Source organism: Spermophilus citellus, assembly GCF_964194105.1.
Source record: "Spermophilus citellus genome assembly, chromosome: 3".
In the NCBI taxonomy this organism is placed as follows: Eukaryota; Metazoa; Chordata; class Mammalia; order Rodentia; family Sciuridae; genus Spermophilus; species Spermophilus citellus.
In genome coordinates, this window is record NC_138184.1 from 151,709,173 (window position 1) to 151,781,261 (window position 72,089).

At 35.0% G+C, this 72,089-nt stretch overlaps 1 protein-coding gene across 1 annotated transcript; it reads left to right on the plus strand.

Annotated features, from left to right (window-relative positions):
- Nucleotides 1-11,665: 11,665 nt before the first annotated feature.
- POLR1F (RNA polymerase I subunit F) lies at nt 11,666-25,735 on the plus strand. Its single transcript, XM_081286833.1, has 4 exons — nt 11,666-11,966; nt 13,908-14,049; nt 23,106-23,314; nt 23,747-25,735. Exons 1-4 carry the CDS (start codon nt 11,713-11,715, stop codon nt 24,153-24,155), a joined length of 1,014 nt encoding a protein of 337 aa, XP_081142959.1. The 5' UTR covers nt 11,666-11,712; the 3' UTR covers nt 24,156-25,735.
- Nucleotides 25,736-72,089: the final 46,354 nt, after the last annotated feature.

Here is a 72,089-nt window from a genome sequence, read left to right on the forward strand (position 1 = left end):
TTAACCTAGAAAAAGGAATTCAAAAGAAGGATCTCTGGCTGGCATTGTGGCTCAGCGGTAGAGCGCGTGCCTACCACTGGCGGGACCCAGGTTTGATCCTCAGCACCACATAAAAACAAAGGCATTGTGTTGTGTCCATCTACACCTAAAAAATAAATATTAAAAAATCTCAGTAAATTGAAAGAAAACATGAAATCTGTACTCCTTAGATATAAAGAAGTTGGAAAATCTGGAATGTCATTAGAAATAGGCAGAGAACTGTAAGTTAAAAATGAAAGACGATCATTTTTCCTCCTGGGCTCTTTAGATAATAGGATTGGACCTATAAGCTATAGAGAAAACTGATTTTGATTTAGGAAAAAATGCTTCCCTCATATGTCAGATATATTCATTTCTCTGGGTGTTTTTTCCCGTTTTGTAAAATCTCTAGTTTAGCCTCCTCAGAATATTACAACTGGTTTTATTCAAGGTGGAGCTAAGACTGTCAGTATCACCCTCGTCAATATGGCATAAAACAGCAGGAATCACTAGAAAAAATATCAAGAGAAAGTGAGACACAAAGTGATGAATTGTTTTCATTTAGTCATTGGTCTACTTCACTCAGAAATACACCTATCAGTGCAGATCTTGAAGTTCCAAATATATTATTAGCAAATGGGCCCCTTAGATAACACCTTCCCTTGTAAATTTTTGAAGGCCATTCTTCTGCTACTGGAAAAGTCCACTTTGCCAGTGGAGAAAGAAAGTATATTACTGTAATCATTTCCAAATTAGAAGTATTAATATGGTGGTCATAATGTTATGTAGGAGGTCAGGGATGCCAAGATGGTAGAGGCAGAGTATAAGAAAGATGCCACTAGAGGATAAAACAGGGAGACAAAGTCATGTTCCTGTTTATGATAAGTCCCATTATCATGACACCACTGAGGACTTATCACCATGGCAACTTCACCACTGGTTCAGTATTTTAAAATGACTAATAGGGGTAAAGTGGGAAGTTTTCTAACTAGAATTTTCCTCCTCCTCCTCCTCCTGCTCCTCCTCCTCCTCTTCCTCCTCCCCCTCCTCCTCCTTCTTCTAATTTGTTCTAATTAGATATATATATGATTATAGAATGCATTTTGACATATCCTACATAAATGGAGTATAACTTCTCATTTTTCTGGTTGCAGATGATGTACAATTATACTAGTCACGTAATAATTTATGCATGTAGGGTAATAATGTCTGATTTGTTCCACTGTCCTTCCAAACCTCATATGCCCTCCACTCCCTTCATTCCCCTCTATTTAATCCAAATTACCTCTCATTCAGTCTTTGGTTGTTTGACATTGGCTTATTTCACTTAGCATGATATTCTTCAGCTCCATCCATTTACCAGCAAATGCCATAATTTCATACTTCTTTAAGGCTGAGTAATATTCCATTATGTGTATATGCCACAGTTTCTTTATCCATTCATATGTTTAAGGGCACCTAGTTTTATTCCCAATAGCTTAGCTATTGGGAATTTAGCTGCTCAGAACATTGATGTGGCTATGTCACTGATTTTAAGTCCTTTGGGTATATGCCAAGGAGTGGGATAACTAGGTCAAATAGCGGTTCCCTTCCAAGTTTTCTGAGGAATCTCCACACTACTTTCCATAGTGGTTATAGTAATTTGCAGCCTCACCAGCAATGTAGGATTGTACCTTTTTCCCCTACATCCTTGCCAACATTTATTGTGACTTGTATTCTTTTTTGTTGTTGTTGTTTTTAGAGAGAGAGAGAAAATTTTAATATTTATCTTTAAGTTTTCGGCGGACACAACATCTTTGTTTGTATGTGGTGCTGAGGATTGAACCCGGGCTGCACGCATGCCAGGCAAGCGCACTACCACTTGAGCCACATCCCCAGCCCCGTGGCTTGTATTCTTGATAATTGCCATTCTTACTGGAGTGAGATGAAATCTCAGTGTAGTTTTAATTTGCATTTCTTTAATTGTTAGAGATGTTGAACATTTTTTCATATATTTGTTAATTGATTGTATTTCTTTTTCTGTGAAGTGTCTGTTCAGATCCTTATTGATTGGGTTATTCATTTTTTTGGTGTTAAATTTTTTGAGTTCTTTATATATCCTTGGACATTAATATTCTATCTGAGGCACATGTGGTAAAGATTTTCTCCCATTCTGTAGGCTCTCTCTTCATGGTATAATTAGGTTTTCTAAAGTAACCAAAGGGGGAAATTAGACAATATTCTAATCAGGTATCATAAGATAACCAATGGGAACATATGGGGTGTGGTCTTCAATCTAGTCCTTATAGGAAAGAGAACAACTCACAGCTCATCATGTAAGACACTAATTTTCAGACCCTGGGGCCTTGAGCCTCTCTTTCTCACTTGGGCCACTCTGCCCTAACTTGCAGAATGCTACTCTCATCTCTACTTTCAAAAAAAAATCTATACTTTGCCTATAACTTGTGTGTGTCTTGCTTAATTCTTTGTTCAGGACGCCTAAGACCTAGACCCCAACTAGACAGCCCAACAATAACAATAAAGGGGGTATAGGATATGCTACAGTAATAGGGGGTTTGTCTATCTGTCAGAGTAAATTATATATATGTAAAAGAATACCATGTCTAAGTTTCATTTTTAGTCTACTTTCCACCCTCAAACTTTCCATATCTCCTTCTTTTGAAATATTTAATATTCAGGATCTTTGAATTGTTGAGTTCATACCCACATATTCTGCAGCCAGCAGGTGGCTTATTAAACTACAGCTTTAAGGTAATCTTAAAAAAAAAGGAAAAAAAAAGGTGCAGTTTCCTATTTTGTTTCTGCAATGAGCTGAAGACAGATGGAAGTAAATGAGATTTCCACAGGCACCCTTACAAGTACCATAGCTAATTTTATTAACCAGATTCCTTGGACTGGAAAACATTAGAGAAGTGTGTTGAAACATAGTTGTTGTAAGGGTCAACTGAAGAGGACACAGGGCCTTAGAAGAAATACTAACCTTAGTTTTCATAAAAGAATAACGAATTATGCCAAAGATGGCATCCTGTCTTTCTAAAGCAGCCCCACCCCATTGAGGTACCATCTTTAACCTTTCCAAACCCAGAAGATAATCATCTATATTCATAGTTGAATGTGTGTGCATTTAGTGTGCGTGCACACTCATACACACACACACACACACCTATACACACACCTTAAATTAATTTTATTATTTTAATCAATACTTTTAAACTATCATCTTTCATCCAAAGGGCTTATTGCCCAGAAATGATTGCTAGACACCTACATACATACTTACAACCTAGGTAAATGAAGCTAAAAAAATTAACATGATTTTATTTAGGCCTATATTTTAAAATTCAGGTTTAATCCAGGTCTCTCTCTCACCTTTCCCATGTGTGAGGATTTTGCTCATTATTACCCTCATAAGTACCTGATATGATTTACACATTATCGCTATTAAAACTGTAAACCTGTAAAAACTGTATTTATACATTACAGACAAGGATACAGCATGTCTCTAGACTAAGAAAGTTCAATACACACTGCCTCTTCATGAGAATTAGACCTTTGGTGCTCTTTCAGAAATTCTGAACTAATAAAGTAAAATTCAACAGACATTCAGATAATTGAAGCAAAGTAGTACTTAGGATAAAATTATCACCATATAATTTTTGTTTTCCTTTCCTTACTTACAAATGAAATAAAACTTGAGTGTATTTGTTGTTCATTTAAAATGCTTATATCTATTTCAGTGATTGGAAGAGTTGTAGAAGATTGACCATCCCTAGGAGAAAATAGAATATACATGTGTTAATACAAATAAGAAAAGCATGTTTTATGCAGAATTATTTTTTCTTCCTATAAAACATTCTATATGCTTTAGATATAATCAGGTTTTGAATTATAAATTGTTTCATTACTTATAATTATAAAAATTATGACAATGTTATCTTTTGCAGTATAATCCATGGAGAACATATAACTAAAATTCTTCATTATGTAAGAAACAGATGGAAATTTAGTAATGGTATTTTACCTTGTCTGAATCTATGTATAGTATATACTTGTTTATGTGTATTATTTAGCAAACTTTCTGTGTTTACATTGAATCAAATGAAGCAATCTACCAGGATCTACCAGCAATCTACCAACAATCTTTCAGACTTCAACAGATATTATACTCACCTGGAGAGCTTATTAAAACAGATGCTGGGATCCAGCCCCAGATGGAGTGAGCCTGAGGAGGGCCTGAAAATTTTGATTTCTAAGCAGTTTCCAGATGATGTTGATGCTATGTGTTCAGAACCTTGATTTGAGGACCACCCATACAACACTCTTATTAAAGAAATTGGATCTTAACTTACATTCACCAAAGTCATTCATGTACATGGTTTTATAGCATTAACCATATCTTGTGAAGTGAAATCTGTTATATTTAATAAAATGTAATATGCTATTATTTTCCCCTCATCTTCTGTAGACATATTATCTGTCTACCTCAGATAGTAACATCAGCATAACAAGCAAATAGGAGATTTCCAAGTCAAAAATTGATCCTAAGTCCCTTTTGGAATAAGGTTTTATGTAAAAAAGAAATCATCAATAAAAAACTGCCATGAATTTTGCCATTGCTAGTGTATTAGAACAAATTTAAAGCTCACGTTTGCCATCTGCTGATGTATTTGTGAATTACAAAGGGTCTCTATCAATCAATAGTTGATGTATATTATGTTTAGATTTGTTATTGTTTCTTTATTTCCACAACTCATTAGGCAAATTTTAAATATGGATTTTCCCTAAAAACACCATGTTACTATTTTTTTTTAAAAAACTATTCAAATGAAACTATTTCCTTAGCATTGATTTCAAGTGATTGATTTGTATTGAAGCTGTTTTAATTCTTTCTTTCTTTCTTTCTTTTTTTTTTTTTTTCCTTTTTTTGGTGCTAGGGATTGAACCCAGGGCTTTGTGCATGTAAGGCAAGCAAGCACTCCACCAACTGAGCTATATCCCCAGCCCCTATTTCAATTCTTACACTTGAAACTACTGATACTGCCATTTATTGGTGACCAGTCCTGCTTCCCCACATGTTGAAGTTTGAACATTAGAGAAGCACACCAAGGCAAGCATATAAAGCAGGGTTTATTTAAAAAGGGGTAACATAGACTTCTCCAGGGAGGGAGCAGGGGGCCATATCTGGTATCATGGTATCCCAAGAAGCGAGGTGTTCTACCTTTTTTATGTCCCAGGCTTCCTTTTTTCTCCTGCCCTCTTCCCCTTATCTTTCTCCTTCCTGTGTCTGTGACTAGGCCCAGGAAGGCTTGGTGGGATGGCCCAAAGGTGGGAAACAGAGGTGAGCTGAACAGGGAAGGGCAGGATGAAGTAGACAGGGACACATTAACAACCCTGTAAGGAGGGGCAATTCCTGGGACAGGTAACCTTGGCAACAGGTAAACCTGTTCTTGATAATGGTGGAGGAAGGGCTCTGAAGGAATTAACATTTCAATCCCTCAGGGAACAGTCTCCATCTTCCCAGAGTCACTCAAAATTGGCCTCCTTGATCTAACCTGTCTTGATTTACCTGTCTACACTGACTGCCTGTATAATTCTGGCTTCACTACAAATTTACATCTCAGTGGGTGTATATATATATAATATTTATAGTAAATTTTATCAATAAAATATTTTAAAGGGATACTATAGCCAAAGTTGTTTAAGCTAAATCAAATATTCATGTATTAATTGCTTATAATTACAATATAGTGAGAAGGATCTGAAATTAATCATGTTAATATCACTAAAGCAAGAAAATAAAAATCATTTTCGGAGAATAGGAGCCAAAATATCCTCCAGTTTTTATTCATACTCTTGTCCCCATTTTTCTCTTACATTATGGTGACCTTGTTATTCAAGAAGGTCATTTTCTCCTGATCTCAAGTTTAACTGTACAGCCTTCATCATGTTGAATCGAGCATATCACAGACAAGTTATTGATCGTGGATTCACAGAAACATATTTTCAGGTCTTTAATGTGGGGCAGTTGCTGGATTTAATATTTGCATCTTGTTATTTTGTTAAATCCTCAAGACATGAGCATATCATCACACCTCTACAGGAAAGTTTAGGAAGTTGAAGTTAAAAACACTAAGCAAGTTGTCCAAGTTGACAGCTGGGATTTGCGCTTCTGTGACCTGAGTTTAGTATCTGGCTCCTACAGGACATATTTCTTGTATTATTTGTCACAAGACCACCAGTACTCATGATGTGGCTAAAACTAATGCTTGTCTCACACCTTCCCAAACCTGTTTAAAATGTCAATATTTATCATTTTGGTCTGATTTTTACCTTAACATTTTTAGGCAGAGGGTAAATAAATACAGATTCTGAGTTGGTGATTTATACAAGGCACTTAGCACTGGGCCTGGCAGGTTTGTAATAAAATTTGACCCTGACTATGATGATGATGATAAATTATGTTGCTCTTTGTGACAATGATTGTTATAGTTTGTATCTAAAGTGTTTTCCCCAAAGTCACATGTTCAGGGCTTGGTCACCAGCCAGTTGTGCTATTAGGAGGTGGTAGAACTGAAGCCAGAATTAGACAGCAGTCAGTGTAGATAGGTAAATCCAATCAGGTCGGATCAAGAAGGCCAATTTGAGCGAATAGGGTAAGTTGGAAACTGCCCCTGAGGGACTAAAATGCCTTCAGAGCCCTTCCTCCACCCTTATCCAGAACCTGCCCCTGTTCCAACCTGTTGCTAAGGTAACCTGACCCAGGAATTGCCCCTCCCTACACTGAGTTGTAAAAGTTGTTGATGAATGTGTGCTGGGCTGCTCCATCTTGCCTTTCCCCCTTCAGCCCACCAACCCTTTCCTGGGCCAAGTCACCTACTAGACTCCTAGGAAGGAGAAAGATAAGGGGAAGAGGGCAGGAGAACAAAGGCTCCCCACTGCGATGTTCTGCCCAACCACAGGACCTAACCAAGGGAGCCAACTGACCACGGACTAAAAACCCTAAAACTGTTAAGCCAAATAAATCTTTCCTCCTTCTACATTGATTATCTCAGGTATTTTGTTGCAGGAAGGGAATGCTAGTAAACAAAATGATTATTACTCATTCAACCAACTTGATAAAATCAGCCTAAAGCAGTGATGACAACCTTCCTGTCTCGACTGGTTTGGCTCTTTGTGGGCGGACGTATTTAGGGATTTGTAATGCATACCTGATGTAGGACTTCTAATGCATACCTGAAGTCATGCCCCATCCTTGCAAACCTTCACAGCGTTTCGGGAAAGCAAGCTCATTCTAGTCTGGTGGTCACATGAATTCATATCTGCCCACAGGTGCCATTAGTGAGCCCAACTGAACCCAGCCCACATCTATGAGATGAATTAATAGTTGTGACTGTTGTATAAAGCCACTATATTGAGAAACAGTTTATTATGAAGCAAAAGTCAATGGTATCTTTGGGATACCCTTTATACGAAACCCTTTTATGTAAAGTGTTACACATAGCTTAAGGAAATCCTGTCCAATTCCATTTCTTCATAAAATTCCATTCTAAAAATTTTCAGAGTTAAAGAAATAATTATGGATACATAAAGGGTTTCAAAACTGTTCCATGATGCACCACATTTAATATTGTTCAAAATCATAGCTAGAATACTTGATTTCAGGTAAAGTGTGTAGATATTTGGTTGAATTGTTCAGATTCTTTTTTACTAAAAAAAATTTTCACTTTTTGGACAAATCGTTTTTAGTTTAAAAATAACTGCAGACAATCCAGATGTATGTTGATGGCAAACTATAATCAATTACTTGGAGAAGTTTTATTTAAATGACCTAGGATGCTGTTGTAATGGGCCAAAGGTGCGACTTATGCAGTCCAGGGGGAGAAATAAAGAATGTGTAAGCGCTTCTGCCCTTTTCAATGCTTTATTCATTCAAATCACTCAATAATACAATTTCACTCTATAGATTCTTAATCAAGAAAACGTCAATCCTTAATGCTAGGCCTGCAATAGACATAATTCACAGCAAACAATTCTAGATTAATTAATTCACAACAAACAATTCTAGATTAATTCTAAGCACTGCAAACACACTTAATCATGACAGGCTCATGACAGACATTCCCTCTGCATGCTAAGTTCAAGTGTTAGTTCAAAAGTTTCAAGCCTTAGGCTTTAAGCCCAGTAGGTGCACAGGTCAGGAACTAAGGCAGGCTTCTCCTGGGGTGGAGCTGACAGCCAGTGGAGGAGAGGGTTGTAGGGAGAAGTTATGGCTCTCACTAGGGTTAAGATGTGGCTGTAGAGTTTGAGAACGATGAGGAAGATGCAGAGGATCAGCAAATGATGCAAAGTATTGAGAAACTGATGTGACTCCATTTTTGAGAAACCAGCCTCTACCTCAAAGCAAAGCCTGTCCAAGGAAAGGGGTGTGACCCTTGTCCTTGGAAAAACCCACAGAGCATTCCTAGGCACATACCCACCTTGATGAGTTGTTTGTTTGCAAATAACAAGAGAGATCTATGATGCCAGGTGTCCCTGACTCAGTTAGGCTAGGTGAGGACCCATAGGGACCCCCTAGCAACCACCAATCAGCATGAGATAGGAAATACCTGGGATGCCAGATGACCCCCCAGTAATTTAAGTTGGTTGATAACATGTTGGGAAACCATGTAGTTTAGCACTACACCCCTCATAGCCTAAACCTATCAGTTCAAAGGAATCCCCCTCTTGTATAACCAATCACCCCTACCCAACTTGTTCCCACCAGTGAATTTGCTAATCAACGTTAAGAGTTGTTGTTTGACTTTCCGGCAGAGGTACGGAATGATTTGTTGTGTGATGTTGTGATGCATAGAGTATCCCCCCAAAACTATAAAATCTCACTGAACAAAGGACCAGGACTCACTCCCTGGGACCGCTGCATCTGAAACGGTTGTGAGTCCAGGCTCGAGCTTGCCATAAAGACTCTTGTGTGACTGCATCAGATTCGGCTCCTGGAGAGGAATCTCATTCGTGGCTCCTATTGGGGTCCCACGAATCTGGCATGACAGTATTGAGATGTCAGTCCAGGTCCTCATCAAGCTCTCAGCGTGAGGGCATCAGTAACGGCTGGCTGAATGTATGTTCATTTGCTCTATTATTTATACTAAATTTGGGGGTTGGGGGCTTTTTACTCCCCTTCCAATTCTTATCAGTTGCCGGGATTTCTCAGTTATGTCATTTACCCTGGGGTTAAAACATCTGGTCTGGTGATCCCCGCCCTGATCTTTTCATCTTTTCCTCTTATTGGGTGAGGACAGCCTATTAGAAGATTCACAGAGTTTATCAGAGTGGGGAGAAGTGACTAGTTTGTGCCTGAGAGTCATACTGGACGGCTCTGTTAGGCATGCTTGGTGAGATTGCAGGTTTCAAACTGGAGTTTTTAAAACTGGAGTTGCTTAGACTGAGGCCTAAGGCCATCCTCACAGATGCCTCTTCAGCATCGGGAGTTTTTAAACCTTTGGTGATTTCAATGTTCAGCCAAAGTTGAGAACACTGAACAAAAGGGTCCTGTACAAAGGTGTTACAGAACTTTTTAATAGAAGGTAAAGGTTGCTGGATGTTGAGAGAAATTTTATTCCATGTCGAATTTGTACTAAGTTAAAGAAGAATAAAAGAAAATAATTTTTTGTATTTCTCTTATTTGAACCTACTATCAATTCTCAAAGGTAGGCAGGATACACATTATTATCCCTATTCAGCAAATGAAACAACAGGGTTTTAAGGACTTTGCAGTATTGGGGGATGCATTCAAACCACTTCTTGCTATACTTTTCTCTTGGAACTTATACACTATAACCTATGTTAAATGTTTGTTTAAATCCCTATCATGCAAGGGTTCTGACCCAGGAAACAGATTTGCAGTCAGCAAGTGGAAGAAGATAACAAGACTCAGTTAGGATAGTAGACATGCTTTATTCAGAGGTGGTAACAGCCTCCAGCCTCCAGCTTCAGCTTAGCCCCCAGCCAGTTCCATTTTAGCTCTCGTTTTGCCCCCATCAGCACCTGAGTCTTTTTCATAGACCCTTTTTATATGCAGGTCAAACAAATAATAAGACACACTGCCAACAGGTTACATAAGGGGGCGTATGCTCACAAATTAATGTTTATGACCTTGAGTATATGCACTAAATCACACTGTTTTTGGCCTTGACTAACCATAACATATTTGATTTTCAGCCCTGGCTACACACTAACAACAACATAGCCCATCAGAAGTTTCTTTGAGGGAGCCTAACTACAGCCATTTGGGGCCTGCTCCAACAATCCCATTTTCATTTGGGCTCTGAACCCTTTATCAGTAGTTATATAATTTATTAATTCATTTATACATTATTCATTTAGGATGCATTGGTTATTTTGGGGGGAAGGAAGGGTTGGTTTTGGGGGGCTTCTCTGGAGAACAAGACTAACCTCATGGTGTTTCCCCCAGTGAAACAGGAATCTAGTGATGCATCAGGCAAGTAGCCAGTTATAACAAATTCAACATAAAAACAGGCTCATGGTGGTGGTGGTGGTGGTAGTGACAAACAGATGGGGAACTACTTAATCCTTAAGGAGAAAAGAGGGAGATAAGGAGGTAGAGAACTATTTGCAGAGGAAGAGAATATAAAATCTAAACTAAAAATTGACAGAAATAGAATTTACCCACTGAGAGAAACTACTTGGTGGAAGAAATGGCTGAAGAATGGAAGGAGGGAGGGAGTGGGGAGAGGGAGAGAGTTGAAAGTGGCTCAATAAGCAGGGATGGCAAGCAGATATTGTTAACACAGGGAGAGCAATGAATGATGGTGAGGAAAGCAGCTAGGGGAAAATAATAAAATGGCCTAGTAATTCATTAGCTCTATTAAGGAAGTCTGCATTAGCCTAGGGAAAACCAGGAGCCTACCTAGGGCTTTAAAAAGGGCACATCATCACCATAGTTGTTTCACAGATTAGGCTGTTTCTGGTATGCTTTTGATCATCAAGTTGACCTTCCATAGGCAGGAAAGGAGTTTTGTAGTTTTGACAGCGTGAACACAGAGCTGTAAAAATACAGCTGTGGTTTTTACTTTGGGTTGATTTGATGTGTGGGCACACAAGAGAGACCCCAAGATCATAGCTGGACTTGGATACCTGGAAAAGTGGGAGATTTTCTAATTAAGTGATTTGCTGAATGAGAGGTAAAGTTGGATTGGAGAGAGAATGTGAGTTCTTGTTCAGATACTGCGTTTGAGGCCTGAGAGCTGCTGTGTAAGACTGGGTTCACTGCATAAAATCTACTCCATTATATTTTTTGATATATTATTGAATAGTTTAAGCTTGAAACGTCCTACCCAAACATGTTATTACTGCAAATGATCAAAGTGGGCAGTCCCATTAATCTATATACTAAATCCATTGAGGAGTTTGTGGAAACACGTTTGCCTGCCTTAGGGAAAAAGAGAAGACTTGACGCATGCTCTCTACAGACAATCACAGGCTCCAGGCTTCCTCCTCCCAAGTGAGAGGATTTGGGAAAAACATAAAAGGTTTCCCCCTGCTGGTCAGACCTGCATAGTGCAGCGAACGGAGTTGTAGGGGCGTGGTAGCTGGTGGCTGACGCAGAAACCCGGAGTCGGAGGAAAGGCGGTTGTGCTAGCGTCAGTGGTACGCGCCGGGAGAGACCTAACCTGCCTCATGGCTGCTGGTTGCTCAGAGTCTCCGCGGCCGAAGGCGGCCTCCGAGGCGCCGGTGGTAGGAACAGGCGGCGTCCTGCCTTGCCTAGAGCTGCCCACCTATGCTGCTGCTTGTGCTCTGGTGAACAGCCGCTACTCCTGTCTGGTGGCCGCGCCGCACCGACGGCACATCGCCCTGTCACCCCGCTACCTTAACCGGAAACGCACCGGTATCCGAGAGCAGCTGGATGCCGAGCTCCTGCGCTATTCCGAGAGGTACGGGTCTGTGTGTCTTGTCCTTCTCCCAGCCAGCAACGCCGTAACGTAGATGGCAGTCCCTTCTTTTGGGCGTGGGGAGGGCATGCTACAGAAAGGTAGAGGAGTGGGAAAGGTCGCACCGGCCACCCCAACCGGAGCGTAGTCCGGAGGTGTTCTAGAGTTGTGGTCCGCCCAGCGAGGCCTCTACCGACCGGGTCGGGATCTCTGCCAGGCCCTTCTATGAACAGTAAAGAAAACTTACAGGTGAACTGTCGACCGAGGGAGTGGAGATGAGAATAACCAGGTGTCTGGAGACCCAGTATACGGAGTTTTCTTTGACGTTGAACGTTTCATTTCCCACCTCCGGGGGTAATGTTTTCTCATTTGACAATGAACAGTTCGTGTTAGTACTTGAGTAGATTCTCTCTCTTAACTTGTAAGATCACATAAGCATTTGTACAAACAACAGTTTCTCTGTAAAACACGATGATCAGTTTTTGTTTGTTTTGGATCTGGTGCTTTCCCGCGATTCTCTTCTTTACCTGATTGGGAATGAGGGAAATACCATTTGTTTATTACTCCATTACTAGAAATTTAACATATATTGAAACCATGCAAAGATGTTGATACATTTATTTTTAAAGTTAGATTATGTGCCCATCTATTTATAAACAAGTTCATCTCTTTACTCAAAAGTAATGCAGAGCTAAGTATATTTCATCATCGTATAGGGCTGTCATGTGCATAACAGACTTTCTCCCTGTCCTCTTTTTTTTTTTTTTTTTGTAGTGTTTGTAACAAACATGAATAGTACCAGAAATTCCCACGTTCCTTTTAGAGAACAGCAGTACTGTCTCCACTTGAACATCATTCTATAGTAGAGAGAGGAGGCTTTGATTAAAGGAAACAAGGTTCTAAATTATTTTTTCCTGTCAGTTTTGGCAATTTTTCTTTCCTTCCTGCTATTTTCAGTGACTGTAAGATGGTCTGAGTTGATAACAGTTGGTTCCTTCTGAGGAAAGCTACATGCATAAAGTAATAACTAAAAAGAGCATTCCTGAGGAAATTTCTAAGTTTGATTTTGCTAATTTGGTAATTACTATAGTTCCTTTCTTGGGAGTTGTGGCTATTTTACTAAAATAAAATCTATTAGGGATAAATTCTTTTCTCTTATTCTATGTAAATCATGCTGGAATTTGTCACACACACACACACACACACACACACAAAAAAAAAAAAAACTTTCTGCTGTCTACCGCTTGTGTGTGTGAAATCCAAACATGTACAGATAGATTCAATAAAAGTAGAACAGTGATAAATTTGTACATGGAATAGAAGAGTGATTTCAGGTTTGCCTTGGAAAGTTAGGGAAGTTTCCTCCAAGTAGTGGGTATGGTAGTAAAAGCTGCCAGGTTTTTATCCTTCATAGGTTAGAAATGATATTTTGAAATAATAGTTGCCAACTAATCCGGATTCTAAAATGTGCACAGAGTGTCAAAAGTCAATTCTTAATAAATGATGTAGTTGTATGTCTTAAAATTTCCTTTTACTAGCAACAGTTGCAGTTTGAGATTTTTTTTTTTTTTTTTTTTTTTTTTTGTATTAAGTTACTGGTTGTAGTATTCAGGGGCTTCAGCTTTAACCCTTAGGTTTCCTTGTATTCCATCAAGTGCAGATGGAGAGTATCAATATCAATATTACCTGTACTCAGTAATAAAAAATGCATACACATTTTTCTTGTCAATTTCCATTTTAACTTAGCCAGCACATTGGAACCTTTTGGTGAAGTGGAACTGCTAAAAAGTTGTTACAGACTAAGCATATACTGTTACAGTTTTGACATAGGTTATATATTTGGGAGATGAATACTTTTTGGATTCTTAGACTATCTAATCAGTATCATAATGACCTAGTTTAAAAACAGGATAAAAGGCATCATCTTCTTCTCTTTTTAAACAGTCTTTTAGGTGTCCCTATTGCATATGATAACATCAAAGTTGTGGGTGAACTGGGAGATATATATGATGATCAAGGACACATTCATCTTAACATTGAAGCTGATTTTGTTATTTTCAGCCCTGAACCTGGGCAAAAGCTTATGGTATGTATATCATTTTTTCTTAGCTTTCTTGAAATAATTTTATACTTTAGGAAACTTTAAAGAGATTTAAATAATTCGAATAAATAAAAAGTATTTTAAAAGTAAATTACTTTCTATCATTTCAATCGAGGTAAGTTTGTAGACTCCATCCTTTAGAAACACATGGGTGCAAAGTATGTGACCTATCCAGTTGATTTTTTTTTTTTTTTTTTTTTTTGCAAAGTCCTTGTGATAATCTTGAGGAGGGAAAAAGCAGTACTTTGAAATTCCTCAATTCTACCCCTATATCTTGTTTTTATAAAGGATTCAAGCAGTATACTTTCATAAGAAACAGACATTCATATGGCTGTGGGGTCAGGCAAGTAATGAAAATGAATGAATAACAGGACAGGACAGCCACTCCATGCCAAGAAAGTGAAGGCTTTGTGTAGAAGATCTTCCAATTTTCTAGAAGGTAGAAATGGAGAAATGGATGTAAAATCTATTGAAATGTATCTTTTATCCCTTTTACTTGCTCTTCCACCATCAGATCTGTTTGTGTATATGTGTTGGTTTATGTATATTTATATTTGTATATCTATATATCTAGTAGATAAGAATTGTTAACTAACCATCAGTACTGTTAATAAAAATACAGATCAGATTTCATTATGACAGAATTCACAAGATATCTTTTTTCTCTTACTGTGCTGTTGTTCTTGGTCTCTGGATCTTACCATGTATGTTTTTCCTCTATTCATATCCACTGCTATAACAATTAGTCACCTCAGTATGTAGCTATACACCTGTTGCTTTGGTTCCTTTTTGGAAGAGCAGGTGAGTGCTAGGTGCCTCTGATGGGCCATCTTGAAGAGCCCTTCACTTTCACCATTTCTATTCAGCATTGTACTGGAGGTTTTTGCAGGGATGAGATGTTGGGGAAGAATAGAGAATCACAAGGAATAGTAAACCTCCTATTCCTCAGTTATACACATAGAGTAACTCTCCTGCTGTAACTCTGTTCCTCCCCTCTTTGTTTTGGGATTCTGGTGGGTGCTTTGGACACTGCTATTTTGGGATAGCAGAGCCTAGTATGGAAGACCAGAGAAGGGAACTGCGAGAAGAGAAAATGCCTTTGCCTATTTTTAATTGGATTTTTCTGTTTTTATTGAGTTGTAGCTCTTTTTAGTATTGATAGAATTTTTTTTCAGACCTTTGTTCTCTGTTGATATGCCTATTTATTCATTTTAATGGTACCATTTGATGAACAGAAGCACTTAATTTTGATGAGGTCCATTTTATACTTTTGTGGTTATTGCTTCTGGATCTTATCAAAGAAACCTACCCATTTCTAATTTGTGAAGATATTCTTTTAAAAACTTCTGGAAGCTTGGTAATTTTAGCTTTGATAGTTAGCTCTGTGATCAGTTTCTTATGCTTTTCTTTCTATGTAGTGTGAAATAGGTCTTGAAATCTATTTTCTTCCTCCTGTGGCTTTTTTAAATTGATAGAATATATTTTTTCAGCCTTACAGAGCAATTGAGTGGATGCAGAGTTTCCATATATTCCCTGCCTCTCAAGCAGGCAGTTTCCCCTATTATTGAAATCATCTTGCAGTAGTGAAATGTGTTTGTTATAATTGTTTATTAGCCAGTATTGACACACTATTACTAACTGAAGTTCCCAGACTTTGTATTATTTAAACTTATAAAAAAACCATAAAAGTCACATATTAATGGTGCCATGTAATATTTGATGCTTGAATACATTGCATGATGTAAATGCATAAATCGGATTAAACATACTTATGTCCTCATTTATTATCTTTGCAGTAAAAACTTCCAAAATCCTTTCTGACCATATGAAATACACAAAACATTGTTATCTATGATCAAAATACTATTCAGTCTTACCCCAGAACATCTTGCTCCTATCTAATTGTATCTAAATACCCAATTGATTAACCTCTGATAACTGCATTCTACTCTCAACTTCTATGAGATCACCTTTTTTAGATTTCATTTGATGTCTCCGTACTTTTATTTAACATGTTGATTTCCAGTTCCATCAATATTGTCCTAAATGACAGGATGTCATTGTTTTGCCTGAATAGTATTCCATTGTGTACACATTGAAATATTGTGTTTCTTTGTCCATTCCTTCACTGATGGACACTTGTTTTCCATTTCTTGTCTGTTGTGAATAGTGCTGCAATGAACATAAGTGTGCATTTGTCTCTTCTGCATACAGATTTTATTCTCTTTAGGTTTATACCCAGCAATGAGATTGTTGTATCATGTGGTAGTTGTTCTGCTTACTGTTTTTGAGGACACTTCATACTGTTTTCCATAGTGGATATACTAATTTACATTTGCACCAACCTTGTGCAAGGCATCTTTCTCCACATCCTCTCCATCACTAATTAGTATTTGATACTAAGTCTTCATATTAGGGTGAGGTGATATCTCAGTGTTGTTTTGGTTTGAATTATATGATGATTGGTAATGTTGAACTTTTTTTTTTTTATGTACCCATTGGCAGATTGTAGGTCCTCCTTTGAGAAATGTTTTTAGATTATTGCCCATTTTTAAAGTGAGCTATTTGGTTTCTTGCTATTGAGGTTGTTGGATTTACTTATATAGTCTGGGAGATGTGTACAGTGCAAATATTTTCTCCCACTTTGTAGGACTCTTGAGTGCTATGCAGAAGCCTTTTAGTTTTATGTAATCCCATTTGCCTCTTTTAACTTTTATTTTCTGTTCTTTGGGAGGTCTTCATGATCCAATGTCCTGAAGCATTTCCTCTTTTCTAGTAGTTTGAATAATTTTGTCTTACATTTAATTCTTTAATCTATTTTGACTTGATCTTTTTAACCAATGATAGATGTCTAGCTTCATTTTTTTTTTTACCCAATTTTCCTAATATCATTTATTGAAAAGCCTGTCCTTTCTCCAGTGCATGTTCTTAGCACTTTTGTTTAAAAATCAATTGGCTGTATGTTGATGGGTTTACTTCTAGGGTACATTTTGTTCCATTAGTCTATTTTTATGCCAATACCATAACATTTTGATTATTATAGATTTGTAGTAAGTTTTGAAATCAGGTAGTGTAATGTTTCCTGTTTTGTTCTTTTTACTCAGGATGTCTTTGACGATTTGAGGAAATTTGTGGTTCCATATAAATTTTAGAGTTGTTTGTTCTAGTTCTGTGATGAGTGCCATTGTTATTTGATACATAATACATTGAGTCTGTTAATCACTTTGGGTACTGGACATTTGTTAGAATTATTAATTCTTCTGTGAACAAAGGATGTCTTTCTACTTCTTAAATTTCATTCATTAATATTTTATAATTTTCATTGTGCAGGTCTTTCAACTCTTTAGTTGTTTTATTTACCTCTTGGTAACTATTGTAAATGGCATTGCTTACTTGATTTCTGTTTAGATAATTCGATATGAGCATATAACAATGTTACTGCTTTTTTGTATGTTGATTTTCTGCCCTACATTTTTGCTGAATTCTTTTAAAAAATTCTAGAGGGTTTTTTTGTGTTGTGTGAGTTTTGGAGAGTCTTTATATGTCATCTGCAGTTACAATTTGAATGACTTCATTTTCAAATTGGATGCCCCCCCCCCTTTTTTTCTTTCTCATGGCCTAATCAGATTACTAGGACTTCCAGCGCTGTATTGAATAAAAGTGGTGAAAGTGAGCATTCTTACCTTGTTCCAGATTTTAGGGAGAAAATTTTCAGTTTCTATCACATAAGGATGTTAGCTGTTGACCTGTTATAAATGGTATGGTGATATTCCTTATCTTTCTCATTTTTTCAGCATTTTTATTATGAAGAGAGATGGAATTTTGTTGAATGTCTTTTCTTTATCAAGTGTGATGACCATGTGGTTTTTGTCCTTCATTTTGTTATGATATATCACATTTATCAATTTGCATACATTGAAGCATTCTTGCATCCCTAATAAATCCCATTTGATCATAGTAACTAATCTTTTTAATGTTGCTTGTAATGGTTTGCTAGTATTATGCTGAAAATTTTTGCATCTGTGTACATCAAGGATATTGGCCCCTAGATTTTTTGTGTGGCCCCTCATCCAGTTTTGGTATCAGCATTAAACCTCATTTAATGTTCTTAAAAGAATTCCTTTCTCTTCTATAATTTGGAGTAACTTATTCAGCAGTGAAGCCATGTGATGTTGGGCTTTTCTTTGATGGGAAGTTTTTTACTGATTGAATCTCATTGCTTGCTACTGATCCATTTAGGTTTCCTGTTTATATTATTTTTCATAATTCAGTCTTAGAAATGTGTATGTGTCTAGGAATTTATCCATTTCTTCTTAATTTATGAAATTTGTTGACATAGTTGTTCATAATAATCCCTAATCTTTTGTATTTCTTTGGTATAAATTATAATGGGTCCCTTTTCATCTGATTTTTTTTTTTAAGAGAGAGAATTTTAATATTTATGTTTTAGTTTTTGGCAGACACAACATCTTTGTTTGTATGTGGTGCTGAGGATCAAACCCGGGCCGCACACATGCTTGAGCCACATCCCCAGCCCTCATCTGATTTTATTTATATGCATTTTCTTTACCTTTTCTAATTTTGGGTTTGTGTATTTTGGTTGCCTTTTCAAAGAACTAGCTCTGTTTCCTTTATCTTTTGGTTTTTTTGTTTTGGTCTCTTACATTTATTTCTATTCTATTATTTCTTTTCTTCTTCTAATTTTGGGTTTAGTTATTTTTCCTCTTCCTTTTTAATGCAATAGACTGTCTGATATTTTTATGTCTTTTTGATGTGGATGATGGTTGCCATAACATCTCTCTCGATACTGGTTCTGCTTATTTCCATAGGTTTTGGTCTGTTTGTCTATTTCCTTTTCATTTCAAGAAATTTTAAAATTTCCTGGATTTCTTACTTGATCCATTGGTTATTTTATATCCATGCATTTGTATATTTTCTAAAGCTTATTGTTAATTTCTAGCTTTATTGCTTTCTGGTAAGAAAAGATACTCAGATGTTTCAATTTTTTAAAAATTGAGTCTTGCTTTGTGATCTATTGTAATCTATCCTGGAGAAAGTTTGATGAGAAAAACTTATTCAGCAGCTGTTAGATGGATGTGTTCTATAGATGTCTGTTAGATCCATTTAGTCTAGGATACAGTGTAATTGATGTTTATTTTTCTGTAAGGATTGTCTGTTCATTACTGAAAGTGTGGTATTAAAAGTCCCCAACAATTCTTGGAGTATACTTTTGCCTTTAGGTATATTAATACTTGCATCATATATTTGGGTGTTCTGATATTGGGTGTATATGTAATACATTTAGAATTATTATTTCTTCTGTTTGAATTGACCCCTTAATCATTATACAGTGACTTTCCTTGTCTTTATTGTTTTTGATTTAAAGTCATTTTATTGGATATTAGTATGGCTACTTTGGGGGGGCTCCATTTGTATGGGTATCTTCCATCTTTTCACTTTTTGTGTGTCCTTAGAATTGAAGTGAATGTGTTATAAATAGCATACAATTGGCAATTTTATTTTTTAACCTCCTCACTCTTTTAATTGGAGAATGGAATTCATTTACATTCAAGGTAATTTTTGGTAGGTAATTCTTACTAAAAGCTATTATATGCCTTATTTTCTACTTTTGTCATAGTTTCTTCTCATAGTCTTGCTTGGTGGTTAAGTGAATTAGTTTAGTATTGTGTTTGGATTCCTTGCTTAGTCTGTTAAATTTTTGTTTTGTGTTACCATGAGGCTGATTAAAAAAAAATCTTGCTTATATCAAGCTATTTTGAAATGATAGCAACTTAATGTGATCGTAAGGATGAGAAACAAAAGAATAAGATATAAGAACGCAGTCCAGTTGAATTCTATCCAATCTTTCTGTATGGCCTGTTACTTAAACTAGTTATTTTTTTAATCTGTGTACTAAAGAATGGTTTATACATTATTCTATATTTATGTATTATATATTATTGTATATTTATTCTCATAAAAAAACTTTTTTTCAATATCTCTTTCAATTTGAAGAACTTGAACATTTATTTTAGAACAGTTCTGGTGGAGATATTTTGTCTCAAATTTTGTTTGGAAAAGTGAGTCCTTCACTTCTGAAGAGTACCTTTGCTGGGTATACACTATTCTTGGTTGACAGTTTTTTGTTCTTTTTGTTCTCCTTCAGTTTAGTGAAAATCATGGGCCAGTCTCCTAGCCTGTAAGGTTTCTGCTCAGAAGTGTGCTGTCAAATTGCGGTACCCCTGTGATGGGCATTTTCTCTTGCAGCCTTGAGAATCTTTCTGTTTCTTATCTATGATAGTTGGGTTGATTATATTTGGGGGTAGACTTATTCAGTTAGACTTACTGAGTTAAATCTGAATAATAACCTTTGACCTTCCTATACCTGGATGTTGTTTATCCTTTTCTAGGTTTGGGAAGTTTTCAATGAAAGATGCGTAGTCTAGATAGCAAGGTTGGTGCTAAGCTCTGTCACCAGAGTCTCACAGCCATGGGATGCTTCAGTCTTTAGAGGTGGGTAGGTATTCTCAAAGTCCACTATGAGGCTGAAGTGGCTGAAATTTGGGTCTGTCCCACTGGCACACAGATCTCTGCCTGATGTGAGGGCTGGCTTAGGGGCTTTATGAGCTTTGCCCTGTGAACAGAGTCTTCAGTTGCTACTTCAGTGGACCAGTGGTGATGCTTGCTAGAAGTTTGATAAATTGGGACCACATGTCTTCTCCTGGCACTGGACCTCTTACGGAACTGGGTCTGGCACTGGACTCTGAGAGAAAGCCTTGTGCCAGCTTTTCTGCCCAGCTTCCCACTGTGCTATCTAAGTTTGGATGTTAGGGGTGAGGCAGTCTCTTTGCTACCAGCCTAAGGCACTTCCAGTAGCTCAATTCACAGGTGTTGGCCTGGCTGTAGGGGTCATGGGGCTTTGCCAGCACTAGGTTTCAACTAAGACGTGAACTTAATTCTCCCCCCTCCCCCACTGGGAGGCTTCTCTCATACAACTCTTAACTTCCTACCTTCTTCAATATATTTTTTGTTATACTAAAAGCAGGCACTATGGTTGCCTGATTTCCCTAGCTCTTGTGAACTTAGTTTGATTCAGAAACAGCTTTTCAGCTTGGTTCATCTATGGAGATAAATTGCCAGAGGATCTTACTCTGCTCTCCAATAAAGTCTGTAGAGTTCACTTTTTATGTTGTACAAATCATAAGTTTTGCCAAATGTATTTTGGTATATATTTGGTATCATACAGTGTAGTTTCACTGCCCTAGAAATCCTGGGCTTCACTTGTTTACCTCTCCCATCCTCCCATCTACTGTTCCCCAGAAACCACTGTCTCATTGCCTTTCCAAGAGTGTCATATATTTGGAATCACAATTTTCAAAATGACTTCTTCATTTAGCAACATGCATGTAAGTTTCCTCTCCATTTTTTCACTTGATAGCTCATTGCTTTTCATTGCTGAATCATATTCTAAGGGGTGATGGCCAGCATCTCAATGGGGTGGGGGTTGTTCTTGCCGAGGAGGGTATAAGCCACCTCAGAAATTAAAGTCTAGAATAGTTAGTGAAGAACAAAAGACAAAGAGTCAGAAATTTATTTTCATAAATGGAGCCCCTGATAGGTTTAGTCCACATGGGGGGGAGCTGGAACTCAACGAAAAGTAGATAGCTCCAGTGGTTTATTTAAGGGGGTACATCAAAGGCAGGGATATGGTTTACGGGTGGAGTCTTGCTTTGTGATGTCTTGCAGTCAGCAGGTCACACCTATCTCAGAGGGGCTGTGTGGAACCTGTGGCAGAGCTTGAATAGGGATCACAGTGAGTGAGGGCAGTCAACCAGAGGAAATGTCCACTGGTCATTCCCAGACACCAGATTCTCCTATTCAGTATGCTTTGGTGCAGAGCAGCTCACACACAGCCCATGGATGGCATGCGACAATATTCCATTCTATGGATGTACCATAGTTTGATGCTAAATGGTGTTGAATACATAGCCATATTATTTACAGTTCTGTATTTCAGAGATTGTGAATTTTGGGGGGGTTGTACCACGGATTGAACTCAGGGGCACTTGACCATATCCCCAGCCCTATTTTGTATTTTATTTAGAAACAGGGTCTCATTAAGTTGCTTAGCACCTCGCTTTTGCTGAGGCTTTGAACTTGTGATCACCCTGTCTCTACCTCCCTAGCTGCTGGGATTACAGATGCGCTATAGTGCCCAGCTTAGAAAATGTGAATTTTTAAAAAATATTTTTAGGGTTTTCATTCATAGTCTTTGTATATGTTGATTCCTGGGGGAAAGTAGAAAATGTTTTATGAGGGACTGGGGTTGTGGCTCAGTGGTAGAGCAGTTGCCTGGCATGTGTGAGGCCCTGGGTTCGATCCTTACCACCACATATAAATAAAGAAATAAAGTAAAAAATCCACTGGCAACTAAAAAAATTAAAAAAAAAAAGAAGAAACTGTTTTATGAAGTTTCATTTTAAGCTCAAAAATCATATAACACAAGTTAAACATTTTAGTGATTTAGCCAATAAAACCATACCCAAGATCTATATATATAGAGAAAACTTTCTTCTAATAGAACTGCTTATATCATGCTAAATTGAATCATTAAAGAGTGCACTTTGAAATTTAGTCTGTTCACAGAAATATAATGTCGATCCTAGTTATAAAAAATATGATTCCTGCCTTGAGGTCTTTTCATAAATACATCATCGTATCGGAGTATTTTATGCTTGGTTTCCATGTGGTTATAGAGAAATCTACTCTGTAGAGAATCCTGCAGTGGAGGCTAGGTGGGTTAGTTGATTATTTGTTTATTCTTTTAAACAATTAACATGTAATTTTTGCTTTCTAAAACCTCTAACATTGTTTGGGTATGGCATATGGTAAGTTGTAATTGAGGTAAACTTCCCATATTAAATTATACCATTAATTTGATATTTTTTCTTTGAAGTGAGTTTAAAGCCTAGAAATTTTGATTCACCTTTTAACTCTTTGGATGTCTTCTTGATGTTATGTCCTTTCTTCCTTCTTCCCAGGGTACAGTTAATAAAGTGTCTTCTAGCCACATTGGCTGTTTGGTACATGGGTGTTTTAATGCCTCAATCCCTAAACCTGAACAGATGTCAGTTGAGCAGTGGCAAACCCTGGAGATACACGTGGGTGATGAATTAGAATTTGAAGTATTTCGTTTAGACTCAGATGCTGCTGGAGTATTTTGCATTCGAGGAAAAATAAATATTGCCTGGTGAGTTCATATTTGAAACACAGTTAAAGTGGGAAACTCTATTGCTTTGATATATATTGAAAGTATTTTTTTTTTTATTGTCCTTGATTTGACAATTCTGGGTTTAATGTTCAATGGCCTAATTTTTCTGAACCTGAACCAAACCAAAATTTGGAAGTCAATTTTCGACTTCTGAAGTAGTATAGAAACAAAGAATTAAACAATTAATAATGAAATTTATAAAGTTATAGTACAGTATTATTGCTATCAGCACTGAATTTAAGTTTTAGTAGGCTACAGAATAAAAAAAGAGAATATATGAAATTTACACCATAGTTATGTATCTTATGCTGCTTTCATTTAGGAAATTTTTACATACTGAGCTATCCTTGATATCATTTTGTTCCTTTATTTTTGCTTAGTGCTATTTATTGTTTTAATGTTTATTTATAGTTTGCAGTCCAAGCACCCTGTTGTTTCTGAAGAAGTAACAGAAACTCTAACTGAAGAATCTGTTGAAAAAATTCCAAAGAAAAAGAAAAAGAAAAAGAAAGATCCAGAAATTTATGAAGTAAATGATGGTGCCACAGAGCCAGCAGATTTTACAGGTATCACTCCAAAGGAAGAGGAAGAGCTACAGGTTAGTAATGACATGAATGGCCTCTGTGAGGAAGAGCCAAAGAAAAAGAAGAAGAAGAAGAAGAAGCACCAGGAAGATCAGGATCCTATTTTTCAGTGCAGTGACTCCAGTGGTTACCAAAGTGACCATAAAAAGAAAAAAAAGAAAAGAAAACATAGTGAAGAGGCTGAACTTACAGCAGTTCTGGAATGCTCACCTAAGAAGAAACAAAAAAGTAATTAGTGCATTTTAAATAGGATAGTTGATTAAGGATTTATACACAGTAGATGAGTACATATTTTGAAAAATGTTTATATTGTACTGGGTGTGGTGGCACACATTTGTAATCCCAACTACCCAGGAAGCTGAGAGGTCAGTCTGGGCAACTTAGTGAGACTTTGTCTCAAAAAGAGCTGGGGATGTAGCTCAGTGCTAGATAGTTCCTGGGTTTAATCCCCAGTACTATAAAATAAAAAGGCATATGGATACCAGTAATTTATAAAACAGGGAACACTTAATTAGGAATTGGAGGGTTTTTGTGCTAACTGGCTAATTTGGATAGGACCCATGTTATTAAATTGCCATTTTATTGTAGACAGAATAAAATGGTAAGAGCTACTCTCATTCTCAACTTTTATATTCTTCCAGATGTTAACTTTCCACATAAAATTTTCTTTGCATGCTGAAGATTAGCAGAAGTACTCTATAGTACAGTGTTATTGCTATCATTAAGGAACAAGTTTGGGATTTCCCCCTGCTCTGATAATAGGTGTCACCTTTAGTCATTTTATGCTATTTTGCTTATTTTGTTTTCTTTAATCATAGCTGTTAGTGTTTCTGTTGTTTAACTTAAAAAAATTATTTCCCAAAGGAGCTTCCGAAATCTCTAGAACCCTTGAGTACCATGCCACTGTCGACTGGTACATAATAGTATTTACTACATTCTCCTTTGAGGTGTATGTGTTTTAAATTCTGAAAATTGATGGAAAGTGCTCTTACCTTGTACTTGTTTCTTTGTGCCTCACTTGTGTTGGAGGAAGAAAGTAGATGAAGATAGGATAAATACAATACTGACCAGTGGCAAATTTCTTGATTACTTTTTATTTGTTGGAGTTGGCCATAAGAATTGTTTTAAAGAGGAGATTAAGAAGATGTTGATGTTTTGTGACTTACTGGAAAACAGTAATGAAATGAGAACTGGTTGAGGCTGATAATTAGTATGTGTCTGTGCATTTATTTTGCCAGTGCTATAATGGAAAACAGGTAAATAAATGTAGTTCCTTCCCTCATGGAATGTCATAGGAGAAACAGATGCACACAAACAGTATTAGTAAGGAAATACAGAACATTACTAATTGTGTCAAATGCTATGATGCAAAAACCTGACCACTCCTATTACTTGTGTTAGTATCTGCAAACAGTCAAATGGTTCAGTTGACTCCTCCATGTCAGCCATTTTGTTGCCATTCTTCTAGTACCGGACATAGTGCTAGGCTCACAATTATCAATTTAAAAACTGATAATGAGTAAATTCTGCTAGTGAACTGTCTAATCTATAAGAATAAGATAGAGTTTGGCAAGTAACAGACAACTCACAATATGTTGTCTACAAGTAGATGTGCCAGACAATGGAAACGTGCAAGACAATGTCTTTCATTACAGTTGAGATGCATTAGCCCTTGAAATGTGACTAATCCAAATTGAAATATATTGTCAATATCAAATATATATCATCAAAATTGGGATGTAAACTATATCTATTTTTATATTAGTAAAATTAAAATATTTTTGGTTTGATGGGTTAAATAAAATGTTAATTTCAGCCTGTTTGCATTTTATTTTTCTACAAAGATTGCTCATGAGGCTCACATTGGTTTTGGACAATACTATTTAAAAGGAAATATTGGTTGAGTGACATGATTCTATACCTAGAAGATCCAAAAATTCCATTAGAAAACTTCTGGAACTAATAAATGAATTCAGCAAAGTAGCAGGATATAAAATCAACACCCATAAATCAAATGCATTCCTATGCATCAATGATGAATCCACTGAGGAGAAATTAGGAAAACTACTCCATTCACAATCACAATAGCCTCAAGTAAGTAAATAAATTAATTAAATAATGGGAATCAATGTAACAAAAGAGGTGAAAGACCTCTAGAATGAAAACTACAGAACATTAGAGAAAGAAATATTACTGATGACACGATTCTATACCTAGAAGATCCAAAAATTCCACTAGAAAACTTCTAGAACTAATAAATGAATTCAGCAAAGTTGAACAAGCTATGTTGTCGGTATCTAACGTAGTAACATACTCAAACTTCAATATATAGTTGGAATTGTTTGACAGTATAGAAAATTGTTAACAAAAGTTTTAATATCCTTCCACACACTCCAAGAAAAAGTTTATGTTGTTCATGGAAAAATATATTGTGGCTTAGCAAAATAAGCAAATTCCTACATTATAAAAGAATTTGTATCTTCTCAAAGAGGGATGGCCCCTGAGATTTACTATCCTAATCTTCATGATTAAAGATAAATTTTTCCCTCCATGATTTGGTCGCATTACATGTCACAATGGCTTTAACAAAGAGAGGCGATCTGGTTAGGCCTAGCCTAATCACATGAGCCCTTAAAATCAAAGTTTGTGAGATTAGAAACACAGAAGAATTTAATGGAAGGGAGAATCATCTCTTTTACTGAACATGGAGAGGGCCATATGGCAAAGGCCTGAGGAGCTGAGAGCTGCCCCTGGCCAACAGCAAGCAGGAAAACAGGGCACTATGTCTCTAAGGAATTGAATTCTGCTAATGATAAGAATGTGCCAGGAAACAGATATTTTTCAGAACTCTCAGGTAAGAATTCACCTCGCTAACACATTGATGTCAGTCTTAACGTCCTGAGTACCTACCTTGTTGGACATCTGATGGACAGAACTCTGAACTGCTAAGTAGGTGCGTGGTGATTTGTCAGATAGCCATAAAAAACAAATATATAGTCATGCATTGCATAAGAATGTTTCAGTCAACAACAGATCACATATCTGATCATGACTATACCATATAGCTTGACTGTATATAGTATGCTAAACCATTCTCTAAGTCCACTCTGATGTCTGCACAAGTATGAAATTGCCTTAACATGTTTTTCGGTTCATATCTGTCATTAAGCAATACATGACTGTGCATAGTTTTATTGGTACTGTCTGATATATGGTTAAAATATTCTTTATGCATTTTCAAAACTATTGATTCATCTTTGCATATCTTCTAGATATACTTTAAAATGGATATTTGTCAAGCTAGAAAAAGCTCTTTGGGATTTTGATTGGAACTGCCCTAAATTGAGAGCTTAGTTAAGGGACAGTTAAATTCTGTAAAATACTTAATTTTCCTAACCAATAAACACACAGAGTCTCTTCATTCAGTCTAGTCTATTACATCCTTAAGTAACACTACATTTTTGCCAGTGTCTTTCTATATCTTAATTCCAGCAATTTTATAGCATTTCTTGCTTTTGTCAGTAGGATTTTTTTTTAAACATAACATTTCCTAACTAGTTCTTACTGAAATATTACAGATTAATTGATTTCATATTAACCTTCTATCTGACCAGGCATGTCAAAATTCTATTTTATTGACCCTCTCAAATCACCACTGGTTTTATTTACCATCTATTTTGGTTTATTTAAACTAAAAAAAAAACCAAAAAACATTTTTCTTGTTTTTGTTTTGTTAATTCCTACCTTTTATTAAATCCTATATTTTGTTTGTCCCCTTGCCACATTAGCTTAAGCTGAATTCTTAGTTCTCATTTAATTTCAATCTTTCTTATTTTAGTAATAGAAGGATTTGACTTTAAAATGTTTCTAAATGATACTGTAGTAATCTTATTGTTTCTAAATGTCTAGATACTCTGAAATTTCACCTGAGAATTATTATATCATGGAAGATTAATTTTGAAGGGTACATTGTTAAAGCTTGTAAGAAGTCCTGCTATTTTTATTGCTATCTTTTGTTTCTAGATGTCTTGTGCAATGTAGCCTTCAAAGGTAAGCTCTTATTTCTTTTAGAAATTAAGATTTTTCTTTAGGGCCAGTACATGGTTTCTTTTTCTTTATTCTTTTATGTTTTAAGTGCTTAAAAAGAATCTTTTAAAAATGTACAAAGCACTGTTGAAAAATAGATTCTATATACCATGCAGTAGGAGTAGCAACAAAAATGAAAAATACATAATTCTGCATCTAAATGATTCATAGAAAGTTAAACAGATGTTTAACTCAGTATATCATAGACTCCCTTTATGTAAAACAAAGATGGTAAAAGTGTTTGGTCTATACTATTTTCTTTCCCAAACCTTTGCCTTGGCAGTAATATATAACTTCATGGTATTGTTTTGTCTTCTACTTCTTTCAAGTAAATATTTGATATACTGGATTATCTTAAAGCCAGTTGCCTTTTCTCAGATGCTAAACCTGTTCCCACTTATTCTCATTCATTTGATTATTTGAATGTATTTGAACATTTTTAGTAAGGCAAAAATGTAATAAGTTATAAAATTAGAGTAATTAAGAATAGAAGCAGAATCAACAAACATAAATATGCAACCAGGTTTTCAATAGCAAATAAGCTACAGTCAGTATAGTTGTATGTAATTAGTTCCACATTCATTGGATATAATTAGAAAATGCTCCAGTACTTACTGATTCAAGGAAAAAGTGGGACAGATGAACTACCTTACAATTTTTTTGTCTTAGTAAACAGCTATAAATAGAAGGTAAAGGATCCATCAGAGATCATAATTTAGAATTTAAAATGAAAATGTAACAGTAAATATAAAATGACATAGAAATTTATGAGATTATGAGTAAGAAAAGAAAGATTTAAATAAATGTGCCCAGTACATAAAAGAAGTTCCTGTTAATTCTACATCCCACCATATTTTGCTACAGTCTAATGTCTTTCAGATTTGGTTGTCTATAGACCAGGCCACCAGTACAACATAAGGTATCGAAAGCACCATATTTAGTATAAGTTTATTTATGAATATGTGTAAAGGAGCCTGAAAGAATACTAACTATAATTAAACAAAAATATTTCAGTGCTCAGTGTTCTAAGATACTCATAGCCACATTTTTTTTCATACCCAGATTTTTATTCATTACGTTTAAACTCTACATGTTAAATGACATTGACTTAGCCTCCCCCTCATGAAGTAGATTTAATTTGAGCAATTTTACTTACCTCTCTAGGCTCTGTTTATTTACTTGTAAAAATGAACACTGAATTAGGATCTAGATGATCTAAAAGTTTCTTTGAGTTGCAAAATCCTGAGTGTCATTGATACTGTTGACTATTGTAGGCATTTTATATACTTGAAATCTCATTTCACTTACTGTGCATGTATTAAAAACTGAAGAATGAGATTATTTACCATACTTGTAAGCAAACAGGTTAGTCTCCTAGGTACAGGCAACTTGGATTATCTTTACATCAAGCATCATGTGCTTCTTGTTTTTGATAGTGGTTTTTGACCTTCAAGTCCTATAGGGATAGTGTAGAGGCCCCAAGGTAGATGCCATGCATGAAGGGAGATTTTGTCACAGCAGAGAAGCCCGTGCTTAAGGAGGCTTTCTCTTAGGCTTGGAGGTTTTAGACCATGGTTAGTCAGTCCGTTACTTTTGGGCTTGTTGTGAGCCAATACATCATGGTGGAGTGCAGAGAGGAGGAAGCTGCTCACTTTGTGGCAGCTGGGAAGTGAAAGAGGAAGAAGCCATGGTCCCATTATCCCCCTCAAGGGCATGAACCTCTGTGACCTAATTTTTTTCCGCTAGGATCCACCTCTCGATCTAGTTAAAGGCTGGTATATAGGCCTTTGGGGGACACGTATCCAAACCCCAATCATTTTTAACAGACTGCTACCATACCTACCCAAACTTTGCCCCAGAGAAACAATGTTACCCATTACACTGGACAATAAACAAACCTGGTTTGTATGCCTCTACTTTGCAGGGAGGGGACTATTTTTATTTTCCAAGACTATATTTGAAAGATTAGTAAGAACTAAAGTTGTGATTTGCCTCTGTTCACAAGATGTGCAGAAATGCAAGAGACTTAGACTGTTGTCTTCCTACATCATCACCTCATCTCAAAAGTTATTATCCTCTAATTCATACATATACCTCTATAGATTATTACTTTAGTGTATACTAATATAGAACTGTTTTCAACTTTAATATGAAATTTCACTAATTTTTATTTTATGGGCTTATTGTACAGCTTCAAGTTGCTTAGTTTTTTTCTTATTTTAAAATATGTGTACATTGACATAAACTTGTACTACATATAAACATACAAGCATTTATATGTTTGTACACAAACTAGTGGATATATGCTAATTTTTCTAACACCTTTTTTTTTTAGAGATTAACTCTCTTCTACTACATACATTCCATATGAGACTGTGAAATACTTGGACCCCTTGGAGCTCCATGTGATCCCCCCCATCCCTTGAAATCATGAATATTGAAATAACCCAGTCATTAAATAGCTAGCAGGAAAACAGTAATAATGTTGACACTGTAAGTAGATTATATACTTATGAATCATTCAACTGCCATGAGAATGGACCTCATAGAATTTCAAAACAAGAAGCGTAATTAGCTTTGGACCCTAGCTGCTACACTCAGACATCCATCCTGCATTTGCATCAGCATTATGCCTCCTACTGTTGCTCTAGCCAATGTTAGCATGTAATGGGTATCAGGCATACCCATTCCTGGGAGTCACAGGACTCTGATGACCAGCTTGAATTGAGGAGTGCCCATGGCCCTGCCCCAAACCCGTACATTACACAGCAACCTAGAATGCTTCCTCCTAACCTTTTCCTTATTTCCTTGTGGATCACGCCTAGACTATGGCCTGAAAACTGAAAGCTTACCTTCCAGGTCCCTTCAAATTTTTTGTCATAGATATTTTGGCTAATAAAATCCTTGCATGTTTAATTATGCTTCTTAGAGGACCTAACAGACTTCTAACTGCTAGTAGGATCTAGATGTGATGGTCATAACTGTTTTGGCTTTCATATGGAATAAGCCTTTTAAGAACCAGGAAAATAGAGGACAAAAGAGCCAGAAAAAAAAATTGAAGTTAACTGGTAATAATAGTATTTTTTGAATTTTTATGATCAATCTGAAGCCTGAACCATCTTGATTTCAGTGGGTCAAAAACCAAAAAAATCCTTTCCTCACCTTTATGAGAGAAGAAACCACGTAACTCCCTCCATGAGAACAGGAGAGGTATTAATAATGCCTCTGAATCCCAGAACTGGGAGACTGCTGGTAACATAGTAAGCACTGAATACCTATTTGTTGAATAAGTGAAAGTATAAATGCGCCAATTCTTCTTGTAGCCACTTTAAGGCTGAATTATTACAAAGGACATCGTAGGACTATGTATACTCCTTTAGTCCAAGAGTTAAGTGGACAGACTATTTGCCCTGTTCCCTTTGAAATGAAGGCAAAGGGTCTGAGTAAACCACCCTTAGATTCCATGATTAGAAAAGAGCTCTAATCATACTTGCCAATAATATATAACATTTTGTTTTGCTTTTTTTTTTTTTCAGAGCCAAATTTGCTTGTTCCATCAAATTAACATTTCCACCTGGACAGTCTCTGTTGGAGCAAACAAGAATTTCACACACATATACAAAACATACAGTTAGCCCTTTCTCCATAATCTCACATTTTGATTTACAATTTTTCACAACAAATAAAACCTATTGGAACTTAAACAAGCATTCAAGTAAGCATGGACATGAGAGTTGTTATAAAAATTTTGGTGTGTCATAGAAATTCTGGGACAAGATTGTGACTTCTAAGATTATAACTTCTAAGATGAGAAGTTACTGGAAAGCATAAGAGCTTCTCAATCACCCATAGGCATTCCTTGCAGTGATTCTACAGGCCCAGCTTGATGGAGACCAATTATTTGGTTCTCCATCTCAATTGAAAATTCTCAGAAAATCTGGGATAGTTTGGGAATAGTATCTACTCATGGTATTACTAACATGACTGCCTAACACCAGGATTTTTGAAGGAGGAGTTAAGAGAAATGTTCAACAAAAGGAGGGATCCTTTATTACCTAATACACTTAAAAAGGTGACTTGTACTCCAGGTACCTGACGAACATAATATTGTCATCCTAGTAAACTTTTTGTTTTCTTTGAATTTTTCCTCATAAAATTCTTACCAAGTTACATCCTTTAGTGTAAAAAATGGGAGTATCTACATTGTTGTGAATGGAGGATTATTCTGAGGTGTGTATTAGTGTCTGAATCTATTAGCAAATTGCAAGAGATTGCTAATGTTTTGGTCAGGTGGGGAACATGAACTTGGAGAAGATGTATGCTGTGTTTTTTATAATCCAAAGGTAATATGCCTGGGTTTCCACAAGGGGTCCTAGGTGGTAGGGATTTGGAGAAGCATTTATAAAATTATCTACTAGTTCTGATACTAGAAATTTTTATTTTATTGTCTGAAATGTTCGGCTAGTCAATTTTCTCCTTTCAAAAATCAATTTTTAAAAACTGGGAAGGAAACTATTTAGTTTTTACATCATTCATTAGCCCTGGGGCAGCAGAATTTCAGTCCTCCTATTCAATTGTTTGAATTAACCCAACGACTATAGCTTCCCTGGCCAGTGCAGTGTGTGTTATTCCATGTAAGAAAAATAAGCTATGCTGCCAAAATGCCAGCAGATTAAGGAAAAGCCAAGAGAGGCATTGTTTTCACCCAGCCAAATATTGGAGCACCTATATGTATATTTTACCAATCCACGTATGACAGAGACATATTATGTGCTCATAGCGTCCCTGTGGCCTCTGTTAATTGCTTCTGAATTTGAATTAAACTTATTTCAAAATATGAATAAACTTGTTCTGGCAACACATTCAAATTGTGAAAACTTCTTGGTCTCTAACATGAATACTTCAGAGGCCAATTAGGGCTACAGATGACAGGAGGGGAGAGGGGCAAAGGAAGGAAAGGCTATTCCCAATTTTATTTTTGACTCCATCCCCTTAAAAGTGATTATATAATGAGATGTAACATTTTAACATGTATTTTCTATGTACATATTTTCAATATATCCTAATAGTTGTAAGAACATCACTCAGAATTTACAGAAAAAAAAAAAAACCTGAAGTACTACATTCCAAAGTGGAGTCTGAATTTTTTTTTTTTTTTTTAACAAATAGAGTTTATATACCAAAACAAATCATACAAGTGACTTCTACAAATCAGGTCTCTAACAATTTTTCTTTTAGACATCTTTATAATACCAATAAAATTGAAAGACTTGCATTTAATTTACCATGTCATGAATTTTTTTATCTAGAATTCTTTTAATTTTGTATTTAGTCTATATAACCTATTGATATCACATGATTTAAAATAAGACCCAAATTTAGCTGTCTCTGGTGGCCCTAAGTAATTTTGTAAGTCGAATGTGAATGTACTCTCACATTAAAAAGCACTTTGCTTTGTTGTCCTTAGAATTTTATTTTTTCTCTAGAAACCTTCATTCATGAGACTATTATTTATTGGTTTATGTATAATTGTCAAACTTCAAATTGGGTACTAGAATTTTATAGAGGAAAAGTCAAAACAAAATTACCTATCAGCAGAGGGTATATTTTAGTGGCAGGAAAAATAAATAAAAATAATAGTATGCTAGATGATGATAAATGTTATGGAGAAAAATAAGACTGAGTGCATGTCAGTATGACAAAGTAACTCACTATTGCAATTTTTAAAAGGGCAGTGAAAAAAGTTCTCCCTAGAAAATGAAATTAGAGGAAACCCTTGAAAGATGGACGCTAAAGGGCCGGAATTTCAGGGTGAGGGTGGGAGGAGGAGTCTGGATTTCAGAATGATGTCTGCAAGGATAATTTTGTAGCTGGAGCTAACTGATAAAGGTAAAGATGGGACACAATGACTTTAGACATATCATTTTATGTCTAACTTTAAAATGGTTTTACCAATAATCTGAAGAAATTACTTACATGGAATTAATGGGTTTGCTTAGTAATTTGACTTATGCCAGTTATATCAAGGATAACTGACAACTTCAAAAAACACTAAATTTTTTTTTTTTTAGTTTGCATGTGAAATGTTTCTTACTTTACCTTTTTTTTTCCTTGTGAACACATACTGTATAATATAGGAATGCAAATGAAGTTCTGAAAAAAAGCATTAAGCAAAAGTTAGGCTTTTAAAATTGTGTAAACACATTAACTAACACCTTACTGAAGATGCGACTGCAGGATGCGTGGTTTAACCTCATGACCTTGGCTTGCCTATGAAAACCAAATGGTGGGCTGGTGGAACTTACTCTGAAGATAGAAAATATCAATTTGTGATCCAGCAGTTCTGTCTTATAAGTTTTTATAAAGTATATTTATGGATTTTTGACTGTGTATGCCATAATTAGATCAAATAACATTCATGTTTGACAGATGATATAGTAGCTTCCAGATGTTAATTTTAGGTTATTTTATCTTCAAGTACATTTAAATTATTGATTCCAGGTGTGCTTTCTTCGTATATTTAGACATATATAATACTCAAATTTATAAAAATACCTAGTTTGATACTTTACTTTTACATATGGTTATCTGACTTAATTGCATATGGTAGTAAGTATGTGATTTAAAGTCTACACAGATAAGTGGTAAGAAAAATATACTTCAGTTATAACTAGAAATGATAGGCCGCTCTTCTCGTTTGTATCATCTGTCTCAGTTTTTCATTGCTATAATATACCTGAGGCAGGCTAGTCTGAGGAAAGAGGTTTACTTAGCTCACAGTTTTGGAGACCAAGAGTCCTGAATCAGGTAGCCCCATTGCTTCAGCCTCTGACATGATCTAATGGTGGATGGCATTACAGTGGAAGTTCGTGCAAGAGGAAGAAATCATATTGCTAACCAGAAGCCAGAGAGCAATCAGGGTTTAGACTCATTCTTAACAAAAACTTTTTTTTTTTTTTATAAGAACTTACTCTAGGTGACCAGCATTCTCTTTCAAGGCAGCAACCCCCTTTCAGGACGTTTCACTAGGCCCTACTCTTAAAGATTCTATCACTTCTCACATGGCCATACTGGAGATCAACTCTCCCAACACATTAACCTTTATGAAGAGAAACCACATCCAAACCATAGCACTTTTAACCTGGCTCACAGTCTAGTAAGGTTAACCCTTGTGTCATACAACTACATTTTTTAGCCATGGATTTGGTCAGAATAGACAATGACCCAAACTGTAATAATCAGAATCTCTTTTCAAGAAACTTGAAATCTGTAAAAAAAAAATCCTAAAATAGCTTATTATATTGGAAACTGTAGCTCTAAATTCACAGTGGAAATAATGTCAGAAAAGTAGCAAGCCAGATTCTGGCATAAGTTAAAATTATTACCAAGTAAAACTAGGACTTAGTAAAGAGAGAGTCTTCTGTGAGTAGATAACTGATGATATAGCTCCAGAAAGATAGAGTTTGAGAGACTAGCTGCCAGCCAAGTATCTACTGCGTATCTACTACATGTAAAGCCTGTCCTGTCATTGACAGAATACTTGGGACAATAAAGGGAAGATGTACCTTATTTTGGCTCCATTGTTTTGCAGTCTGTGTCGAAGCTGGACATCATAGTAGAGAGCATAGTAGAGCAAAGCTACTTACCTCATGGTAGCCAGAAAGTGAGAAAAAAGGAATGATCTGGGATACCAGTAGTCTTTCATAAGCATGCCCCTAATGGTCCCACTTCTACTAGGCTCCACATTCTAAATGGTCCACCATTTATAATAGAACCATCAGCTAAGGACCAAGACTTCAACACATGAACCTTTGGGTGACATTTTAAGATCCAAACCATTCCACACATGGCTCCCAATTATTCTTCTCCATCTCTAAAATTCCCTAATGTCTTATCAATTCAAACATTTGCTCAAAAGTCCAAAGTCTCCTCTGAGAGTCAAGGTAAACTCAATGGTGAGCCCCTCTTAAAAAAAAAAAAAATTAAAACACTTCCAAGATAAAATGGTACAGAGTAACTATTCCCATCCCAAATGGGGAAGAACAGAGCTAGAGAAAGGAATGATAAGGTCATCGCAAGATAGAAACCAAGCACAGCAAATGTTAAATTCTATAGTTCCATGTCCAGCATCTAGAGCACACTGTGGACTGATGTGGGCTTCAAAGGGCTTGGGAAGCCCTGCTCCTATGGCCTTCCAAGCTACAGCCCACAAGGCTTCTCAGCATGGCTCTGCTCACTGTCAGAAGTGTTCCTCAACAAGTGCTCCATCCTTTCTTGGCTTCTCCTAACTTCCTGTGACCTCCATCACAGCTTCAGCATCACAATTGACCCTGTCAGGGGATGCTTGCAAGGATTCTGATTCTGCCAAAAACTTCCTGGCCTCTCCAAGCTTTCCTTGGTCAAAACCTCCATTGCCCAAACATGTTGAATTCTACATGTTTGCAAAAGTAGTATCAAGTGGATGATGCTCAAGTCTGCTGCTGATCTGAGCTATAGCTGCACTACTCGAACCAAGGCTGCAGAGACCTGAGTCCCTTGATAATTGAAAACTGGAAATGAATCACAGGGAAACAATTATATAGGTGGCCCTGTGTAAAGAGGCCATCCTGGGACTCTTCTCAAGTAAATCTCTATAAGAAGTACACTCTTGAAACTTGAGGATTCCAAACATGCCCTGAAGGTATATTTCCTATTGTTCTGGTACTAAATATTTGGCTTCTTTTTAAAGGTATTAATAACCTTACCCTCCGTGGCTGCAATTTTAAACATGCTTCTTTTCTGCCCACTATAAAGTTTTAAAAATCTTTCCACTCTGCCTTTTGCTCTTGGTTCTCACTGTATACCTAGCTAAATGTAGCTTGCACTATTCATGTAACTGCCTAAATGCTGTGCTGCCTTAAAATTTCCTCCACAAGATAAACTAGTCTGTTCCTTTCAATTCAACTTCTCATAAAGTCACAGAATATGGACAAAATGTAGACAATTTTTTTTGCCAGAATGTACATGTCTCACCACTAGTCCAAATCCCAATGGAGTTCTCATTTCCTCCTAAAAACACTTCAGCATAGCCTTTCCTGTCTACATTCCTAGCTGCATTCTGGTCTTCAGAGCCCTCACCAGAGTCAACCATTAATCTCTGTTTACTAGATCACATTTCCAGGTATAGACACTTCAAGAATTCTAGTAATTTGTACCAATATTCGATTAGCCAACTGTCCACTGCTTGGACAAAAATATTCAAGATAATCAAAGGAAAGATATTTACTTTGGCTCACAGTTTCAGAAGTTTCCATCCATGTTTGTTGGCTCCATCCTTCGAGGGTCTCTGGTACAGCACAACATTATGGGTATGTATGATGGCAGAGGTCTGTTCTGTTCACCTTACCTTTTGGGGTGGGGTTGGAATAAAGAACTAGAAACAATGAAGAGGTTGGCTTCAAGGGGATAGCCCCAGTGACCTAATTTCCTCCAAGAAGGCCTCTAGTCTTAAAGGTTCTACTACCTCCTAGTAATGCCTCAGGCTAGCAACCAAGCCTTTAGCATATGAACCTTTAGGGGACATTTAAGATCCAAACCGGGGCTGGGGTTGTGGCTCAAGCGGTAGCGCGCTCGCCTGGCATGTGTGCGACCCGGGTTCGATCCTCAGCACCACATACCAACAAAGATGTTGTGTCCTCCGAGAACTAAAAAATAAATATTAAAAATTCTCTCTCTCTCTCTCTCTCTCTCTCTCCTCTCTCACTCTCTCTTTAAAAAAAAAAAAAAGATCCAAACCATAACATGCATAAGAGATGATCCCTTGAAATCCCTTCCAATTCCCTACATCCATAGTTTAATCTTCTTTATTCATAATAGTCTGCTATTCATTTAGCCTGTTCTCACAAATCTATTTACATTACGAAAAAAAAGAACTTTTAATATCAATAAATACTAATGTTAATATAGTTGATGGGAGTTCCCTACCCTGTGGTTTTTGAGGGACTTAAAATATAAACCATTTTCATTTATTCACTTATTTGATGCTAGTTTGGTTAGATTAATCTTTCCTCTTCTAAGTTATAGTTCAATGAACTTACCACTATTTTGTTGTCATTGTAATGTTATTAATACATATAAAATTGTAACTTTGCTGAAAAATTATCACCCCCACCTAATGTCCATCTTATTTCCTTTTAGCTTTAGAATTATCTGGCAGCAAAAGGAACACTCGAAGTCTTCAGTAATATATCTTAACCAAATGCTACCATGTTAATAATAATATTTCAAGGTTTTAAAATATTATGTAATTAAATGTAATCATTTTTGTTATTGTTAGCGAATGACTTTGGAGAAAAAAATGGAAAGTAATATACTGTGAAACAAAGAGCAAGTTTTCCATTTCTCCTCTAGTATCTCCTGACCCAGACTTAAAAACAGACTAAAACTAAGACATGTACACCAGGCACAGAAAGGAAGTGTTCCAAAGGAAGCTACTATTTAATTGAGAATTTGAGAGGATGAGAGGTATTGGTTTGAACTTTTTTAAAATCCTGTACTATCTGTATCTGGTTTGAAATTAGGATAATACTAGCCTCATATAGTAAATTAGAAAGTGTTCTCTCTGCCCCACCCCCTGAAGAGATTGTGGAGAATTAAGAATTACTATTACTTCTTACTTAAATATTTGTTTAAAAGAATCACAAGTGAAACCAACCAGGCCTTGTGTTTTTAGATCATTATTAATTTTCTTTTAATATATTTAGAGCTGTTATTGTCTCTAACTCCTTGAGTGCATTTTCTGTTCAAGAAGTTTGTTGACTTAAGCTACCAAATTTATGGACATAGAGTATTCATACGATGTCATTTTTAATGTCCATGAGATTTGCAGTGATGACTCCTCTTTCATCTCTGATAGTCATCATTTTTCTGTTTTGCTTGGTAGAGGTTTATTGATTTATTATTGCTTTAAAAAACAGCTTTTGGCTGTACTGATTTTTCTTTTCTGTTTCTTTTAAATATATCAATTCCATTATTTTTTTCTGTGTAATCAAATTTAAATTGTTCTTTAGTTTCCTAATGTAGAAGCTTATGATACTGACTTTAGATCTTTCCTCTTTTGTAAATATAAGTAATATAAGCTATAAATTTCTCTCTAAGCACTGCATTCTATCCAATCAGTTTTGATAGTTGTATTTTCCATTTAAATCAACTCAATTTTTTTTCTATTTTTGGTTTTTAAACATTGGGTATTTAGAAGTAAATTGTTTTATGGCTCATTATGTAGATTCTTTTTACCACTTTTTTTTAATTAAATGATCCAATGTGAGTTTGAGAAGAATATTTGTTCTCCTTGATGTGTATTCTATAACTATCCATTACATCAAATTGATTACTAGTACTCTTTAGGTCTTTTATATATGTGCTGATTTTCTGCCTTTTGGTCTAGGAGTAAATGACAGGAGTGTTTTACCCCTCCAACCACACTAAGGGATTTGTCTTAATTCTCCCTTTGCTTCTATCAGTTTTGCCTCATTTGTTTTGAGGGTCTTTTGCTTGGTATGTACATGTTTAGGACTGTTACATCTCTGAAAATTGATTTCATTACAATTATGTAGTTCTTCTCTACTTCTGAGAAACATCCTTGTTCTAAAATAAGCTTTGCCTAAGATTGGCACAGCTTCTTTGTTGTTTAGTGGTAGGATGTTATATATTTCTGTATTCCTTTCCTTTTAATATCTGCATCTTTCTATCTAAAGTTGTTTCTTCAACTGGGAATGGTTGTGCACATACCTATAGTCCCAGGTACTTTGGAGATTGAGGCAGGAGGAATACAAGTTTGATGCTAGCCTTGTCAACTAAGCAAGACCCTCATGATTTACAAAATAAAATTAAAAGTAATGGGATGTAGCTCAGCAGTATTTCCACTGGATTCAATTCTCAGTAATGCAAAAAAAAAAAAGTGATATTCTTGTAGAGAGCATACAGAGCATAGAGTTGAGCCTTATTATTATTATTTTTTTACTTGCCTTGACAATATCTGTTTTACAATTGGGAGCCTATTCATCCATTGGAGTTATTACTTTTTTCTTCCTATTTTGTCTTCTCTGGTTTAAATTGTATATTTTATATGATTACATATTATGTTTCCTTAGTGTATAAATTATACTTTAAAAATGGTGATATCTCTAGTGTTTCTAATATAGATTTTAAACTAAGCTATTTCTACTTTCAAATACAGGAGGCTCCATCTTATCTACAGTTTCACATTCCAATTATCCAAAGTGAACCTTGATCTAACAATATTAAAATTCCAGAATTAAGTGTTTTAAATATAACTTATTATAGTAAATTGCATAATTTTATTAGTAGTTATTATTAATATCTTACTGTACCTAACTTATAAACTAAACTTTATCATAGGTATGTATGTATGTAGGAAAACATTATATCTAGATTTCAGTACTATCCAAATTTCAGGCATACACTAGGGGTCTTGAAATGTGTTTTCATGCATATGGGTGAACTTCTGTAACAATGCTATAAGGTAATAGAGGTAACATTTACAGAGTGTTGTCAATTCAGGCTTCTCATATTCTAGCCTTTGTTGTCAATCATTTTATTTATGCTCTAATCTTCTAATAGATTGATAAAATTCTCATTTAAGTAATTATCTTTTAGGCAAATTAAGAATGAAAATATTTTATATTTTCTTTTCTTTAAAATACTTTCTTCCTTTGTGTAAATCCAACTTACCTATTTCTGACTTATGTTTTTTTCTACTGCCTAAGTTCTTTAAGAACAATATTTCTTGCAGAATGTTTTGTATTTGATAATTCCTCAATTTTTGTTTGCAGCACTTTTAAAAATATTTTTGCTGGCTATAGAGTTCCAAGTTAATGTTTTGTTTCTGTTTTTTTCTTCACACTTTAAATATTCCAGTGCACTTTCTTCTTGTTTGGTTTCTGGTAAGAATTTACTGAAATTATTATTATTTCTCTATAGGTAAAGTTTCACTTAAAAGATTTTTTATCAAGATGTTTTTAGAATTTTGCCTTTGTCATTGGTTTTCTGCAATTTAAAAATGATGTATCTCTACAGGGACTTTTCGTTATTCTGTTTGGTGTTCTCAGAACATTCTGGATTTGTTATTTGGCATGTCTCAGTAATTTTGGAAAGTTCTTAGGCATTTTTACTTCAAACATGGTCATGTGTCACTTAACAAGAGGAATAAATTATGAGAAATGCATTAGATAATTTCATCATTGTGCAAATATAAGAGAAGATATATTTACACAAATAAAGATAGCTATGATCCCACTAGTCAATATAATCTTAAGGGACTCTGTTGTATATGTGGTCCATCATTGACTAAAATGTCCTTAGGTTGTGTATGACTATATTTCTCTTCTTATTTTTTCTTTCTTCTTTCTCCAGCCTTCCAATTATACCTATTTTTTATATTGACCCACAGCTTTGGGGTTTTGTGATCTGTTGATTTATGTGTTTTTGTTCCTCTTTTCCTTTTTCATTTTATATTGTGAGGTTTCTATTGACCTATCTGTAAGCTCACTTATTCTCTCCTTGAGTAGGTTGAATCTGCCCATGATTGCATTGAAAGCATTCTAATTTCTGTTTTGTTTTTAGCATTTCATTTTGATTTTCTTAAGTTCTCTTCTCTTTTATTACATTTTCTTCATAAAGTACTTCACAATCTTTTTGTACTTAGAATCACAAGTCAGCACGATGCTCATGTCCATTCTAGATTATTACCATGCCAACAACAAAAAAAAATGGACAACATGAGAAATATGGCACCAAGGAGACTGTAAAATGAACACTCTACAGTATGAGAGCTGAAATAAGAAAGCAGAGTGTTGCCTTGTTAAACCTCATTTGGAAACATGAACGGTTGGCAATACAAATACTTATCCATTGTATGCATGTCTATGGATTTTTGCAAAAAGATAGAGCTTGGTTTGTGAGTTACAACTAAATGTTTAGTGAACAAGTAAATGTATTAATATGGAATGTGCAAATAATGATCAGTTAGACTTTCTAATCACATATCAACAAAGTACTGATATTCTGATTAGACAAGGAACACTGAAGCTCAACATCAAAAAGCCAAAATCTAATAAGAAAAAATAAAAAGGAGCCGAACTTTTTTATAGACACTTTGTAGAAAGAGATGCAGGAATGGCCAATACGCATATGAAAAGATGCCCCAGATTATATTAGCTTTAGGATTCTGCCAATTAAAAGCACAATGAGATCCTATAAGGTACTACTAGAATAGCTAGAACAAACAAAATAAAATAAACAGAATACCAAGTGTTATCAAGGTTTCAGAATAACTGGATAGCTCACAGACTGCTCGTGGAAATGAAAAATATATAACCCCTCTAAAAATACAGATCATACAGATCAGCAGCTTGCTTGACAGTATAATTTACCCTAGAAAAATATCAAAACTTAGGTTGAAGAAAAACCTAAACATAAACATTGATAGGTGCTCTATCCCTAATCATCAGAAAATGAAATATTTCAACAGGAAAATGTTTCAAACCAACCATGACATAGCCATTCAATGGAATACTACTCAGCCACATAGAGAATAAATCACTAATACATTCAATAATATGGATGACTCTCAGAGGCAGTATGTTGTATGAAAGGAACCAGTTAAACTCTTACAGATACCATATGATCTCATTTATATGGCAATCTTGATAAGGTAAAATTATAAATAGAGGAACAAGTTCACCAGGGGAGAGCTAGTGAGGGATGGTTTCACTACAAAAAGGTAGCCAGAGCAATTTTTGGAGATTATGGAACTTTTATATATTTTGGTATAGGTATTAGTTACATAAATCTGTGTTAAAAGTCACAACTATGCATCAAAAAAGTCAGTTTCACAGTATTTTAAAATATTAGGGTCATAAAAATTCTATTGGTAGAAACACTAAATTTAATACAGTCATTCACTGCATACTTTGTTAAGATCATATTTCTAGTGATGCTGTAATCATCTGGGTTTCTGTAAGTATATTCTATGATGTTAACACAAATTAATTGCCTAATGATTCATGGAATGTATCTCTGTCCTTAAGCCTTACATGACTGTTTATCTTATAAATCTTAGTCTTTTCCCCTTTTCTCATGTACTAAGAATGTTTGAACACATCCAAATTCTCTATTAGTGAAAAAATCAATCTATGTTGTTTATATATGTAAAGTAAGTAAAATTTTGATAACTTCTTTCAGTTCTTGGGACATTTTTCTGCAACATTGCATACACAAAGAAATGTGGTTTAGGTCTACTGCCTAATTTCATGGTTCAAGCAATTAATACTTGATTAAAGTTTTGAAATTCTCCTTAAATAGTATAAAATAGTCTTAAATGTATCCCGAGTATGAGAATTTCTTTTCCTGAGTTACAGTTTTTAAAAACAATTCATTCTATATTTCTTTCTTACAAAATGACTTTTTTTTCCTTCATGTTGAATTTTAAGTGTATGAATGGTTTTCTTAACACAATGTCATCCTTATCATGCACTATGTGAATATATTGTTGATAATGAGAGGGCTTAGAATTCCAAATGGGGTTTAGGATACTAGCTCTTTGAGTGCGGACCCAAAGGAGCCACAAACTGCTAATTGTAGATTTCCTTTTTTAATAGGGTTTTTTTTTTTTACACGACTCTACCTACCTAGAAAAGCTTTATTGAAGCAGGGATGGCAAGTAAATGTCAATGGCTTTTTTAAAACAAACTTTTATATCATCTCCAAAACAATTACCTTTCAATTTCTCGAAGAGTAACTTTGGGAAAATCAAGGAATCATAATGCTTTCCTCAAAGGAGAAATCCTTCACCCTTATCATATTTTTTATATGTTTGAAATTTTTGATACGAATTTTCTTAGCCTACACTTTAATAAAATTATTTTCCCTCTGACTTTTTCTCTTAGGTGCTTTAAAGATAGTCCATTTAGATTAACCAAGTACTTATAAATAACAAGTATTTTTTAGCCCATGTGGCTCCTGTTTTATCTTCATTTTATTGTTCTTGCTTTCCATCTTATAGTCACAACATTTTCAAAAAGGCTAATTTATCCTGACCTAAGTTTACTAAGTCTTGCATTTTTAGATTCAGACATGTCTAATAATACATTTGTACATGTACATTTATTTTTCAAGTGTTATAAAACTTCTCTAACAGAAACAATTGCTTAATCACTCTTTTTAGGTAAATTTCTCATTTGTTGTACAAATGCATTAGTTCTCCTCATATAATTTGTGAAATTTGCTTTGTTTCATTAATAAGCCACTTTGCCTTTGCACGAAAACAGAAAAACTGTACAAGGGAGTAAATGGGTGAACTTTAGCAGAATTAAGATCAGATATTTGGGTAGATTCATTAATGATGAGCCTATTTTCTTATCTCTCAAGTACAAACAATAAATTTTGTCTTGTAAGATATTAAAGATTTAGAAACAACAAAAGGAATAAGAAAAGGAATAAGAGAAGGATCACTCAGTGGCTGGCAGTGGTAGGCTCAAAATGGTTATGATTGGAAACACCAATAACTTCTGCAATCCACAGAATTTTTTTTCCTGAAAGAGAACTGAGCTTTCAACATTTTTTTTCCCTAGCATCCAAGAAAACTTTGTTCATGCAATATATGTTTACATATTGCTATTCTTTGGGTCTGGAACGTACCCCAAAGGCCAATGTATTAAAAACATAGTTCCAAGGTGGTACTACCTGGAGGACATCTCCCTGCAATGCCATGTACTCCCACCATGAAGTGCCGCCACAGGCCCAAAGCAATGGAGCTAATGGGTTCTATTCTGTGACTCCAAAACTGTGAGCCCAAATGCACTTTTTCTCTTTAGATGATTTACCTCAGTCACTTGTTACAGTAATATAAAGTTAACATACATAAAGATTTTCATCCTTAAAAGTCATGTAATTGCCATATTGAAAAAATGCCCAGAAAGACTGACAATAAAACTATTAGGTCTGTAATCCCAGCTGCTCAGGAGGCTGAGACAGGAGGATAACAAGTACAAAGCCAGCCTCAGCAAAAGCTAGGTGCTAAGCAACTCAATGAGACCTGTCTCTAAATTTAAAAAAATAAAAAATAAAAAATAGGGCTGGGGCTAGGGATGTGACTCAGTGGTTGAGTGCTCCTTAGTTCAATCCATGAATCAAAAACAACAACAAAAATTAAACTTCAAAGTGATCAGTATTAGATTTTAATTAAAACCTAATGGTTATAGACATTTCAGGGTTGTCTATAGACTTTAATTTTATATAAACTTTTATTGACATCTTTATTTTAAACCTTGGATTTCTTTCTAAACAAACATAATGCTTTTGTTCTTAAGCAGGTTTTCTCTTATGGCATGTAAAATAATTTACATTATAAATTTTAAATTATTTAAAATTATAAAATTAATTTTAAATTTTATTTTGACTTCTCAAAAATTTCAGTCTTGTTTTTCCTTAGAGAACACAAATCCAAGACTTCTAATTTAAAAAAAAAAATTTCAAAATATGCATGTTCAAATTAGTCACTAACATCACCAAGAGAGAGTTTTATTCTCAAAGGTTGAATTTCCTGTGAAGTAGAAATTTTGCTTTTGATTATTAAAAAAAAAGTTAACACATTTTTTGGCATTTTCTTCAAAGAGAAAAGGTCAAGGGAAAATAAGACTATTTCAGAGTCAATGGATTTGTAAGTATTGGTTGCCTAAGGAATTTCTATGCATTTTTCATACTCTACCACAGGGTGGAGTATTGCTTTAAATATGGACCCAATTCTACCTTTTATTCCTAACTAGATTAACTGTATTTTTTAGGTAATTGTGAAATAAAGTTTTAGTAAATGTTGGAAGGGTTTTGAACACTAAAATTTTAATCAATATAGGAACTTATCTGAATTACTATTTGGGTATGATTAAGAACCAATATTAAGCAAATATTTCATTCATTGGTACCCGATAGAAGAAAACAAAAGAATGTATTCTAATCATGTGAAGATTTTATGACATAGGGCCATTAAATGGTATTTAACTTTCATGTGATTGCATATTTTTCCCCTCAAAGACATGAGTCATGCCACAGCCTCCTGTTTGACAACTCTATTTTTGTATATGTGTATTGTGTGATCATGTACAATCTGTGTTAAAAAGATTTTTTTAATGCTATTGAGCCAATATGAAAATATATCCGCTCTCATTTAGAATCATCAGGTTGAGAACTGAACTTACAACTAAACAAAGTTCATTTAGTGACATTTAATAGTTCCTACCTGAGGTAAAAGCAAAGGGATCTTCCTTCCAATTTTTCAGTACTTATTTTAATTCAGCTGCCCCAAAGGTCTCTTCAGAAGCTAAGGCTACTTGAAGGAATTCTTATGGACTTCATATTCATGAAATTACATCTCCATTACCTATCTCTACCTGACTACCATTGTTTCTCAACATGCTAGTGGCAGGAGCTCTGACTGGGCAGCAGCACAAATACTAATGCAAGTCATATGTGAAAATGAAATATAAGCCTATATAGTATCTTGGAGTTCACATCTCAGACTTCTAGGAGAGGGTATTGAAATGTCTGAAGTACTGTGCATGACTTAGACACAAAAATGTTTCAGATCCCCTCTCTCGATTTATCTATTCTTTCAAAACATTCCAAGTTTTGAGCATTCGATGAAACTAAATAAATAGAAAACCTTCCATAGCTCCCTACCTCATCCCTCACATGGATGAGAAGCTAAGGTTTAGATAGGAATGGATGGTAAATTCAAATTTGAAAAGAAAAACATAACATTCAAAATCATTAGTTCAGAATTAAAATGTTCTTTGATTTTGTTTTTATAATTTTTAAGTCCCCAAAAAACTAAATGTTTAGTTTCAACACGTAAACAACTTTTTTGATTGAAATGTAATGCACATAACATATAATTGGTTTAAAGTGTATAATGTGAGGTATTACATTTTTTACATATGTTGATCAATCTTGCATTGCTGGGATGAACCCCACTTGATTGTGGTGCACTATCTTTCTAATATGTTTTTGTTTGAGATTGGCCAGGATTTTATAGAAAATTTTTGCACCTCTGTTCATGGGTGATATTGGTCTGAAGTTTTCTTTCCTTGATGTGTCTTTGTCTGGTTTTGGTATCAGGGTGATGCTAGCCTGACAAAATGAACTTGGAAGAGTTCCCTCCTTTTCTATTTCATGGAATAATTTGAGGAATATTGATATTAGTTCTTCTTGGAAGGTCTTGTAGAATTTGGCTGAGAATCCTGGTCCTGGACTTTTCTTAGTTGGTAGGCCTTTGATGGCATCTTCTATTTCCTTGCTTGAAATTGATCTGTTTAAATTGTGTATGTCCTCCTGATTCAGTTTGGGTAGATTATATGTTTATAGAAGTTTGTTGATGCCATTGAGATTTTCTACTTTATTGGAGTATAAATTTTCAAAATAGTTTCTAATTATCTTTTGTATTTCAATAGTTTCAGTCATGATATTTCCTTTTTCATCATGAATTTTAGTAATATGAATTTTCTCTCTCCTTTTCTTTTTTATCATGTCTAAGAGTTCATCAATTTTATTTATGTTTTTAAAGAGCCGACTTTTCTTTTTGTCAATTTTTAAAATTGTTTCTTTTGTTTAAATTTCATTGATTTTAGCTGATTTTAATTACTTTCCTGTCTTCTACTACTTTTGGTGTTGATTTATTCTTTTTCTAGGGCTTTGAGATGTAATGTTAGGTCATTTATTTGTTGACTTTTTAAAATCCCAAGCAACAAAAGAAAAAGATAAAATAGACTTTATAAAGATTAAGAAACCTTTTCGCTTCAAAGGACATTATTTAGAAAGTGAAAAGTGTTGGAGAGGATGTGGGGAAAAAAGTACACTCATACATTGCTGGTGGGACTGTAAATTGGTGCAACCAATTTGGAAAGCAGTGTGGAGATTCTTCAGAAAACTTGGAATAGAACCACCTTTAGACCCAGCTATCCCACTCCTTGATTTATACCCAAAGGACTTAAAATCAGCATACTATAGTGACATAGCCACATCAATGTTTATAGCAGGTGAATTCACATTAGCTGAACTGTGGAACCAGCCTAGATGTCCATCAACAGATGAATGGATAAAGAAATTGTGGTATATATACACAATGGAATATTACTCAGCATTAAAAGAGAATAAAATTGTGACACTTGCAGGTAAATGGTTGGAATTTGAGGATATTATGCTAAGTGGAGTAAGCCCATTCAAAAAAACTAAAGGCTGAATGTTTTCTCTGATTAGTGGATGCTGATCTATGATGGGAGTCATGGGAAGAATGGAGGATCTTTGGATTGGGCAAAGGGTAGGGTAGGGAAGAGTTATGAGGATAGAAAAGATGGTGGAATGAAATGGACATCGTTACCCTAGTTACATGTATGATTGATTGAATGGTGTGTCTCTACATCGTGTACAGAGAATTGAAATGTTGTGCTCCATTTGTGTATGATGAATTGAAATGCATTCCGCTATCATGTATAACTAATAATAATATATATATATATATATATATGTGTGTGTGTGTGTGTGTGTGTGTGTGTGTGTGTATAATGCAGTAGCATTTAGTGCATTCACAGTGCTGTTCATCACCCATCTTAGTTTCACAATTTTTTTAAGTCACCCCAAAGGAACACTTTGCAGTCATTAAGTAATACCAACTGTACATTCTCTACTCTTCTCTTTTCTGCCTATACTCCCAAAACACTAATTTGTCTCTATGGATTTGCCTATCCTGAATATTTCATTAAAAAGACAACAAATGATATGTGACCTTTGGTGTGTGACTTCATTTAGTCTATTTTCAGGGCCCATGCATGTTGTAGCATGTACCAGAATTTTATTCCCTTTGAAGGCTGAATGATATTCCATTATATGTATATACCACATTTTGTTAATCTGCCAATGCATCTGCCAATGGATACTTGGATTGCTTCTACCTTTTGGCTATTGTGAATAATGCTGTGATGAACACTGACATAGAAGAACCTTTATGACTCCTTGTTTTTAATTATTTTAGTTATACACTAAAGGTAGAATTGCTGGTTGTATGGTGATACTATGTTAGATTTTTCAAGACCTGACAAACTGTTCTGTCCAGCTGATGTGTCATTTTAAATTCCACTAGCAATGTACAAAGGCTCCAATCTTTCCATATTCTCAGTACTTGTCTTCCTTAAAAAAAAACACTATATTTATCCTAATAATTATAAAATTATATCTCTATATAGCTTATATTTGTGTTTTCTTAATAATTAATGATGTTGAACATCTTTTCATGTATTAATAGTCATTGGTATGTCATCTTTGGAGAAAGATCTGTTCAAAATCTTTGATCATTTTTAATTAGATTGTCTATTTATTGTTGATTATTAGGAGTTCTTTCTATATCTGGATATAGAAAGCCTTATTGAATATATATAGCCTTATTGAATATATGACTTGCAGATATTGTCTCCAATTCCATAGATTATCTTTTCACTTTCTAAATAATGTCCTTTGAAGCAAAAAGGTTTCTTAATCTTTATAAAGTCTATTTTTTTCTTTTGTTGCTTGGGATTTTGATGTCAAACCTGAGAATTTATTGCCAATAGTGAGGTCATTGAGAATTAATAGTGGCAATATTTTCTTCTAATAGTTGTTATTTTAGGCTTTAAGCTGTTGTTTCATTCTAAGTTAATTTTTGTAAATAAAGATAGAATATTCTGGCTGGGTGTGGTGGCACACGCCTGTATGCTCAGCAGCTCAGGAGGCCGAGGCAGGAAGATCATGAGTTCAAAGCCAGGCTCAGCAAAAGCAAAATGCTAAGAAACTCAGTGAGACCCTGTCTCTAAATAAAATACAAAATAGGGATGGGGATATGACTCAGTAGTCGGGTGCCCCTGAATTCAATCCCTGGTATCCCTCCCCAAGCCAAAAAAATAGATAGGGTATTCTTTTGCTTGTGGTTATACCGTTGTCTTGCCTGCTAGATGATCTTGGCACTTTTGTTGAAATCAATTGTCCATCAAATTTTGTACTTCTATCTGGACTCTTGGTTCTATTACATTGATCTGTTTTTTATCCTTATGCCAAATACCACATTATTTTGAATAATGTAACTTTGTAGTAAGTTTTGAAGTATGAGCCCTCTAGGTTTGGTTTTCTCTTTCAATACTCTTGTCTCTTTAGACCCCTTGAAATTCTACAAATGTTAGAATTGTCTTTTCCATTTCTGTAGAAAAAGGGTACTTGGAATTTTGATAGGAATTGCATTGAATCTTTGGACTGCTTTGGGAGGAGATGTTATCTTAGAGTCTTTTTCAATCCATGAAAACAACATGACTTTCTATTTATTTTGACCTTTCTAATTTTTATTAATGGAGTAACAAAAGCAATAATATTGCAATTATATTCATCTTTAGAATTACCTTCACTACTGTTGTTTATTTCTTTATACAGCTTCAATGTAGTGTTCATTTATTTCATCCTGAAAGATTCCCATTAGCATTTCTCACAGGGCAAATCTACTAGGAATAAACTCCTTTACCTTGTTTAGTTAGAAATGAATTAAATTATTATTTATTTTTGAAGAGAAGTTTTGCCAGTTGTAGAATTTTGTGTGTGTTGGAGGGGGATGTGTCTTTTCCTTTCAGCATGTAGAAGTATCATCCCAAAGTTTTTGGCTTCTTGGTTCTAATGGCAGATCTTTCTAATAAGATCATATTTGCCTAAATTCCCTTAATTTAGGTTAAATTTTGCAAGGGGGCAGATTATTAATCTTTGGATGCATTTTTCATTCTTGCCATGAGCATTATTTCCCCTACCTCCCTCCCTTTTCTGAGGTAGTGGGGATTGAACTCAGAGCTTTTTGCATGCTAGGTAAGTACTTTATCACTAAGGTGTAACTCCAGCCCATGCCTCATTTCTCTCTCCTTTAATATAGTCAAGTATCAAACTCTGCTTCTAAAATTTATGTTCTAAAGTAACTTTAAAAATTCAGAGAATGGAGGAGAATCTTTTAGTATTCTAATTTTTAATTTTATATGTTAATGCTTTTACTTATCATATTTTTTAAGTTTAATAATAATTTTAAGAAATTTAATAATTTTTTAAAGTTTAATCTTTAGTTTTAGTTTTGCAGTAAAATTGAGGAGAAAGTGCAGGGAGTTTACACAAACACCTTGTCCTCACATGCACAACTTCTGAATTTTGTACCACAGTAGTACTTTTGTTGCAATCAATGTACCTACATTCACATATCATTATCACCCAAGATCTATACTTTACAGTAGGGTTTACACCCTTGATTTTGTACATTATATAAGCATTGAAAAATTGTAGCATCACACAGAATGGTTTCACTACCCTAAATATCCTATGCTCTACCTATATCCTTCCCTTTCCACTAATCACTAGTTTAGTTTTAGTGTTTCCATATTTTTGTCTTTTCCAAAATGTTATGTAATTGGAATCATACAGTATATAGAATTTCCAAAGTTTCTTCTTTCATGTCAATATGAATTTAAATTTTCTCCATGACTTTTCATGGGTCAAAAACTTTTTTAGTTCTCAATGTATACTCTTATCTAGGTGCAGCTCAATTTATCTACTCACCTACAAAGGGTATTTTGATTTCTTCCCTTTTAAAATTTTTTTTTCTTATTGTTGAGTTTTAAGAGTTCTTTATGTGTTAGATAAGAGTTCTTTTTCAGATGTGTTCTTTGCAAACACTTTCACAGTTTGTCAATTAATACAATCTTATATTGTCTTCTATGAAACATAAATTTTTAATTTTAATGATTGATGGATCAATTTAATTTTTAAATATTAAACCAGTCTGGCATGCTTAAGACAAATCACCCTTGGTCATAATGAATAATTCCTTTTTTCTTGTAATTTTTTTGTTTGATTTTGGTGTTAGAGTAATGTTGCCCTCAGTAAATTAAGAAGTATTCCTTCTGCTTCTATCTTTTAGAAGAGATTGTACTGAATTGGTATAATTTCTTCCTTTGATGATGTTTGAGAGAGTTCCACAGTGAACTCAACTTGGTGCCTCTATTTGGAAGATTATTTTTTAGTTTTTAATAATTAAATGCCTTTATCAGTTAAAATATAGATTATTTATGTTTTCTTTGATGGGAGTTTTGGGAAAATGGTCTCGTTGAAGGAATTGATCCATTACAACAAAGTTATCTAATTTTAGGTCCTAGAATTCATAATATTCCTTTTAGTGTCTACAGGACTTGAAGGAGGATCCCCTCTTTGATTTCTTATATTTATAATTTGTGTCTTCTTTTAACTATTGATTTTATTGTTTTTGAAAGAACCAGCTTTTGAGTTAACCTATTTTTTAAAAATTTGGGATCCCTGAAGAAATAACAGAGCAAAGTATGTATAAAATCACCAATGAATCCTAACAACTCAAGAGGCTGGGGTAGGAGGATTGCAAATCCAAGGCTAGCCTCAGCAATTTAATGAAACTCTAAGCAACTTAGTGAGTCCCTGTCTCAAAATTAAAAAAAAAAAAATTAAGGAGAATTAGGGATGTAACTCAGTAGTAGTAGAGCACCTCTAATTTCAATCTTTAGTTTAAAAAAATTCAGTTAAGCAGTCTTCCATTTGTAGAAAATGAAATATTTGAATTAACATATGGTGGCAGGGATTGTTGAAGAAGGTAATTCTAAGGTCAATTTGCAGAAATAAATGAAAAAGGGATGATGATAAAGTCAGGGATTCCTGTGAGAATGATTTTCTCATTGTCTGTCTAAATAGCTCGGTTTCTGCACTAAAAAGCAGCTTTGGGAAACGAAAGGTAGAAACAAACATCTGAGTCATTGCAGCTCATTTCAACATGAATTTATTAAATCCTAACTAAAATAATTCTCTCCTTTGTTAGAGATAATCTGAGGACAAAAGGAATATGTAACTAGGGAAATGACCTGAACAGGGCTAATCCTGATAGGTGCCAAGTTTGAGAATTCATGTGCTTTATGTTATGGCAGGAAAAAACAATAATTCTGATGACTAGAGCACAGAGGTAAGGTAACATACAGAATCAAGATGATTACAAATTTTCAAGCCTGGGATACTTAATCCTGGGAAAATGAGAATGTCTATCATTATTTTTATAATCTAACAATGCTACTAATTCTTGTGTTAAACTTAAAATTCGGAAAACCTTGCCCACTGAGAAATACCTGGATGTTACAAAGTATGTAACAGACATACTTAATAACATTTCTCAGTTTATATCAACTCAGGGAGATAAGGCATGGAAATTTAAAAGAAATGATAGAGAAATTAAAATGTGTTACTATATATCTACTATAATTCCAGAAAAATAAGAAAAAAGGAGATGTAACATTTGAAAAAGTGATTGATGACTACAAATTTTCCAAAATTAATGGAAAACATGAATTCTTTTACACCTTTATTAGAGAGTTTAAAAGAGGCAATTAGTGCATTTTTTCTAATTTTCATATTCTCTCCCATTTTCTCATTATTAAATATTTTTACTTTGTCAATGCATAAAATATCGACATTGTTATCCTTATTATCATTGGAACATAAATAAAAATCAACTACATAAATGTGCTTTGTAAAATATAAAACAATATATTTTTTTCAGTTCCTTTATCACTTTTTTCAAACCTTGCTTTTTAATTTCTCCCTTATTCAAAGCATAATTGGGTTTTAGAAAGATTAGAGCAGGTACTTCATATTTAGCCTATAAACTCTTTTCTGTTGATGCCAATCATTAAGTTCTTTGTTCACTTATACATATTTCTATCCATAAGATAAAAACTGGCATTTCTGAAATCAATTACAATTAGAACTAATACTGTCGTCTTACCTAAAGAATAAATGCACAATGGCACTCAATTTTATGTTATTACTCACCCTCAAAATCCCTAGCTAATAAGTACCAAATATTGATGGCTTCACTGATTTTCTTTTGAACAGTAAGAAAATGTTAGATATTCCATTTCTTTTTCTTTAAGTGGTAGAATTTATGTCATTGTTCCAACTGCAGGTGGCACTGAGTGTCTTGTCAGTTCTGCTCCTGGTTATTCTTTCTTACCCTGGAAGTGTACAGAATACTACACATCATGAATCATGCTGAACGAAAAGTATGATAAATATTTCCTTTGAGGAAAAAGTTTCATGTGGGAAACCATTTTCTCTTTTATCTATTGTGCTTCTCAGAGTCCAGCCAGAACCACAGCTGTTTAATTTATTTGATATATCTTGGTGTCTAGCATGGTGACGTGAACATATAGACATTTGATAAATGTTACATCAAGATAATTGTGGCTATCATTATTAAGGTGGTTATGGAACCTATTCAAAGAATTCTATGCCATGACTTCATGGTAAGATATGTTTTGTCTCTAGATTTCTCCCTTAATAGAGGCCTTGAATATGCTATATTGTTTAAATAATCAGAGAGACATAGGAAGGAGTTAAAGGACAACTGGTCTATGCACATTATTTTACATGAGACGAATAGGAGAACAGGGAGGTTTGACTTGTTCAATATAGAGTGTGAAGTCAGTTCCAGATATGGGATAAAGAACTAGGTCTTCCAATCCAAGTTTTCCATTATACTGAAACTAAAATTTGCTTTTGCTATTATACAATGGTAATTTACAGCTCTTACTCAAAAATCATGTTTTAGAAATATGCTTTGGAATTCACAATGGAATACAAAGAATAAAGAAATGAAAATAGTTTGATATGTTTCCTCCTAATTTGGAAATTTTGACAGAGTGGGTGGGCCCACTCCATTTTATCAGGCATTATTGAATAGTTATAAAATCCAGAGCTAAGAAAATACAATTAAGTCTAGTTGGGTAGCCAGTTTTAAACCCAACTGAAAAAAAAAAAATCCCTGACAATTAAATTGATGAGAATTGAGAATTTCAGGGTTTGTGTTAATATTTAGTATGTGAAGAATTTAAAAAAAAAATAGAGGTTTACATCCCTGGTGGGACTACCAGTGCTGAAAGCAAATCTCCTTTATGTTGATCTGGGTATCAATTTCTGTTGAAGAATTGGGATCTCATAATACAGAATATCATATGTATTCTGACATTAATGATTTTCATCAGCTGAGGCAAAGAGATGCTGTTTGAGATGAAAATCTGAACATCCTAAAGCAGGCTTGATACAAAATGCAGCTACCACAACAAACCTCAAAAGACGCTTGTTCATTTGGTTAATTTTGTAGCCAAGAGCTTTATTTCATAATTCTGGAAATGAACCAATTCCCTGTTCCCTCACTACATTTCAACACTGAATAAATACAATGCTGGACTTGGCCCACTGAAAACAACCTGCTATCACTCATGCAGGCAAAGCCAGGGACTCTGAATTGATTTGGTCCTCCTTCTGGGTTGTGGTAGGGAAAATAAACGCACACAATGACTTATGACTGTTTCTTCAGGTGACTTGCACCTTGGCTGACTTGATTTGTGCTGATGGGACCACGGAGAGTCCTTCATCTGCTTCCCAGCAACCAAAGGTCAAGCTATTTTCATGCTTTTCTGTCTCATTTTCCTTCCTTCTGGGATTGGTGCTATTCTTACAGGCTTTATATTATTGTCACACCTACATTTTTAAAAAAACCATTTTCACTTTTTTATTATTGCAGGTCCTTTTAAAATACAGTATAAACCATTTTAATTGTTCTACAGAAGAATTCTTGTATCAAGCCTTTTCTTCTCTCTGGTACCAACCTAGCCAAACCACTCAGTATTCCTCAAAAGTATAAGGCTCTATCTCATTTTGGTCTTGTGTATGATGCTTCATTTGCCTAGAATTTCCATTCTTCTGTGCCTGAATGATTTCTATTACCCTTTAAGACTTAGTGTAACCATCACATCCTCCAGAAAACTTTCCCTGGCACATTCGGTCTGGATTAGGTGCTGCGACATTATTTACTTCCAAAGTAAACACTGCCTTGGCTCACCCCTCCATTCCTCATGCCATGGTACTATTGCCATTTTACTGCTCTCAAGTAGCCTGCCACCACCCCAGAAGCCAACTTGGAGCTATCACTGGCTTCTTTTTCCTTCTGTTGCCTATGCCAGGCATAGGGCCTGAGGCATAGTATCACATAACATAGGAAAGTTGAATAAGTGGATGGACATGTAGAATAAGATTCAGGTTGTTAATCAGTTAATTTCAATCATGCAATTTATGTAAAATAATTATGTTGTAGAGAAAGAAGAAAATTCTGTTTAGAATCAGAAGACACGAAAGGTAAGACCTAGACAAGAATCAGCTTCCTCTCATTTCACATTACCTCTCTGACATAAAACTATACTAAATGATTTCTAATGATAAAAACAATTCTTTCAGAGAGATTACTTTTTTTCCCCACATTCCAAGAGATAAATGACTTGGTACTTTCTAGTCAATTGAACAACTATATTGAACCTAATATGTATTTTCCACACTATATAATGTTCATAGTACTTTTAAAAACATGCCTATAGCTCAGATAATATATAGATATTCATATAGATAAATTTTCTTACCTAACAAAAACTACTTGGCAGAGATCACAAGTTCACATTAATATGTACAGAGGGAGTGACAACTCAACATGGCCATGGAGAGGAGTGCTGTAAGAAGGAAGTTCACAACTTAAGGGCCACGGACCAGCAAAGAGTAATAGAATTTTAAAACTGAATGGGTTCTTAGTCTCCAATTTCCTTTGATTTAGAACAGAGTCAGTTGAAGTTTAATGGATTGCAGACCAAAAAACTCATGGAGTTCTGCCTAGAATTCAGGATTTTCAGTTTGGTCTTCTTCCTACTATAACATCTGACCTCTTTTGTGACAAACCAAAGCTACCAGCCAGTAGTGATAAGACACCTGTAAAGCCAAGAGTAGAGCAACAATAACAAGAGGTCAAGTCAAATATCTTGAGAAACACATAACTCAAAAGTCCAGCTAGATATCTTAGACAAAAATTCAGATATTCCTAATGCTACATGAAGGAAATATTTACTTCTTTATTTTTCTGTTCAACGTTACCTTTTTTTTAATAAGAAAAAAAATTTCCTCAATGAACTATTTCTTCCAGACTTTCATAGTTGGTAGCTTAAATGGAACCTCTTTTTTTCAGGAGCAATCTTATTGCTAATTTGTGTATTTCTACATTTATTGCCCTTGAAGATTTGACATTCTTTGTATAATAAACATTACAAAGTAGATAAAAGAATATTCTCCTGTATTATCTTTCGAAGCTCTGAGATATGACTTGTTAAAGATTTCATCTATTGTATGATAATATGTTTATACTGTATTTTAGTTAAATATTTGCAGGATACATTTTTCTGTCTCCGACAGCGTGAACCTTTTCTTTTACCTGCTAAGATTACTTCTGAGCTATTTAAACCTCATTTCCAATCCCTTCAAACGCATGGTTATTGCTAGGCTTTTGGCAAGCTCTGTTTCACACAGCTTCCAGGGCCTTGAGCTTGTGAAGCAAGTCCTCTACTGCTGAGGGCCACTGCCAAGTAGAAATGACGCATCGATATTTCCTTGCCAGCGTACCCCATGTTAAATGGACTTGCCTTGGAAATTTGCTGTGACCTTGCATGTGTGTTTGAGAAAGGTGACCCTGCTCAACGACCAGGGAGGATCCAGGATTAGGGTGTGTCCTGCAGTTTGAGGAAGTATCCCACTCCTTGGGTTAAGGGCATTCCCAGTTTAAGACCTTGGGTTTTAGGGAAGTTTGATGTTGAGGATTATTGCTGCTGGAAATAGGGCGTTCCTGCTACCTGAGCTCCCTTTGAGTTCTCGTGAGATTCAGAGAGTATTTTGGGAGGAAAGCCTCGTGGAGTAGGTGAATTGGACGGCAGGAGAACTGGGATTGCCCCAGAGCGTGTGTGGAGGCCGGTGTGAGTTCGGGAATAAAGAATTGCTGGGTTTTTTTTTTGTTGTTTTTTTTTTTTTGTATTGGTTGTTCACAACGTTACAAAGCACTTGACATATCATACTTCATACATTAGACTGAAGTGGGTTATGAACTCCCAATTTTACCCCAAATGCAGATTGCAGAGTCACATCGGTTACACATCCACAATTTTACATAATGCCCTATTGGTAATTGTTGTACTCTGCTCCCTTTCCTATCCCCCACTATCCCCCTCCCCTCCCCTCCCTTTTACTCTCTCTACCCCATCTACTGTAATCCATCTCCCTCCTTATTTATTTTCCCCTTCCCCACCCAGCCTCTTATATGTAATTTTGTATAGCAATGAGGGTCTCCCTTCATTTCCATGCAATTTTCCTCATCTCTCCCTTTCCCTCCCATCTCATGTCACTGATTAATGTTACTCTTTTCTTCCTACTCTTCCTCCCTGCTCTGTTCATATTTGCTCTCATTATATCAAAGAAGACATTTGGCACTTGTTTTTTAGGGATTGGCTAACTTCACTAAGCATAATCTTCTCTAGTGCTGTCATTTCCCTGCAAATTCTATGATTTTGTCATTTTTTATTGCTGCATAGTACTCCATTGTGTATAGATGCCACATTTTTTTTATCCATTCATCTACTGAGGGGCATCTGGGTTGGTTCCACAGTCTAGCAATTGTGAATTGTGCTGCTATGAACATCGATGTGGCAGTATCCCTGTAGCATGCTCTTTTAAGGTCTTCAGGGAATAGTCCAAGAAGGGCAATAGCAGGGTCAAATGGTGGTTCCATTCCCATCTTTCCCAGGAATCTCCAAACTGCTTTCCAAATTGGCTGCACCAATTTGCAGTACCACCAGCAATGTACAAGTGTACCCTTTTCTCCACGACCTCTCCAGCACTTGTTGTTTGACTTCATAGTGGCTGCCAATCTTACTGGAGTGAAATGGTATCTTAGGGTGGTTTTGATTTGCATTTCTCTGACTGCTAGAGATGGTGAGCATTTTTTCATGTACTTATTGATTGATTGTATATCCTCCTCTGAGAGGTGTCTGTTCAGGTCCTTTGCCCATTTGTTGATTGGGTTATTTGTTATCTTATTGTCTAATTTTTTGAGTTCTTTGTATACTCTGGATATTAGGGCTCTATCTGAAGTGTGAGGAGTAAAGATTTGTTTCCAGGATGTAGGCTCCCTGTTTACCTCTCTTATTGTTTCTCTTGCTGAGAAAAAACTTTTAAGTTTAATTAAGTCCCATTTGTTGATTCTTGTTAACTCTTGTGCTATGGGTGTCCTATTAAGGAATTTGGAGCCCGACCCCACAATCTGTAGATCGGATCCAACTTTTTCTTCTATCAGACGCAGAGTCTCTGGTTTGATATCAAGTTCCCTGATCCATTTTGAGTTAACTTTTGTGCATGGCGAGAGAAAGGGATTCAGTTTCATTTTGTTGCATATGGATTTCCAATTTTCCCAACACCATTTGTTGAAGATGCTATCCTTCCTCCCTTGCATGCTTTTAGCCCCTTTATCAAATATAAGATAGTTGTAACTTTGTGGATTAGTCTCTGTGTCCTCTATTCTATACCATTGGTCCACCCGCCTGTTTTGGTACCAGTACCATGCTCTTTTTGTCACTATTGCTCTGTAATATAGTTTGAAATCTGGTATCGCTATACCACCTGATTCACACTTCCTGTTTAGAATTGCTTTTGCTATTCTGGGTCTTTTATTTTTCCATATGAATTTCATGATTGCTTTGTCAATTTCTACAAGATATGCTGTTGGGATTTTGATTGGCATTGCATTAAACCTATAGAGAACTTTTGGTAATATCGCCATTTTGATGATGTTAGTTCTGCCTATCCATGAACAGGGTATGTTTTTCCATCTTCTAAGATCTTCATCAACTTCTCTCTTTAGGGTTCTGTAGTTTTCATTATATAAATCTTTCACCTCTTTTGTTAGGTTAATTCCCAAGTATTTTATTGTTTTTGAGGATATCGTGAATGGAGTGTTTTTCCTCATTTCCGTTTCAGAAGTTTTGTCACTGATATACAGAAATGCCTTTGATTTATGCGTGTTGATTTTATATCCTGCCACTTTGCTGAATTCATTTATTAGTTCTAGTAGTTTCTTTGTAGACCCTTTTGGGTCTTCTAGGTATAGAATCATGTCATCTGCAAATAGTGATAATTTAAGTTCTTCTTTTCCAATTTTTATGCCTTTAATTTCTTTCGTCTGTCTAATTGCTGTTTGAATCGACAAAGCTGTGTGGTGGCTCGTGATTCTGTGCCCAGCCAGACTGCGGCACTCTACCAGCTGAGCTATATCCCCAGCCCTGAATATAACATCTATTTTTTAAATATCTTTATTTATTTATTTTTATATGGTGCTGAGGGTCAAACCCAGTGCGAGGCAAGCACCCTACCACTGAGCTAAAACCCCAGCCCAATGACAACTGTTTTATGAATGTGTGCTGGCTTTGAAAATGGACATCTTTGGATTTGAATATTGACATCATCTCATGTCATCTTGTAATCTAACTTAACACTTCTAAGAATCATTTATTCATTGCTGAGACAATTTACACTTATTGCATTCGACTGTTGTGAGGCTAATACAGATATATGTAATATTCTTAGAGTTCATGGTGCTTAGTAAGTGCTCTGTAAGTATTAGATATTATCATTGTTATTATTTATTACAAAGCATTCATTCTGCATAATCATTTCCATGTATTTTTTATCTATTGAATTTTTATATGATCTTCCAATATTTTGAAGACTAAAAACAGTTGTTTTTTGTTCTAAGTATCTTACAAAATTGCTGTGACCATTAGATCCTTTATTGGTCAATTGATGATAAAAATATATTTGTTTTTTCTTAACTCTGAGCACGGTGACTGATAGATGGATGGATGTCAGTGCTTCTACCTCTACTCTGTACCACTAGATTTCACCATCTGTCTTGAGGAAGGACTTAAAGTTTGTACTTCTTGCTGTCCCAGCTTCTAGCATGTAACCTGGCACTCAGACAAAAAGAAAGGGGAAGGGGAAATTAGGAAAGAAATGCCAAAGAGTTATCTCCAATTTTTTTTTTTACTAATAATTCTAAGAAACATTGATAGTACTACATGAACATTTCCTTATGTTTCCCCATAATCAAAATACCAAGAAATTATGATTATCATGATCCCTCATTTCATAAATGTAATATGTATTCAGTACTTCTTTAAATTAAGGTGTCAATTGGAAGTTTTTAAAAGTGTGTCAAAACAAATGTTCCTTTGTCATGTCTTTTATGCAATTTTTAAAATTCATTCAACCTAAAATTATTGACCACCTACTATAGGGCATGCAATTTGCTAGGTGCTGGGGATGTAAACACAAAATATGATTTCTACCTTCCAGTAGATTATGACTTAATGAAATAGAATGACTGGTAGTAAATCATGATATAACATAGCAAGTGTGTAATTCAATGGCTCTAAATTAGCAATGTATCCTGAGAATAAGGTAACTAACACAAGAAGCACTAAGCAGTTGTTCTAACACCAGTTCATTTTTTTTGCCATAATGATGAATTTATAAATCACTCTTAATGAAATTTTATTTTTTCACATTGGAGGTTTTTAAGAAGTCTTGGGAACATTCTTCATGCCTTCCCTTGACTAGTGAACATATTTTCTTTCTAATTCAGATCTGTTTTTTACCTCTATCAGTTCTGTTCTTTCAAAATTGGATGGTAAATTCACTAGCCAGGGGTAAAGGCAGGAGTTAGTATATGATAAGATCATTGGGGTAGTGAATATATCAGAAGTTACTCTATAAGTGCAATGACAAATCAAATTCAAAATTGCTTATACAAGAAAGATGAGGTTTAGTTCCTCAAGGAAGGGTGTCTACTGATGGTAGAGGATTTGGATGCCACGATGGTGGATTTTGTCACTGTCTCACATGCCTAGTATTTCTATATCAATTTCATTGTCCCTGACAAATGTACCCCACAACACTAAGTAATGGCTATCTGATAGTTTCCAGGCTATCATGATGGAGCAAGGGACCCTTCTATCATTTCCAATACAAAAATACAAAGCGAAACAAAAACATAACAGGTCATCTATGACCAGGAACAATAAAATGTGTAACCAGAAACATAGAGTCTAAAAGATGATTAAAAGATGATTTTGGGGGGCTGGAGTTATGGCTCAGTGAGAGAGCACTTGGCCTGGAATGTGTGAGGCCCTGGGTTCAATCCTCAGCACCAAAAATAAATAAATAAATTAAATAAAAGATCCATTGGCAACTAAAAATATATTAAAAAGAAAAAAGAAAGAAAGCTGATTTGGCTCTTGTTCAAACATAGAGTGAACAAGAGAGGAAGAAAGAATGCATCATAGAGGCAGCAGAATGGGTAGTAGGTCAAACAGAACATATCCCATATGCATCCTGGCATTCAACTAATGTTTATCTGGTGTCTACTACTTGCAAAGCACTAGATTTGGTGCTACAATCTGATAAGACTGAATCGTTTTAATCACAGAATCTGTAAATTCTCTATGGAGAACAAGAACAGCTGCCCTGTTTCAGGTGAATTGCACTTTGACAGATTTCTGAACCTGAGCACAGCCAACTATCATCAGTCAGAAAATCAGAGCCACTGTATTCTAATAATAAAAGCTTTCATTAAGAAATTAGGCTTCTTGTAAGTGTTTGAGAGAGCTTTAGAAGGAAGGTCTGAGTGTTGCTGTGGAAAAATTAAGGCACTAAAGCTGCAAATCAGGAGAGTTGGTAAGTATCTCTGTTGCCTGCAGCAGTGCCAAGCATGATTCTTTTGTGTTCACCGAAAAGCAGTCACCTCCCATCCCTGCCTACAAGTTACGCTGCAACCTCATGGAGAGAATAATGGCTTTAAAACTCTTCTGCTGTTCAAATCTCAAGTGACATTCTCTACAGTGGGGGAGATTCTACCTGGAACACAATAGGGAAGGGGTGTCTGGGGAGTGTAATGTCTCACCTCTTAGAAGGGTGTGGTTATGAGTTTGTAATAGACCGTCCAGCCCAGCAAGCTCACTGTGTTTCAGGTGAAAGCACATTGGCCAACATTTTCTCAGTAATCCACTCTTGCCAGTCTCTGTGCTCAGCATTTCATATTTTCAAACTGATGCTTTTCAATGGTCCTAGTGGTGGTGTATGAGGCACAGGGAAGGGTGCAGGAAGGGGAGGGGATTTTTTTTTCTACATTAAGGAAAACAAAAGATAAAAGAAATAAGCAATCCATGCTTTCATAATTACAGTAACAGTGATGTCGAGGTTCAAATGGAAACCCATGTGATCAGACAACCTGAATTCTGAACTGCACACAATGTTGCCCCTCTCATCTATTCCTACTATGTGCTTGCTGGTTAGGGTAAGGGAGCCAAAGCCAGATTATTTTCACATGTAGTTTCAATGTAGGTGGTTCTATAATTCCAATGGTGCTTTGAAAGTGTCAGTTGAGGAAATTTAGGAAATGTATAAGACTTAGAGTCCTAAAATATAGATAGACTCTCAAAAGAAATCAGCAATTTTGAAAGAACTGAATAAAAACACATATACTATGAATAGATAGGATTTCTTCTCCAAAATTATTTGAACTGCATGCAAAAAAAGTAGTATTTTGAAATGGCTTATTGGTAGGATTAATTTTTTAAAATGGGAAATAGATACTCCACAAGAAAACTAAGAAAAATCTATACCATTGTAAATTTAACTTAATGTGAAAGTATGTTTAAATGGAGAAAGAGACTAGTGTGATGAAAATGAAGGACATTTATAAGAGGAGAAAAGTCAGAAAACTAACTAGAAAAAATGTGCAGGTAATGATGAGAATTATTATGGTTTGGATATGAGGTGTCTCCCCCAAATCCTGTGTTAATGCAGAAATGCTCAGAGATAAAATGATTAGGTTGGGAGAACCATAACCTAATCATCCATCCTAGTTTGCATAGGCTGAGTGGGAATTGTAGGTAGGTAGGGTGTGGCTCAGGGAGTAGGTCACTTGCCCTGGAAGAGTTCATCTTCCCTGTGACACTTTCCCTCTTTCCTCTGAGACTTCCTGGCTGCCATGGATAGAACAGAGCCCTTCTACCACACCCTTCTGTCATACTATTCTGCCTTATCCTGGACCCAGGGCAATAGGCTCACTTGAATAGGGACTTGTCAGGTATTTTGATTACAGTAACAAAAAAAACTAAGTAATATATTGATTTTAGAAAGCAAAGAGTAAGCGAATGAGAGGGGGAAAAGGAAGAGAGAGAGGGGGAGAAATAGATTGACTGACTATATTTGAAGGATCTGAGTAACATATTTTGGACCCTGGGGTCGGGCAAAGGCAGTGTTCAAAGGGCTTAAGTGGAGAAATCTTCCACCCCACTGAGGTCCTTCCCTAATCTCTGCTTGCTAACTTGATTACTAAGTTCTTCACTAGGAGGAATGGAATTTATTGTATAATAGAAATGATTTTTTGATTACTGGAAAGAAATGTTGCAATATAAATATATGTATCTGAAATTTGTTTTATAAATGTATTTCTAATACATTTTAAATTAGACTCACAATTTTAACAGGACTTTTTACCATATAACATTTTGGATACAGAGAACTGAGAGTCAAATGCTAGGCTACTAAGATAACTCCACTAGCACTCCACGTAATGTCATGGTCTCCAGATATGACCTGTATTTTAATCCAGGTACAGATGAGAAAATTGTGCCAAGTATGTGCCACTGGGAGTTAGAAATGTTCTGTTTGGGGTTTCTCTACTTGTACAAGGAGTTGAAATGAGGCTAACCTATTCCTTGTCAGTGAGGGTTTGAACATCAGGTTTGAAAATGGTAGCCAGACTATCCTAATAGTTCAGGAGAATACAGTTTTAATTATGCTAAATGTCACTTTTGGAGGGTAAATTTAAGAAATGCAATTATTTTTTATTCATGAGAAATATACAAAAAAACTATGATAAAATGGTATTTTTTAAAATCCTCTTGTCAAATTGACTAGAATTTGTATATCCTAACAATAAAATCTTCAAATGTGAGTTAAAACAGAGTAATGCTAATTCAAAACATGTTTTTACTTCAAATTTTGAGAAGGAAAATGAATGGTACTTTTAGAATCAATAAGCTACTGTTAGTAGTTTATACTCAAGTCAGTTGACTCTTCAGTGCTTTCAAAGGAAACAATCTCTAGCTACTCCCAGATTTTATTTTTTTCCAAGTCTTTGAGCATCTTTCTAATCAACTGGTAAAGGCTACATCATGCCAAACTGTCACCATTCTGTCACCCCTAACCATTAAAATCCAAGAGTAAAGCTCTTGCTGAGGTTACTTTGGAAAAAAGACACAAAATTGTACAAACCCTTCAGCAAAATAAGCATCCTGGCCAGCAGTTAGGCAGCATGTATTCATTGAAAGGCAATGCACCTCCTAACCTCTCTGCTGTCTTCTCCTGGGTTGGCTGCTTCATTGTCACTGGGAAAATGCAAAATATAAATAGGAAGAGCCAGGTAGCAAGGGAATTTGGTAAAGCGATCTTTAATTTCTTGAAGTCTGTGTGAAGATAATGCCAAAATCAAAATCCAAAGTGTTAGACGGAATAAATCTAGTCTCCAGATATTTGGCTGAACAAACCCAAAAGCCACTAGCCTTCTAGCACAGTATGGTATGATGGACAGCTCGTGGAGATGGCTGGAATGAAAATAGCAGGCATGTCGATCATGGCTGAGGTGAGTGAACAGAAATGTTTATATCCCTGGAGAAAGAGTGTGCAGAGAAGAGAAACGATATTTTTGGCACTCATGAAAGTTTCTCAATTCAGCATATCATATTGAATAAAGGATAATGTGCGTTTGGCAATTGAAATGAAACTTAATGATTCATTAGTTGAGATAAATGTGATTCTTCTTGAAAGAAATTCTGCCTCAGGTTTCAGACATGAGTAATTATGCCAAGAAGCAACTTATTTAATTATAAATCAGATGGGGATGAGTCTGAATAGTGGAAAAGGGAAAAATAGGAAAGTCTTAGAACAATATCTCAGTTTTTAGGTAAGGGTTATAAATTGTTATTGTTTGAAACTAACAGTTTACAAACATGTTATTTATGGTCCTGCTCCAGTGAGTACTATTTTATCTGAGCTGGTGTTCTCACCAATAAATCATCTACCAGTCAATTCCAAAATGAAAAGAAAAATACACAAAAACAGACTATGAAAATTTCCTTCAGGCTTTAAATTGAACACCTAACATGTCGAGTAACAAACAAGGCAAATACATAGGAAACTTAAATGGGATCAGAAGCTCCTGGTTATGGCATCCTAGATACTTTCATTCTGAGATTTATTTTACATATGCTAAAATGTCTTCAAAATGAGAAATTCATAATGGGAAAACATCATAGGTGGTATAAACTTGGGGCCAGAAAGACATACTATCTATACATGTCACAGAAAGGTAAGGAGGAAGAAGGGAGGGCGTGTGGGAGACAAGAAAGCAATTATTAATATATGTGTTACTACTAATAATGTATAAACATGTTATTTCAGAAACTCAATATATTTTGTTTCAGATAATTACAATTGCAAAAATGATTTATAATCCTGAAGATTTCTAAGATAGATAGATAGATTTATGCAGAGAGTTGGAAAACAAAGAAAATGAGAGAGGTGTACACTGAGGGATGAAGTGAAGGTAAAGGAAGAATGCTGTACTGCAGTGTGGTATTACAAACGTTTTAATGGAGGCAGTGTTCTGGTCAAATTGTGGACACAGAACTACTCTGACAATGGTAATCAGGGTATATGTAATAATGGGTAGAATATTGTATTCTATATAAGCCAAATTAGAATGGACATAGTCAAAAATTCCTATAGATTATGTCTAACATAACTGTTCAACTGGGTTTTTGCTTCCAATAACAAAAAAAGATGTTCAAACACGAAATGAGTTTTCAATTGGCTTACCTAAGTTTTGTTGCAATTCTTGGTGTGCCAGTGGGCTTTTGCCTTTTCTCCTCTACTCAATAAGCTATCATGCAAAACAAATAATGAGAGTAATATATTATAGAGATGAACTTACATTTGTTTCTTTTTTCTGGACATGGTGGTGCATACCTGTAATCCCAGCTACTCAGGAGGCTGAAGCAGGAAGATCACAAGTTCAAGGTCAACCTCATCAATTTAATGAGACCCCCATCACACAAAAAATTATGTATTATATATATATACACACACACACACGTTCTACCACTGAACTACAGCCCCAGCCCTTTATATATACTAAAATACAAAAATCCAACCTCAAAATATAAAACAAAAAGTAATTTCCATCTTCCCCCCTTAATATTAAACACTATTTAAAATTTATTTCATTTTTTCTATTTCTTATGATACTATATAGCATAAAATTTACCATACTAATCATTTTAAGTATGTATTTTGTGGTCCTAAATACATTAATAATGTTGTACAGCCATCACCACTGTTCATCTTCATAACTCGTTTAAAACTGAACTCTGTACCTATTAAACAACTACCCTTTTTCCCCTTCCCCAGTCCTGACAATTGACCAACTTTCTGAATGACTACTCAAAGTATTTTATATAAGGGGAATCATACAGTATTTGCTTATTTTGTGACTGGCTTATTTCACTTAACAGTGTTCTGGAGATTCATCGATGTTGTGGTATATTGCAGAATTTCTTTGTAAGGTAAAATATTAACACATTGGGATATTTAATATTTTCCTTCTTCATTTATCAGTAGACACTTGTCTTGTTTCCATGTTTCCATGCATTAGCTTCTTTGTCTAAATATCTCTTTGAGACCTTACTTTCAATTATTTGGGATATATATATATATATATATATATATATATATATACCCAGAAGTCTTGAATTGCTGAGTCAGAAGATGATTTTTTTGTTTTTGAGGAACTGACATACTATTTTCCATCATTCTGCTATATCATTTTACAGTCCCCAGACAGCATATAAAGGTTCTAATTCCAATTTCTCTACATCCTAACACTTGGCATTTTCTGTTTCTTTTTTATTTCTGGTACTAGGAATTGAACCTAGGGATCCTTCATTGAAATTAATCCCTGAGCCATTTTATATTTTTGAGACAGTTTCACTAAGCTTCCTGGCTACCATCAAAGTTGTGAACTGATATCTTTTAGTTTGGTTTGCATTTCCTAAAAATTAGTGATGTAGCCCATCTTATCATCTGCTCATTCATCATTTTTATTTCTTTGGAGAAATGTCCAAGTCCTTAATCCATTTTTAAATTGGATCATTATTAAGTTTTTAGAGTGCTCTCTATATTCTGAATATTAATCTCTTATCAGACATATGATTCTGAGACGTGTCTGTTCAGGTCCTTGGCCCATTTGTTTGGTGCTTAGCTTTTTGAGTTCTTTATATATCCTAGAGATTAGTGCTCTGATGTATGAGGGGTAAAAAATTGCTCCCAGGATGTTGGCTCTCTGTTCACTTCACAGATTGTTTCTTTTGCCGAGAAGAAACTTTTTAGTTTGATTCCATCCCATTTATTGATCCTTGGTTTTAATCCTTGCACTATAGGAGTCTTATTAAGGAAGTTGGGGCCTAATCCCACATGATGAATATTAGGGCCTACTTTTTCTTCTATTAGATGCAGAGTCTCTGGTTTAATTCCTAGGTTCTGATCCACTTTGAATTGAGTTTTGTGCATGGTGAGAGATAAGGGTTTAATTTCATTTTTTTGCATATGGTTTGCCAGTTTTCCCAGCATCATTTGTTGAAGAGACTATCTTTTCTCCAACGTATGTTTTTGGCACCTTTATCTAATATAAGATAACTGTAGTTATGTGGGTTAGTCTCTCTGTCCTCTGTTCTGTACCATTGATCTACAAGTCTATTTTGGTGCCAATACCATGCTGTTTTTGTTACTATTGCTCTGTAGTATAGTTTAAGGTCTGGTATAGTAATGCCACCTGCTTCACTCTTCTTGCTAAGGATTACTTTAGCTATTCTGGGTCTCTTTTCCAGATGAATTTCAAGACTGCTTTTTCTATTTCTATGAGTAATGTCATTGGGATTTTGATCGAAATTGCATTAAATTTGTTTAGTGCTTTGGGTAGTATGGTCAAAAGATAGATATTTCCATCTTCTAAGTTCTTCTTTAATTTCTTTCTTTAGTGTTCTGTAGTTTTCATTGTAGAGATCTTTCACCTCTTTCGTTAAGTTGATTTCCAAGTACTTTATTTTTATTTATTTATTTTTTGAGGCTATTGTAAATGGGGTAGTTTTCTTCATTTCCCTTTCAGAGCATTTCTCATTTTGATTTATTTATTTGATTTTTTTTTTATCTTTTTCTTTTTCTTTTTTTTTTGCATTACAATCCTTATTACACATATAGAACACAATTTTTCATATCTCTGTATATAAAGTATGTTCACGTCAATTATGGGTATTGATTTTATATCCTGCTACTTTGATGAATTTACTTACTAGTTAGTTCTAGTAGTTTTCTGGTGGAATTTTTTTGGTCTTCTCAGTATAGAATCATATTGTAGGCAAATAGTAAAAGAACAACACAAATTAGCACTATCTGTATTTCTTTAATTTCTTTCATCTGTCTAATTGCTCTGGCCAGTGTTTCAAGAACTATAGTAAACAGAAATGGTGAAAGAGGGCATCCTATCTTGTTCTAATTTTTAGAGGGAATGCTTTCAATTTTCCTCCATTTAGAATGATGTTGGCCTGGGGTTTAGTATAGAGAGCTTTTGTGATGTTGAGATGTTCCTTTTATCCTAATTCTTCTAGTGTTTTCAACATGGAGGGGTGCTGTATTTTGTTGAATGCTTTTTCTGCATCTACTGAAATGATCATATGATTCTTATCTTTAAGTTTATTGAAGTGATGATTTACATTTTTTGATTTCCATATATCAAACCAACCTTGCATCCCTGCGATGCACTATCTTTTTGATTTGTTTTTAATTCTATTTGCCAGAATTTTATTGAGAATTTTTCATCTATGTTATTAAAGATATTGGTCTGAATTTTTCTTTCTTTGGTGTCTTTGCCTGGTTTTGTAATCATGGTGATACTGGCCTCAGTATAGAATGAGGCCTTCTTTTTCTATCTCACAAAATAATTTGAAGAGTATTTGTACTAGTTCTTTGTTAAAGGTCTTATAGAACTTAGCTGTGTATCCATCCAGTCCTGGGCTTTTCTTGTTTAGTAGCTTCTGATGGTGTTTTCTATTTCATTGCTTGAAATTCGTCTGTTTTAATTATGTATATTATCTTGATTCAATTTGGGCAAATCATGTAACTCTAGATATTTTTTGATGCCTTCGATATTTTCTATTTTATTAGAGTACAAGTTTTCAAAATAATTTCTAATTATCTTCTGTATTTTTGTAGCATCTATTGTGATATTTCCTTTTTTATCACATATGTTAGTAATTTGAGTTTTCTCTTTCTCTTTATTAGCATGACCGTTTGTCAATTTTATTTATATTTTTCAAAGAATCAACTTTTTGTCAATTTTTTCAGTTCTTTCCTTTGTTTCAATTTTATTGATTTCAGCTCTGATTTTAGTTATGTCCTGTCTTCTACTGCTTTTGGTGTTGCTTTGTTCTTCTTTTTCTAGGGCTTTGAAATGTAATGTTAGTTCATTTATTTGTTGACTTTTTCTTCTTTCAAAGAATGAACTCCCTGCAATGAACTTTCCTCTTAGTACTGCCTTCATAGTGTCCCAGAGATTTCAATATGTTTTATCAGTGACCTCACTTACCTCTATGAGTTTTTTAATCTCATCTTTGATGTCTTTTGCAACCCATTGTTCATTCAGTAGCATATTATTTAGTCTCCAGGTGTTGGAGTAGTTTTATTTTTTATTTTATCAATTGTTTTCTAGTTTCACTCCATTATGATCTTATAGAAAACAGGGTAGTATCTCAATATTTTTTGTATTTGTTGAGAGTTACTTTATGGCATAATGTATGATTAGAGAGGGATCCATGTGCTGCTGAGAAGAATGTGTATTCACTCATTGAAGGATGAAATATTCTGCCTGTTGTTCCAGCAACTTGGGAGGCTCAGGCAGGAGGATCACAGATTTGGGGCCAGCCTCAGCAACTTAATGCTACCCTATCTCAAAATAAAAAAGGAATAGGGAGGTAGCTCCATAGTAAAGTTCCCCTGGGTTCAATCCCCAGTATCAAAATAATAATAATGATAATAATAATATCCCAAAATTCACTTAAGATTTTGAGTCTCTCTTGCTTTTGTCTATCTAGATAAAAATTTGCCAATTTTGTTGTTCTTTCCAAATAACTTTTGTCTTACAGATTTTCTCTATTGTATTTCTAGTCTATGCATCATTTATCTGTACTCTAATTTTTATTATTCCTTTGCTTCATTATAACTAGAAAGAAGTAATCCATATATAAAGTAAAAATGTTGATTTTAGATTTACTTTTTAAAATTTAAGCATTTATATCAATACATTTCCCATTTAATCCTGATTTCAGTGCATCTAAAAAGTTTTGGTATGTTGTGTTTTCATTTTAATTCCTTTCTAAGTATTTTCTAATTTCACAGTGATTTCTTCTTCAGAACATTGGTTATGTGTGTTCATTTTCACAATTTTGTGAATTTTCCAACTTCTGTTTTTCACTTCTAAGTTCATCCCCTTGTGTCCAGATAAGATATTTTGTGTAACATGTCTTTGAAGGTATATTGAGAATTTGTGGCTTAATATGTGGTCTATACTGTAAAATGTCCCATTTGTACTTGAGAAGAATCTGTATGCTGTTGTTGTTGTGCTCTGCCTACATCTATTAGAATGAATATTTTATTGTTGTAATTTCATTTTCTTACTTAAAATCTGTACCTAAAGGTAGAACAGAAGAGGGTTTAAAATTCTTAATAATTATTGTAGAATTTTTGTACTAAAAAGTTGACATTTTCATTTCCTTTTGTGTATATTCTAGAGTATTCTTGAGCCTTTTCTTTTTTCTTACCATGGGAATTGTACCGAACATCAGTAATTTATATCAGAATATCTTAACATACAAAGATGC

Bases quoted from the DNA above. Each gene is read 5' to 3' on its own strand.
- POLR1F (XM_081286833.1), top strand. From the start codon at position 11,713: ATGGCTGCTGGTTGCTCAGAGTCTCCGCGGCCGAAGGCGGCCTCCGAG. The intron at 11,967-13,907 runs GTACGGGTCTGT...CTTTTTAAACAG, and splicing joins CTCCTGCGCTATTCCGAGAG to TCTTTTAGGTGTCCCTATTG. The intron at 23,315-23,746 runs GTGAGTTCATAT...GTTTATTTATAG, and splicing joins GGAAAAATAAATATTGCCTG to TTTGCAGTCCAAGCACCCTG.